The sequence below is a fragment of the Oncorhynchus clarkii genome, chromosome 10 (assembly GCF_045791955.1).
Source record: "Oncorhynchus clarkii lewisi isolate Uvic-CL-2024 chromosome 10, UVic_Ocla_1.0, whole genome shotgun sequence".
NCBI classification, from domain to species: domain Eukaryota; kingdom Metazoa; phylum Chordata; class Actinopteri; order Salmoniformes; family Salmonidae; genus Oncorhynchus; species Oncorhynchus clarkii.
This window is the reverse complement of record NC_092156.1, coordinates 37,350,575-37,422,663: the sequence shown is the minus strand read 5'-3', so window position 1 is coordinate 37,422,663 and position 72,089 is coordinate 37,350,575. Positions and strand designations below refer to the sequence as shown.

At 42.7% G+C, this 72,089-nt stretch overlaps 2 protein-coding genes across 2 annotated transcripts; one reads left to right on the top strand and one right to left on the bottom strand.

Moving 5' to 3' along the window:
• Window positions 1-17,709: 17,709 nt before the first annotated feature.
• On the top strand, window positions 17,710-63,677 carry LOC139419540 (Rho GTPase activating protein 20b). Its single transcript, XM_071169503.1, has 15 exons — window positions 17,710-17,951; window positions 22,515-22,597; window positions 39,916-40,080; window positions 40,316-40,465; window positions 40,563-40,604; window positions 40,744-40,828; window positions 41,023-41,097; window positions 41,515-41,581; window positions 42,813-42,998; window positions 53,857-54,029; window positions 54,214-54,375; window positions 54,565-54,674; window positions 58,330-58,519; window positions 60,593-60,707; window positions 60,813-63,677. Exons 1-15 carry the CDS (start codon window positions 17,877-17,879, stop codon window positions 62,429-62,431), a joined length of 3,297 nt encoding a protein of 1,098 aa, XP_071025604.1. The 5' UTR covers window positions 17,710-17,876; the 3' UTR covers window positions 62,432-63,677.
• A 2,032-nt stretch (window positions 63,678-65,709) lies between these two features.
• Window positions 65,710-69,234, bottom strand: LOC139419539 (adrenodoxin-like). The gene is made up of 4 exons (XM_071169502.1): window positions 69,065-69,234; window positions 68,575-68,702; window positions 68,288-68,417; window positions 65,710-68,047 (listed from the first exon to the last, which is right to left on the bottom strand). The coding sequence occupies exons 1-4, from the start codon at window positions 69,229-69,231 to the stop codon at window positions 67,942-67,944; spliced, it is 531 nt and encodes a 176-aa protein (XP_071025603.1). The 5' UTR covers window positions 69,232-69,234; the 3' UTR covers window positions 65,710-67,941.
• Window positions 69,235-72,089: the final 2,855 nt, after the last annotated feature.

The following is a 72,089-nucleotide window of genomic DNA, read 5'->3' as shown; positions in this document are numbered from 1 at the left end:
CGGATGACGCTAGGCCAATTGTGCGTCACCCCACGGACCTCCCAGTCACGGCCGGTTACGACATAGCCTGGTCGCGAACCCAGAGTCTCTGGTGGCACAGCTGGCGCTGCAGGACAGCACCCTTAACCACTGTGCCACCCGGGAGGCCCAACTTGAAACTCTTGACCCTCTCCACTACAGCCCCGTTGATGAGAATGGGGGTGTGTTCGGCCTGCCTTTTCCTGTAGTCCACGATCAGCTCCTTTGTCTTGCTCACATTGAGGGAGAGGTTGTTGTCCTGGCACCACACTGCCAGTTCTCTGACCTCCTCCCTAAAGGCCGTCTCATCGTTGTCGGTGATCAGACCTGCCACTGTTGTGTCGTCAGCAAACTTAATGATGGTGTTTGAGTCTTGTTAGGCCATGCAGTTGTGGGTGAACAGGGAGTACAGGAGGGGACTAAGTAAATCAAATCAAATCAAATCAAATTTATTTATATAGCCCTTCGTACATCAGCTGATATCTCAAAGTGCTGTACAGAAACCCAGCCTAAAACCCCAAACAGCAAGCAATGCAGGTGTAGAAGCACGGTGGCTAGGAAAAACTCCCTAGAAAGGCCAAAACCTAGGAAGAAACCTAGAGAGGAACCAGGCTATGTGGGGTGGCCAGTCCTCTTCTGGCTGTGCCGGGTGGAGATTATAACAAAACATGGTCAAGATGTTCAAATGTTCATAAATGACCAGCATGGTCGAATAATAATAAGGCAGAACAGTTGAAACTGGAGCAGCAGCACAGCCAGGTGGACTGGGGACAGCAAGGAGTCATCATGTCAGGTAGTCCTGGGGCATGGTCCTAGGGCTCAGGTCCTCCGAGAGAGAGAAAGAGAGAAGGAGAGAATTAGAGAACGCACACTTAGATTCACACAGGACACTGAATAGGACAGGAGAAGTACTCCAGATATAACAAGCTGACCCTAGCCCCCCGACACATAAACTACTGCAGCATAAATACTGGAGGCTGAGACAGGAGGGGTCAGGAGACACTGTGGCCCCATCCGAGGACACCCCCGGACAGGGCCAAACAGGAAGGATATAACCCCACCCACTTTGCCAAAGCACAGCCCCCACAACACTAGAGGGATATCTTCAACCACCAACTTACCATCCTGAGACAAGGCTGAGTATAGCCCACAAAGACCTCCGCCACGGCACAACCCAAGGGGGGGGGGGGGGGGGGGGGGGGGGGGCGCCAACCCAGACAGGATGACCACATCAGTGACTCAACCCACTCAGGTGACGCACCCCCTCCAGGGACGGCATGAGAGAGCCCCAGTAAAGCCAGTGACTCAGCCCCTGTAATAGGGTTAGAGGCAGAGAATCCCAGTGGAAAGAGGGGAACCGGCCAGGCAGAGACAGCAAGGGCGGTTCGTTGCTCCAGAGCCTTTCCGTTCACCCTCCCACTCCTGGGCCAGACTACACTCAATCATATGACCCACTGAAGAGATGAGTCTTCAGTAGAGACTTAAAGGTTGAGACCGAGTTTGCGTCTCTGACATGGGTAGGCAGAACGTTCCATAAAAATGGAGCTCTATAGGAGAAAGCCCTGCCTCCAGCTGTTTGCTTAAAAATTCTAGGGACAATTAGGAGGCCTGCGTCTTGTGACCGTAGCGTACGTGTAGGTATGTACGGCAGGACCAAATCAGAGAGATAGGTAGGAGCAAGCCCATGTAATGCTTTGTAGGTTAGCAGTAAAACCTTGAAATCAGCCCTTGCTTTGACAGGAAGCCAGTGTAGAGAGGCTAGCACTGGAGTAATATGATCAAATTTTTTGGTTCTAGTCAGGATTCTAGCAGCCGTATTTAGCACTAACTGAAGTTTATTTAGTGCTTTATCCGGGTAGCCGGAAAGTAGAGCATTGCAGTAGTCTAACCTGGAAGTGACAAAAGCATGGATTAATTTTTCTGCATCATTTTTGGACAGAAAGTTTCTGATTTTTGCAATGTTACGTAGATGGAAAAAAGCTGTCCTTGAAATGGTCTTGATATGTTCTTCAAAAGAGAGATCAGGGTCCAGAGTAACGCCGAGGTCCTTCACAGTTTTATTTGAGACGACTGTACAACCATTAAGATTAATTGTCAGATTCAACAGAAGATCTCTTTGTTTCTTGGGACCTAGAACAAGCATCTCTGTTTTGTCCGAGTTTAAAAGTAGAAAGTTTGCAGCCATCCACTTCCTTATGTCTGAAACACATTCTTCTAGCAAGGGCAATTTTGGGGCTTCACCATGTTTCATTGAAATGTACAGCTGTGTGTCATCCGCATAGCAGTGAAAGTTAACATTATGTTTTCGAATGACATCCCCAAGAGGTAAAATATATAGTGAAAACAATAGTGGTCCTAAAACGGAACCTTGAGGAACACCGAAATTTACAGTTGATTTGTCAGAGGACAAACCATTCACAGAGACAAACTGATATCTTTCCGACAGATAAGATCTAAACCAGGCCAGAACTTGTCCGTGTAGACCAATTTGGGTTTCCAATCTCTCCAAAAGAATGTGGTGATCGATGGTATCAAAAGCAGCACTAAGGTCTAGGAGCACGAGGACAGATGCAGAGCCTCGGTCCGATGCCATTAAAATGTCATTTACCACCTTCACAAGTGCCGTCTCAGTGCTATGATGGGGTCTAAAACCAGACTGAAGCATTTCGTATACATTGTTTGTCTTCAGGAAGGCAGTGAGTTGTTGCGCAACAGCCTTTTCTAAAATTTTTGAGAGGAATGGAAGATTCGATATAGGCCGATAGTTTTTTTATATTTTCTGGGTCAAGGTTTGGCTTTTTCAAGAGAGGCTTTATTACTGCCACTTTTAGTGAGTTTGGTACACATCCGGTGGATAGAGAGCCGTTTATTATGTTCAACATAGGAGGGCCAAGCACAGGAAGCAGCTCTTTCAGTAGTTTAGTTGGAATAGGGTCCAGTATGCAGCTTGAAGGTTTAGAGGCCATGATTATTTTCATCATTGTGTCAAGAGATATAGTACTAAAACACTTGAGCGTCTCTCTTGATCCTAGGTCCTGGCAGAGTTGTGCAGACTCAGGACAACTGAGCTTTGAAGGAATACGCAGATTTAAGGAGGAGTCCGTAATTTGCTTTCTAATAATCATAATCTTTTCCTCAAAGAAGTTCATGAATTTATCACTGCTAAAGTGAAAGTCATCCTCTCTTGGGGAATGCTGCTTTTTAGTTAGCTTTGCGACAGTATCAAAAAGGAATTTCGGATTGTTCTTATTTTCCTCAATTAAGTTAGAAAAATAGGATGATCGAGCAGCAGTAAGGGCTCTTCGGTACTGCACAGTACTGTCTTTCCAAGCTAGTCGGAAGACTTCCAGTTTGGTGTGGCGCCATTTCCGTTCCAATTTTCTGGAAGCTTGCTTCAGAGCTCGGGTATTTTCTGTGTACCAGGGAGCTAGTTTCTTATGAGAAATGTTTTTAGTTTTTAGGGGTGCAACTGCATCTAGGGTATTGCGCAAGGTTAAGTTGAGTTCCTCAGTTAGGTGGTTAACTGATTTTTGTCCTCTGGCGTCCTTGGGTAGACAGAGGGAATCTGGAAGGACATCAAGGAATCTTTGTGTTGTCTGTGAATTTATAGCACGACTTTTGATGATCCTTGGTTGGGGTCTGAGCAGATTATTTGTTGCAATTGCAAACGTAATAAAATGGTGGTCCGATAGTCCAGGATTATGAGGAAAAACATTAAGATCCACAACATTTATTCCATGGGACAAAACTAGGTCCAGCGTATGACTGTGACAGTGAGTGGGTCCAGAGACATGTTGGACAAAACCCACTGAGTCGATGATGGCTCCGAAAGCCTTTTGGAGTGGGTCTGTGGACTTTTCCATGTGAATATTAAAGTCACCAAAGATTAGAATATTATCCGCTATGACTACAAGGTCCGATAGGAATTCAGGGAACTCAGTGAGGAACGCTGTATATGGCCCAGGAGGCCTGTAAACAGTAGCTATAAAAAGTGATTGAGTAGGCTGCATAGATTTCATGACTAGAAGCTCAAAAGACGAAAACGTCATCATTTTTTTTTTTGTAAATTGAAATTTGCTATCGTAAATGTTAGCAACACCTCCGCCTTTGCGGGATGCACGGGGGATATGGTCACTAGTGTAGCCAGGAGGTGAGGCCTCATTTAACACAGTAAATTCATCAGGCTTAAGCCATGTTTCAGTCAGGCCAATCACATCAAGATTATGATCAGTGATTAGTTCATTGACTATAATTGCCTTTGAAGTAAGGGATCTAACATTAAGTAGCCCTATTTTGAGATGTGAGGTATCATGATCTCTTTCAATAATGACAGGAATGGAGGTGGTCTTTATCCTAGTGAGATTGCTAAGGCGAACACCGCCATGTTTAGTTTTGCCCAACCCAGGTCGAGGCACAGACACGGTCTCAATGGTGATAGCTGAGCTGACTACACTGACTGTGCTAGTGGCAGACTCCACTATGCTGGCAGGCTGGCTAACAGCCTGCTGCCTGGCCTGCACCCTATTTCATTGTGGAGCTAGAGGAGTTAGAGCCCTGTCTATGTTGGTAGATAAAATGAGAGCACCCCTCCAGCTAGGATGGAGTACACACCCCTGAGGGGCCCCAGTCTTAAGGATCAGTGTGGCGACGTGTTGTTGCCTACTCTTACCACCTGTGGGCAGCTTGTCAGGAAGTCCAGTATCCAGTTGCAGAGGGAGGTGTTTAGTCCCAGAGTCCTTGGCTTAGTGATGAGCTTCATGGGCACTATGGTGTTGAACGCTGAGCTGTAGTCGATGAACTGCATTCTCACATAGGTGTTCCTTTTGTCCAGGTGAGAAAGGGCGGTGTGGAGTGCGATTGAGATTGCGTCATCTGTGGATCTGTGGATCTGTTGGAGCAGTATGCAAATTGGAGTGGGTCTAGGGTGTCTGGGAGGATGCTGTTGATGTAAGCCATGACCAGCCTTTCAAAGCACTTCATGGCTACCGACGTGAGTGCCGCAGGGCGGTAATCATTTAGGTGGTCTGCTTGAAACATGTAGGTATTACAGACTCGGTCAGGGAGAGGTTGAAAATGTCAGTGAAGACACTTGAGAGTTGGTCGCAACATGCTTTGAGTACACATCCTGATAATCTATCTGGCCCAGTGGCTTTGTGAATGTTGACCTGTTTAAAGGTTTTGCTCACATCGGCTACCGATATCACACAGTCATCCAGAACAGCAGGTGCTCTCGTGCATACTTCAGTGTTGCTTTCCTCGAAGCGAGCATAAAAGGCATTTAGCTCGTCTGGTAGGCTTGCGTCACTGAGCAGCTCGCGTCTGGGTTTCCCTTTGTAGTCAGTAATACTTTTCAATCCCTGCCTCATACGACGAACGTCAGAGCCAGTGTAGTAGGATTCATTCTTAATCCTGTATTGACGATTTGCTTGTTTGATGGTTCGTCTGAGGCCATAGCGGGATTTCTTATAAGCGTCCGGATTAGTCTCCCGCTCCTTGAAAGGGGCAGCTCTAGCCTTTAGCTCAATGCGGATGTTGCATGTAATCCATGGCTTCTGGTTGGGATATGTACGTAAAGTCACTGTAGGGACGACGTCATCGATGCACTTATTGATGAAGCCGATGACTGTGCTTTGTAAGCTGTTACTGTTTTAACGATCGTTCCATAGGTGCACGTTCATTAATTGTTTATGGGTCATTAAACAAGCATGGGAAACAGTGTTTAAACCCTTTACAATGAAGATCTGTTAAGTTATTTGGATTTTTACGAATTCTCTTTGAAAGACAGGGTCCTGAAAAAGGGAAGTTAATTTTTTGTTGAGTTTATGTTCACTAGGCACTAGTTAACATTTTATGTTTCACCGAGATGTGGCTGAACGAAGAAACTGACAATATTGAGCTTGCGGGATTTTCCATGCACCGGCAGAACAGAGAGGGGTGGGTGTGTGTGTGTTTTAGTCAATAACAGCTAGTGCGCAATGTCTAATATTAAAGAAGTCTCAAGGTATTGCTTGCCTGAGGTAGAGTACCTTATGATAAGCTATCGACCACACTATCTACCAAGAGAGTTCTCATCTATTATTCGTAGCCGTCTATTTACCACCACAAAGAGAAGCTGGCACTAAGACTGCTCTCAACCAACTCTATAAGGCCATAAGCAAAGAAGAAAATGTTCACCCAGAAGCGGCGCTCCTAGTGGCCGGGGATTTAATGCAGGCAAACTTAAATCAGTTTTACCAAATTTTTAAGCAGTATGTCACATGTGCAACCAGGGGAAAAAAATCATAGACCACCTTTACTCCACACACAGAGATGCATACAAAGCTCTCCCCCGCCCCCCATTTGGCAAATCTGATCACAATTCTATCCTCCTGATTCCTGCTTACAAGCAAAAACTAAAGCAGGAAGTACCAGTGACTCGCTCAATACGGAAGTGGTTAGATGACGTGGATGCTACACTACAGGACTGTGTCACAGCATTATTGGACTGAGCTTGTTGTCATTGCAGGCAATTGCAACGCTGTGCATTACAGGAAGAAGACATCCTCCTCCCTCATGTGGTACCCTTCCTGCAGGCTCATCCTGACATGACCCTCCAGCATGACAATGCCACCAACCATACTGCTCATTTTCCTGCAAGACAGGAATGTCAGTGTTCTGCCATGGCCAGCGAAGATCCGGGAACTCAATTACCTTTGAGCACGTCTAGGACCTGCTGGATCGGAGGGTGAGGGCTAGGGCCATTCCCCCCAGAAATGAACTAGCAGGTGCCTTGGTGGAAGAGTGGGGTAACATCTCACAGCAAGAACTGGCACATCTAGTGCAGTCCATGAGGAGGAGATGCACTGCAGTACTTAACGCAGCTGGTGGCCACACCAGATACTGACTGTTATTTAGATTTTTTATTTATTTCAGTTATTATGATTATTCTCTCATGGATATCATTTAGTTATTTCAGAAATGTTAGGGTTTTCGGTATAGTTGCCTAATGTTGATTGGGCCTAATATTTTGGTTTAACGGTACTTCTGAATCAGTATGATATAATAGTTTGTTTTGAGTGTGTTTTTAACAAAGCTGAAATCTACTTTGAAGTCCATAGTGTATTAATACACGTGAAATCAGTCATCGAAAAAGACATGATGGCGAAGCAGGAAGATAGGAATGCCGTTGTGAGTTCAAATCTCAGGAGGAAGTGAAGCCCTGCTAAAGTACACAATAGTTGATTTTGGTAGGTGAGGACATGCTGAATAATAATTACTGTATAAATAAACATACACAATGTGTATCCAATATGCAAGTTGAAAAAACAGTGTGTATCCTAATGTCAAATTTTTGTTTAAAATGCTAATTAATTACTTACAAATCATACAATGTGATTTTCGGGGTTTTTGTTTTAGATTCCGTCTCTCACAGTTGAAGTGTACCTATGATAAAAATTACAGACCTCTACATGCTTTGTAAGTAGGAAACCTGCAATATCGGCAGTGTATCAAATACTTGTTCTCCCCACTGTATTTTAATAATAAGTCAATTAGATAATCTGGCCACAGTAGCCGTACACCCCCAGGGCACAGATGTCATGCTGATCATTATGCAGTTGATTTGCATTTAATCAAAGACTAATTCATAACCTCTATGAGAAAGATACAAGAGGTGATAGAGTTTAACAGGAGAGAGTGAAAGCTGTAAGGGGGACTGAACTGTATCCCCTACGGTGCAGAGATGAGTGCCTAACAGTCCACAAAAACCTGGACCTCTGTGAGGCAGTACAACATTCAAATACTGTACACCTGTTACAGTATTCCCCCTCTCTCAAGCACAAAAGTCCTCAAGCACAAAACCCTGCCTTTGAACCGGAGAACACTTCCCTGATGCGACAAAGACGCGACAAATCCCGTGTGACAGTAGAGAGTAAGAGCTGTAACAGGGACTCAAATTGAGAGCTGTAACAGGGACTTATTGATGCTATATGTGTGAAGGAATTCTCCAGTGACAGCGAAAATATTTTTATTTTAACTAGGCAAGTCAGTTAAGAACAAATACTTATTTTCAATGACAGCCTAGGAACAGTGCGTTAACTGCCTGTTCAGGGGCAGAATGACAGATTTGTACCTTGTCAGATAAGGGGGTTTGAACTTGCAACCTTCTGGTTACTACTCCAACGCTCTAACCACTAGGCTACCCTGCCGCCCAGATATGAACATATGAACAAGTTGAGATTCTAGGTCCTTGGTATTTTGGTAGGGTAAGACAGTTGTAGGTTACTAATCTTAATAAGGTCTTTATAAGTCAAAGCCTACTCTACAAAATCGAAATATATTTCATTATTTATAATTACAGAAAAATACAGACTGTGGCTTTAAAGACTGCACAGAAATTATGCACTTAAAAACAACTAACAGTCATAAACAGGTATATGTGACATTTTCTATTTAGCTGAGGTAATTTACCAGAATAAAAGGAGTGTTGAGTAGAGTAATCATTAAATCAGCAACTGTAAAATTAATAATAAACAAACATGTGACAGAATGCATCTGCTTCTTTATCACAATGTGGCAAGCAACACTATTCCCATTAAAGTGAAATTATGATAATGACTGAATAAGCTATAATGAGTAAAGTCTTGGTTGTTGAATTTTGTGACTCAGTCCCATATTTGTTTTTGTTACATGTTTTGTCCTCTCATACAGCAGTAGTAAAGCCCTAGTTCACACAGGAGTCCTCAGAACAGCCTCAATTAGTCGGGGAATGGACTTTACAAGGTGTTGAAAGCGTTCCACAAGTTGGCATGATGTCCTTTGGGTGGTGGACCATTCTTGATACACATGGGAAACTGTTGGGTGTGAAAAACCCAGCAGCATTACAGTTCTTGACATAATCCGGTGAGCCTGGAATCTACTACCATACCCTGCTCAAAGACACTTACATTTGTCTTGCCCATTCACCCTATGAATGGCACACATACACAACCCAAGTCTCAATTGTCTCAAGGCTTAAAAATCCTTCGTCAACCTGTCTCCTCCCCTTCATCTACACTGATTGAAGTGGATGTAAAAATTCACATCAATAGGGGATCATAGCATTCACCTGGATTCACTTGCATAATGTTTTGTACACCCAGTGTACAGTGTAGTGATACTGGGTTGTTTTGGTACCATGTCGGTAGATTACAATGATATTCAGTGTTGATGACAAATGATAATGATGGATGATAGATAGCTCCATGTACTGTAGGGATTACTATTTTTTATGTGTTATCTGCATTTTGTATATTCCATCTGGGACCACGTTGGAAACAAGTTAATTTTGCTTTAATGTGTTATCCCCTGGGTTGCATCTTTTTTCAAAATAAATCAGTCAATCGATCCATATTTATTGAATGCCGTTGCTATGCAGTATGTGAGTCAAACACTGCTATCTAATCACAAGATAGTACAGACATCCGCTCTTACTCAAGCGCATGTGGCTTTGTGAGCACAGGAAGGCATGTGGGTCTGACAGATAAAGGGTGGTATTTTACAGAAATATCCAAAGGCAGGTTATTGAACATAATAATAGGCCTTGTAAAAGCATAGATTGCAAGATAAATAATAATTTGGTGCGTGCTTATATTTGTCCTATTTCACACGTTAATAAGCATGTGTGAATTGTAAATGTGCATATACCATCTCTCCCTGAAACACCCTCAGAGTGTGGTCACAGCCAAGGTCTGCCATTATCAAAAGCAACCCTGGAGCATTTAGGGTTAAGTGCCTTGCTCAAGGGCACGTCGACAGATTTTTCACCTCGTTGGCTCAGGTCTAAGGCTCAAATCACTAGGAAACCTGCCGCCCTATAAATAAGTTATATATCTCCAACTGCTCTATATCTCCCTTAATTTAAAGCAACATTTTGTTCAATATTAGAAGAAACTCTCCTTTAATTTCTTCCATGATAACCAATTTGTGCTGAGCATTGTAGAACAATGTGCCATCGCTCACCATACCAGTCTGTCACCCAGTGATTACTTGACATCGGTAGTGGGTCAGTCACCCTTATGTACTTAATTTAGGCCTACCAAAAGTGCTTAGAAACCTGATGAAAAGTTACCTATAGAAATGCAATCTCTATTCCATTTCTATGTATTTGTCTATACACATCGTCTTTACATATGCTAGGGACCTAAAGTTTACCTAGTACAGTATTTAATACAGGGACACACACATTTGTTACACAGTGTACCAAGTGTCATCATACAAACTTACACAAATACATGAGACATTAGTGACAGTGCAGGATCATGTACACTATCACAGTACATTTTCACACAATCAAATGTTTTGCCTGAGAAAGTCTAACGGGGTAACAGTGAAAGTCACTTGAAGGTTTATGAAGTGATCTTCTTTGAAGTCAGTCTGGTGGGAGATGCTCAGCAGACAAGTGACCCCTCACTTGGGGTATTTGACAAACTGACACCCTGTCATACTGAGTGTCCAACTCAGCTTGTCAAATACACTAAGTGGGGGGCCTTCTCTCACAGTTGCAGATGACAAGCCTGTAGTAAGGAAATAATGGACATTTGTGTAATGTTTAAACATTCAAATACTCCCTGACCAAACATTTACCTCCAGGCTCCAGGCTCCAGGTGATGTTTTGTCCTTTTTTGTTTTGGTGTACTTGACTGTAACCAGTGGAGTATCCAGGACCTCCCACTATCAAATGTTTGTTTAGGGTAGATAACATTTTTTGTGAAACCACAAATCCAATAGAAACAATAACCAAAGAGCCATTACATTTGGAAATATCAATACATTATACTGTATAATGTATTCCAAAGTTGTACATATTTGTTATGTCAATTGAATGAAACAAAAACCATGAAACAATATCATGTCATACCTTTGTGACCGGACCTCTAGTTGAAAAGGTGGATGTTTAGTGCATGCCCCAATGATTTCTTCGTCGAGTTCTCTCCTTTGACCAAACAGGGACAGAGACGCTGATGATACTGTGCATCTGACAGCAAGTCTGATCGTTAATAACTAAACCTTGACACAAAGAGGAAGCTAAAATGAGGAAGATAGCGGCAAGGCTAGCTAGCAGGAAATATCTGAAACCAAAGTGACAACATGTCATGGTTGTGAAATGCTTCAGTTGGCAGTTTGAAATTTAGTTAAGGCCAATTGCATAGTTTGACAAAGTATTCCATTATTTCAGTCACTTTGTCAATTCAGTTTCAGAGATCCATGCATATAGCGTGGAAAGCAAATTATCTCTTGATGAAAGTAAAAGCACACTGTTTATGTTTTTCATTCTCCTGTGTTCACTGTTCAGTCCACAGCTATTGTGACAAACAATAGATTGCTTATTTGTTTGCAGTCATTGAAGTACTATTTGTCAGTGCAATGCAATAACATTACAGGGACTCAATACCCTGGTGATAGTGTGGGTCGTGTTTGTGTCAACATGTCAGATTCAACACAACACAAGTAATTTTCTTGGTACTTAATTATGCTAAACACAAATATGAACACAACACGTAAGGTGTTGGTCCCATGTTTCATGAGCTGAAATTAAAGATCCCAGAAATGCTCCATACATTCAAGAAGCTTATTTCTCTCAAATTGTGTACAACAATTTGTATACATCCCTGTTAGTGAGCATTTCGCCTTTGCCAAGATAATCCCTCCACCTGACCTGGCATATCAAGAAGTTGATTGAACAGTGTGATCATTACACAGGTGCACCTTGTGCTGGTGAAAATAAAAGGCCACTCTAAAATGAGTTTTGCCACACAACACAATGCCACAGATGTCTTGAGGGAGCGTGCAATTGGCATGCTAACTGCAGGAATGTTAATTTCTCTACCATAAGCTGCCCCCAACGTGTTTTTAGAGAATTTGGCAGTACGTCCAACCGGCCTCACATCCGCAGGCCACATGTAACCACGGCAGCCCAGGACCTCCACATGTGGCTTATTCACCTGTGGGATCATCTGAGACAAGCCACCCAGACAGCTGATGAAACTGAGGAGTATTTCTCTGTAATAAAGGCCTTTTGCACGGAAAAAACAGATTCTGATCGGCTGGGCCTGGCTCCAAAGTGGGTGAGCCTGCCCTCCAAAGCTCAACCATGTCTGCGCCCCTGCCCAGTCATGGGAAAAAATCGTCGCAGTTGTTGCATGTTTCGTTTTATATTATTTGTGTTCAGTATACCGTATAGCAAGCCATGGCCACATGACTCGCTGTCTGTAGGAGTGAATGGGGTGGTGTACATAAGGAACTGGCCGCACCATGACATTCATGCAAGTAATATAATATACACTGAACAAAATTATAAGCACAACATGCAACATTTTAAAAGATTTGATTGAGTTACAGTTCGTATAAGGAAGTCAGTCAATTGAAATACATTCAATAGGCTCTAATCTATGGATTTCACATGACTGGGAATACAGATGTGCATCTGTTGTTCACAGATACCTTTAGGGGCGTGGTTCAGAAAACCAGTCCGTAACTGGTGTGACCACCATTGACTAAAGGGTCTGAATTTTATATTTAACCATTATTTAACTAGGCAAGTCAATTAAGAACACATTTTTATTGACAATGACGGCCAACACCTGCCAAATCCGGACGATGCTGGGCCAATTGTGCGCCGTCCTATGGGACTCCCAATCACAGCCGGTTGTGATACAGCCTGGATTCAAACCAAGGTGTCTGCAGTCGCACCTTTAGCACTGCGATGCAGTGCCTTAGACTGCTGCGCCACTCGGGAGCCCCCTGAATACTTATGTACATGTAATATTTCAGATTTTGTTTTTAATAGATTGGCAAAAAAAGTCTAAAAACCTGTTTGTGCTTTGTAATTATGGGTTATTGTGTGTATTTTCTAAATCCATGTTAGAATAAAGGTGTAATGTAACAAAATGTGAAAATTACTTTCCGAATGCACTGTATATTGAACCATAGAAGGTCAAAATAGCTATAGAATTACCCTGCTTATTATCCTGGTGATTTTTTAAATCAATGATACCGCAATCATACAACTGTCAAAATGAATGTGTAGTCAGGTACAGGTTAGCAGCTTCCACTGTGTTTATCTTTCAGTTGCCTGCTTTTTAACTTATATAATTCCCTTATTTGAGGCGATACTACGAAATGGCAAAAATGAATGGCCAATGTTTTAAGCAGCTTCATCCATGACAACTGAACATTTGTAGGTTTTAATGTGTCAGAGAGACATAAATAAACTCACAGCTTCATTTCACAGGGTGTGTGAGTGCGAACAGTCAGTTAACATCTAAAAGAAAAAACACTTCCTCAGAACATTCACTTCCCTCTCTTAAAACACTGTTTGGTTGAAGTAAATACTTAAAGGACAACGCCTCCACTTTTAACATTTGGGTTGTTCTAAAGTATTTAGCGATGTCCTACACCATTTTAGTGTAATTTTTGGATTTCATGTCTATTGACTGCTTAGTGATGAGCAAAACCAGAAATTGCTTCTCTGTGACATGTTCAAATAGAATCCCTGAGATGACTAGCAAGAAATTTGGACAGTCATTTACAGCTAACTATATAACCCGTCTGTAGTTCTGATCAACTCCCTGCTATATGTTTCTCTGGTTGTCTTTGTCTAATAACATCTGTAAATATTTTTAAACCTATGATATTTATAGTCAGCTTGCTCCAATATTTTTCTGTTGTTCAAGGCTCAAACTACCATGATTCCATTCGGCAAAACCACTCCCACCAGGGTTGCAGCTCCGGCAGCAATTGTGTCCTTTCCCAAATAGCCTATATTGTCAAATTGAATTACTTGTAAATATCATGCTTTTTATTAGTTCCAATAGGCCTTCAATGTTGTTGGATGGTTGCTTGGACAGTCGCTAAGGCTGTATTTGTCTGGTATCATGAAAACACTTTATTTCAGATGCAGCAGGTTTAGCTAGCTAGCAATGCTAACGTGAGCACCAAAGCCAATTAAACAGGCTGAGAGACTAGAATTCCGTAATGACTGGCCTGTAAATTTCATAATAAATGATGTGTTCGTCTAACAGACCTAGATGTTGTTTGGACTGTTTAAGACAGTCGCTAAGATGAAACTTGGCTGTTATTAGTGCCAGCACTATTATTTTGAATGTTGCAGTCGGGCTAGCTAGCATGATAACTAGAAGGGAGAGGCTATATGGACACGCCTGATGGCAAAAATGTATTTTGTATGTCGTGCAGTGAGTTGAGTTGGGACGAACGGATTCAGTTCAGTCAGTCGTTCTCATGAGCCCTTCCCAGGTAGTTTGTTTATGCTTATGGCTAGAAACTAAAGCGAGACTTTTCAGAATCATTCAGTAATGGTTAGTATTTGCTTTTATATAAAACTGGTAGGCGTTAATGCCGTAGTTGTGCATTTTTGGTGAAAATCACTACAATAACCCAATTGAGTCAATTGATTCAGGCTTTTAGTTTGAAAAAATGAGCGAGAAAGATCACATCGCGTCATTAGATGGCTGGGTGCCAGCAGCATTTTGCATGCGCCAACAGAGTGGAGCAGACATTTTCTCTCTCTCTCCTATTGAAGAAGCTACAGTCCGGTTTAAATATTATCGATTATATATTGTAAAAACAACCTGAGGATTGATTATAAAAAACGTTTGACATGTTTCTACGAACTTTACGGATACTATTTGGAATTTTCTGCCCTGTCGTGACAGCTTGAGCCTGTGGATTTCTGAACATAACGTGCCAACCAAATGGAGGTATTTTGGATATAAAAATAATCTTTATGGAACAAAAGGAACATTTATTGTGTAACTGGGAGTCTCGTGAGTGCAAACATCCGAAGATCATCAAAGGTAAGCGATTCATTTTATTGCTTTTCTGACTTTCGTGACCAATCTACTTTGCTGCTAGCTGTTTGTAATGTTTGGTCTGCTGAGAGAGATGTCCTTACATAAACTCTTGGTAGGCCTTCGCCGAAAAGCTTTTTTGAAATCTGACACACCAGGTGGATTAACAACAATCTAAGCTGTGTTTTGCTATATTGCACTTGTGATTTCATGAAAATTTAATATTTTTAGTAATTGAATTTGAATTTGGCGCTCTGCAATTCAGAGGATGTTGACAAAAATTATCCCGCTAACGGGATGGGTGCGTCAAGAAGTTAACAGGAAATTTGTGGAGTGGTTGCAAAACAAGTTTTAATGTAATCTTCCGACTTCAACTGTGTCTACTGTAAATCACGTCCAGATTTGCTACTTATTTTACTTTTTTTAACATGCACAGAAGTAAACCACATCCATGTTCTCCTTTTGGTAGGCATTTTCATTATTAAGCATGCAATGAACTACACAGAGGGAAAAGTACACTGTGCATTCAGCACCACGGACAGAACTCTTGTTAGCGGGCATGCACAAAAACACAAGAAAGAGAGAGAACTCAACATTACATTTAAACTATTCAATTAGTGTGAGGAGTGATGTCTCTGGTGGACATTGACTAGAGCAGTGAAGTCAGGTATAGTTTCTGATGTTGCTATTCGCAGGATTGCTGAGAGGTGAGAGTCAGTAAGAGATGATCTGTGCCTTGACTTGTTATATTTCATCACTGAAAATGTCTGTTCCCACACTATCTACCTAGAGAGTATCTGTATTTTTCGTAGCTGTCTTACATACCACCACAGACCGATGCTGGCACTAAAACCGCACTCAATGAGCTGTATACCACCATAAGCAAACAGGAAAATGCTCATCCAGAGGTGGTGCTCCTAGTGGCCGGAGATTTTAATGCAGGGAAACTTAAATCAGCTTTACCTCATTTCTATCAGAATGTTAAATGTGCAACCAGAGGGAAAACAATTCTAGACCACCTTTACTCCACACGCAAAGACACATTCAAAGCTCTCCCTCGCCCTCCATTTGGAAAATCTGACCATAATTCTATCCTCCTGACTCACTCCATATAAAAGTGATCAGATGAAGCAGATGCTAAACTACAGGACTATTTTGCTAGCACAGACTGGAATATCTTCCTGGATTCTTCCGATGGCATTTTCGGAGTACACCACATCAGTCACTGGCTTTATCAATAAGTGCATCGAGGACGTCCGCCCCACTGTGACTGTACATAAATACCCCAACCAGAAGCCATGGATTACAGGCAACATTCGCACTGAGCTAAAGGGTAGAGCTACCGCTTTCAAGGAGCGGGACTCTAACCCGGAAGCTTATAAGAAATCCCGTTATGCCCTTTGACGAATCATCAAACAGGCAATGCATCAATACAGGACTAAGATCGAATCGTACTACACCGGCTCCGACACTCGTCGGATATGGCAGGGCTTGCAAACTATTATAGACTACAAAGGGAAGCACAGCCGAGAGCTGCCCAGTGACGAGCCTACCAGATGAGCTAAATTACTTCTATGCTCGCTTCAAGGCAAATAACACTGAAACAAGAATGAGAGCATCAGCTGTTCCGGACGACTGTGTGATCACGCTCTCCACAGCCGATGTGAGTAAGACCTTTAAAAAGGTCAACAGTCACAAGGCCGCTGGGCCAGACAGATTACCAGGACGTGTACTTTTTATTTAAATTTTTTTATTTTTATTTCACCTTTATTTAACCAGGTAGGCTAGTTGAGAACAAGTTCTCATTTGCAACTGCGACCTGGACAAGATAAAGCGTAGCAATTAGACACATACAATAACACAGAGTTACACATGAAATAAACAAAACATACAGTCAATAATACATAATAAAGATGTGTTTTGAAAATTAATCTCTTATTGGTTAGAGATGATAAAGTCACGGATTACTTTGTTTTGTACAACCACCCTCATTTTGACGTCAACACCACAAGCAACTTCAACAATGGCAGTCTGAGACTGAAATATATAAAGAACATAGAGCAGTGGAAGAATTCAGTTTGAGTCATCAGGCAATATCAATACACCCTCTCTCATTAGTACACAGAACACAGAATTGTATTCCAGCAAATTCACTAACTGATTCTCATCAGCTGTAACTGTAGTTTGCCTAAGGTTTACTTGGAAAGTTTAGTTCGTTGTTAAAATTGAATTTACTGTTAATTTTGGCTTTAGTGTAAACTTAAATTGGGAATAAATTATTTGATCCTTTATGGAAAAAACACGGGAATTTCTGGTGACCACATGTGAAGTGTTCAAAATACACATGGTTTCACGTGAAATTTCATGTGAAATCAGGTGATTTTCCACATGTGAAATTTTGTTTTTCTGTCAGGGATACCAAGCTACAATACATTTTCTATATTTCAATTGATGCATTGATGAAGGTCAAATGTAGGCCTAACGTTAGTACAATCACACGTTGTTTATGTGCCAACCAACCTTAATGGACTGTACTGGTGTAACACCATAAGCTGTACCTGTTGCATTAGGAACTTGAATCCTCTCCAACCTCAGTCAGACCACAGGAAGAGGTTGAGAGCACTGTGCAGCCTCAACTCACCACAACTCCCTCCTTAGTGCCCCCTGGGTGAAGGCTGGATAATGAAGTGTAACCCGAGAAGGTCCTCCTGACCGACTGTCTGCCCCATCCTCAGTATGCTGCACCCTGGCTACTGTGTGAGGAGACTGGGATGGGATATCCTTATTTAGTCAGTGAGGTGGAAAGAGGGAGGCCCAGCTCAGAAAGCAGTGAGATTTGGGAAAGGGCAGGAAAAGGGTGCCTCTTACGGTACCACTCTAAAGGGCTCTCAGTACAAGCAAATTATTTTGTCAAACAAAGTGTGACTATGATTTTTTGCTACCTTTAAAAACGTTCCTCTGTAGTGAATGGCAGCATCGAAGTGCACCGGGACATTACACTGACTGCGTTTGTGACCTGCTGGGCTTAAAAAGATGACCCCTCAACAAAGCATTGGCTCCCACTCCAAAGTAAACTGCAATGAGTCAAGGATTCCAGAGAAGGAGAAGGTAAGTTCTTCTTACTTCATTTTCTTTCACGTTCTACATTAGGTACTGTACAATCTCAAATCATTGTTTGTGTGTGTGTATGTGTGTTAGGATGCACGTACATCGTCAAAGTTATTTGTCAAAGAGTTGATTCATGTTTAGAATGTAGAAGAATGTTTTGTATTAATTTCTGTAAACCAAGCTGAAAGCTGTATCAGGCTTTTATATAACATGTCCTACAATGTAGATGTACAGTGCCTTCACACCCCTTGACTTTTTACACATTTTGTGTTATTACAGCCTGAATTTAAAATGTATTCAATTGAGATTTTGTGTCACTGGCCTACACACAATACCCCAAAATGCAAAAGTGGAATTATATTTTTAGAAATGTTTACAAATGAATTAAAAATATAAAGCTGAAATGTCTTGAGTCAATGAGTATTCAAGCCCTTTGTTATGGCAAGTCTAAGTAAGTTCAGGTGTAAAAATCAGCTTAACAAGTCACATAATAAGTAGCATGGACTCACTCCGTGTGCAATGACAGTGTTTAACTAATTTCTGTACTCCACACATACAATTATTTGTAAGGTCCCTCAGTTGAGCAGTGAATTTCAAACACAGATTCAACCACAAAGACCAGGGAGGTTTTCCAATGCTACGCAAAGAAAGTCAGCTATTGGTAGATGGGTAAAAAAAATAAAAGCTGACATTGACTATTCCACTTTGGATGGTGTACCTCTACACCTAGACACTACAAAGATAGAGGTGTCCTTCCTAACTCAGTTGCCGGAGAAGAAGGAAACCTCTCAGGGACTTCACCATGAAAGAGTTTAATGGCTGTGATAGGAGAAAAACGGAAGATGGATCAACAACATTGTAGTTACTCCGCAATACTAAACTAAATTACATTTTTTTTTATTCCAGAACACGCATCCTGTTTGCAATAAGGCACTAAAGTAAAACTGCAAAAAATGTGGCAAAGAAATTCATTTATGTCCTGAATACAAAGCGTTATGTTTGGGGAAAATCCAGCACAACATCACTAAGTACCACTCTTCATATTTTCAAGCATGGTGGTGTCTGCATCATGTTATGGGTATGCATGTCATCGGCAAGAACTAGGGAGTGTTTTATTAGGATAAAAATAAACTGAAAAGAACTAAGAACAGGCAAAGTCCTAGAAGAAAACCTGGTTCAGTCTGCTTTCCACCAGACACTGGGAGACAAAGTTACCTTTCAGCAGGACAATAACCTAAAACACAAGGCCAGATATACACTGGAGTTGGTTACCAAGATGACATTGAATGTTCCTGAGTGGCCTAGTTACAGACTTAAATCAGCTTGAAAATCTATGGCAAGACTTGAAAATGACTGTCTAGCAATGATCAACAACCAACTTGACAGAGCTTGAAGGATTTTTTAAAGAATAATGGGCAAATATTTTACAATCCAGGTGTGCAAAGCTCAGAGACTTACCCAGAAATACTCACAGCTGCAATCACTGACAAAGGTGATGCAAACATGTATTGACTCACGGGTGTGAATACTTATGTAAATCAGATATTCTGTATTTAAATTTCCATAAATTTGCTAAAATTTCATCAACAACAAAAAAATCACGTTCTCATTATGGGGTATTGTGTGTAGATGGGTGAGAAACATGTTTGCTTATTTTATCTTTAAGCAATGGCTTTTTTCTGTCCACTCTTCCGTAAAGCCGAGCTCTGTGGAGTTTATGGCTTAAAGTGGTCCTATGGACAGATACTCCAATCTCCGCTGTGGAGCTTCGCAGCTCCTTCAGAGTTATCTTTGGTCTCTTTGTTGCCTCTCTGATTAATGCCCTCCTTGCCTGGACCGTGGGTTTTGGTGGTCGGCCCTCTCTTGGCAGGTTTGTTGTGGTGCCATATTCTTTCCATTTTTTAATAACGGATTTAATGGTGTTCTGTGGGATGTTCAAAGTTTCTGATATTTTTTTTATAACCCAACCCTGATCTGTACTTCTCCACGACTTTGTCCCTGGCCTGTTTGGAAAGCTCCTTGGTGTTCATGGTGCCGTTTGCTTGGTGGTGCCCCTTACTGGTGTTGCAGACTCTGGGGCCTTTCAGAACAAGTGTACATATACTGGAGATCATGTGATACTTAGATTGCACACAGGTGGACTTTATTGAACTAATTTTGTGACTTCTGAAGGTAATTGGTTGCACCAGATCTTATTCATGGGCTTCGTAGCAAAGGGGGCGAATACATACGCACGCACCACTTTTCCGTTTTTTTATTATGTATAATTTTTTTGAAACAAGCTATTTTTTGCAATTCACTTCACCAATTTTGACTTTTGTGTATGTCCATTACATTGAAATCCAAGAACAAATCCATTTAAATTACAGGTTGTAATGCAACAAAATAGGAAAACACCATTCAGAAAATATTTATATTTTTCTCATATTTACACAGGTATTCAGACGCTTTATTAAGCGACTCGAAATTGAGCTCAGGTGCATACTGTTTCCATTGATCATCCTTGAGATGTATCTACAACTTGATTGGAGTCCACCTGTGGTATATTCAATTGATTGGTCATGACTTGGAAAGGCACCAACCTGTCTATATAAAGGTCCCACAGTTGACAATGCATGTCAGAGCTAAACCAAGACATGAGGTCGAAGTAATTGTCCGTAGAGCACCGAGACGACAGTATTGTGTCACAGATCTGGGGAAGGGTACCAAAACATTTCTGCAGCATTGAAGGTTCCTCCATCATTCTTAAATGTAAGAAGTTTGGAGTCTTACTAGAGCTGGCCGCTCGACCAAACTGAGCAATCAGGGGAGAAGGGCCTTGGTCAGGGAGGTGACTACAGAGAGATCATTGATGAAAACCTGCCCTAGAGTGCTCGGGACTTCAGACAGGGGCGACTTTCCAACAGGACAATGACCCTAAGCACACAGCCAAGACAACGCAGGAGTGGCTTCGGGACAAGTTTCTGAATGTTCTTGAGTGGCCCAGCCAGAGCCCGGACTTGAACCCGTTCTAACATCTCTGGAGAGACCTGGAAACAGCTGTGCACTCTCCATCCAAACTGACAGAGGTTGAGAGGATCTGCAGAGAAGAATGGGAGAAACTCCCCAAATACACGGGTGCCAAGCTTGTAGCGTCATACCCAAGAAGACTCAAGACTGTAATCGCTGCCAAAGGTGTGTTAACAAAGTACACAGTAAAGGGTCTGAATACTTATGTAAATTAAATATTTAAATTTTTATTTTTATTTTTATACATTTGCAATAAATTATAAAAAAAAAATGTTTGCTTTGTCATTATGAGGTATTGTGTGTATACTGATGAGAAAACAAATATATTTGATCCATTTTAGAATTAGGCTGTAATGTAACAAGATGTGGAAAAAGTAAAGTGGTCTGAATACTTTCCCGAATGCACTGTATATATAAAAGGTTGGAGAAGACACTATGAAAACCCTACACAAACTTACCCAATGAATTCTTCTATATAACAATCCATGTGCACTTATACTGCATAATAGCTGGATTGTAAAGTAGGAAAGGTTTAAATTGCACATGGTAATCATGCAGATGGATGAACCAACAGAGGAAATATTGGACGTCCACTTTCATTTAAGAATAGAAAAAGAAAATGAAGGTGAATAAATCAAATGTAAATAGATATGCAATACCATAGAAAATACTTGCACAGCACATAACACAATATCTCAACCACACAGATTCAATACTGAGGAGTTTAGAACCTCCATGCAGCATTGTGTAGCTCTACCCCAAAGGCTAATAATACTGATAGGGTGGAGAGGGCTTCCTTCACCCCACAGCTGCCTAGCAGAGGCAGGAAAGAGATGCAACTATACCACATTCTGCTTTCCATCACTTATGTAAAAAACATGTTTATTTATTTATTTATGCAGTGCTACAATTATATTGTATTGTATTTTATGAGATGCAGTAGCCTACAGGGATGATGAGAAAAATATATGACTAACCATGTACCGAGTAGGCCTACAGATATCAATTCCTGGTACTAACTATTTTACAAGAGCTCAACTCAGTGGGCTTACCATGACTGCTGGACTTCACTACAAATTCCATGCGTAGATTTTCTCAATTATAGCCAGGAGAGAATGTAGTCTGCAGATCATATTTCTTTACTTCTCCGCCACTGACTGCAAACTTATTTTCCTGCTGCGTTGTTATAAATTACAGTACATGGTCAAATCAAGGCTCTCCTTGGTAAAATTAGATAGATGAAGGTCATTGCAAACCAAGTCATTATGAAACACAATCCAATGCTTTGAAGGTTGGTCATGTGTAATGAAATAATAACAAAATGCACTAACTGTAAATCGCTCTGGATAAGAGCATCTGCTAAATGACTAAATTGTAAATGTAAACAGTCTCTCCTAAATGTAAACAGTCTCTCCATAGACTACGTTCACGGTAGGGAATCATCTGTTGTTGTTAATTTGGAGGAACTACCCCTTTACCAAGCCACTTTTGGCTCCATGAATGAATGATCTGTTTATTTCATCCCTGATTGGAAAATCTATGTTTTTCTCACAGAAAATGAGGACATCACTTCAGCGAAGACATTCTGGCCAATCAGCCATCACAAAGGCATTCAGCAAACCAAAGGGCCACAGGAGGTCAGCCATATGAATAATGCCAAACCATATGTCTGTCTGTCTGTCTGCACACTTGTTTTCCCTTTTTACTCATGCTACACTACATGACCAAACGTATGTGGACACCTTGCTTGTTGAACATCTCATTCCAAAATCATGGGCATTAATCTGGAGTTGGTCCCCCCTTTGCTGCCATAACAGCCTCCTCTCTTCTGGGAAGGCTTACCACTAGATGTTGGAACATTGCTGCAGGGACTTGCTTCCATTCAGCCACAAGAGCATTAGGGAGGTAAGGCACTGATGTTGGGCGATTAGGCCTGGCTCGCAGTCGGCGTTACAATTCATCCCAAAGTTGTTCGATGGGGTAGAGGTGAGGGCTCTGTGCAGGCCAGTCAAGTTCTTCCACACCGATCTCGACAAACCATTTCTGTATGGACCTCGCTTTGTGCACGGGGGTGTTGTCATACTGAAACAGGAAAGGGCCTTCCCCAAACAGTTACCACAAAATTGGAAGCATAGAATCGTCGTTGTATGCTGTAGCGTTAAAATGTCCCTTCACTGGAACTAACGGGCCTAGCCTGAACCATGAAAACACCCCCAGACCATTTGGGGCAGGTAGCATTCTCCTGGCATCCGCCAAACACAGATTCATCCATCAGACTGCCAGATGGTGAATCGTTGGTTCATCACTCCAGAGTCCAGTGGCGGTGAGCTTTACACCACTCCAGCCGACACTTGGCATTGTGCATGGGGATCTTAGGTTTTTGTGAGGCTGCTCGGCCATGGAAACCCATTTCATGAACCTCCCGATGAACAGTTATTTTGCTGACATTTCTCCAGAGGCAGTTTGGAACTCGGTAGTGAGTCTTGCAACCGAGGACAGATGATTTTTACACGCTACGCACTTCAGCACTCGGCGGTCCCATACTGTGAGCTGTTGTTTCTCCTAGATGTTTCCACTTCACAATAACAGCACTTACAGTTGACCGTGGCAGCTCTAGTAAGGCAGAAATTTTACCAACTGACTTGTTGGAAAGGTGGCCTCCTATGACTGTGCCTCGTTAAAAGTCACTGAGCTCTTCAGTAAGGCCATTTTACTGCCAATATTTGTCTATTGAGATTGCATTTCTGTGTGCTCGATTTTATACACCTGTCAGCAACGGGTGTGGCTGAAATAGCCGGATCCACTAATTTGAAGGGGTGTCCACATACTTTTGTATATATTATGTATTTGTTTTGATAGCTCCATTTTTTCTTATGTCAGTGACTGATTGTGTTTACTCATGGTTCAGCCATAATAACTGTCTCATCTGACAGGAAAATGTAAATTTTTCCAGCCATTGTAATTGTTCAGTGATACAATATTTGTATTACTGGCAGCTTTGCACAGGCCCTGTCGCTGCATTTACCAAGAAAGCAAACTAGAAGCAGACTGGTGACAGGCTTATGTTGTCATGAGTTATTGAACGACATTATGCCATACTGGATATGATATGGTACAGTATATTTTGTTAGTGTACAGCATAAGAATACATATGCTCCATATGACCATAGCCACGGGAAGTAGGGGTGCTGAGGGTGCTGCAGTACCCCCTAAAACATGCAATTATTATTTATTTATTTTTTTTCTCCAAAAAGGAGTGCACTGGGACTTTTACTAGTCCTGTATGAGTGGACTGATATAAATGTCTGTAGCACCGGCAAAAAAAAATTAAATCCCCCCCCCCACAACTCTTTCCTGCAGCTATACGACCTATGGATAGCCTATGGATGTGGTTTACTATTCTCTCATTTTAATCTATTTAGTTTTTCCAATGACGTTTGTACTGCTCTTGAGCTGTGGAAGGGCTAGCATTTTGTTTCCATGTTTGAACCTCTCTTCTCCAAGCCCTGCTCTAGCTCACTGTCTCAGTGACGCATAACGCACACAGCACTCCACAGTCCCAAGGTCTTTAGCGCTGCCATCTGCAAAGAATTCCTGCCTTTATTTGGTCTCAGAGCTTCTCTATCATGGTAACAGCAGCTAAATAGTGAGGAGTAACAAAAACAACCCCTGTGAAATACGGCCTGTGGGGCTCTTGCCATCTCGGATTAGCTCCTACAAAATAATTGAAGATAATTTAGTCTCCATCTACCTTTTGGTTGGCTTTGTTTACAAAAGATCACTATTAATCAACACTTAATTCTGTAGAATTCTGTACATTTAGATTCCCTCCCTCACTGTGCCCTTTTTTGTCTCATAGTCATGAACACTGTAGTACATGCTTCTGTATTTGCAGCAACGATCATAGAGATTTCAACATTGATACTAACTCAATCATTGTCATTTGACACCTTTGTGAGTGCTGGTAGCTCCGTTGTAGTCACTGGCATAGGACACACCCGGCACAAGCTTTAGGGGGCCAAGATAGCATATGAACACGTCATAAACCATGAAAGAATGTTTAGAATGACAGGAAATTAGCTTAGGGATTCTTTAAAGTCTGGACAATCTTTGTCCGGCAGGAGAACTTTATTTGTAGAACTGAAAAAATATTTTGTTGCATTATTTGAGCTTAATATTTTATAGGGAAAATATTTGTTTTGGGAATTTTCAAAATTCTTTAATATTATTCATTTCCTTGTCAGCTTTATGCTTGGAATAACCCTTGTCCGGAGCAAAGGATCCAAATTTCTAACTCTTCAAAAAAGTGTTAAAGTGTTTTTTCTTTCAATAGCCCTCTGTGACTTTAAAGACAATTTATCAACCCATGGAGGTCTGGATTTGGAGTCACACTCAAAATTAAAGTGGAAAACCACACTACAGGCTGATCCAACTTTGATGTAATGTTCTTAAAACAAGTCAAAATGAGGCTCAGTAGTGTGTGTGGCCTCCACGTGCCTGTATGACCTCCCTACAACGCCTGGGCATGCTCCTGATGAAGTGGCGGATGGTGTCCTGAGGGATCTCCTCCCAGACCTGGACTAAAGCATCCGCCAACTCCTGGACAGTCTGTGGTGCAACGTGGCGTTGGTGGATGGAGCGAGACATGATGTCCCAGATGTGCTCAATTGGATTCAGGTCTGGGGAAAGGGCGGGCCAGTCCATAGCATCAATGCCTTCCTCTTGCAGGAACTGCTGACACACTCCAGCCACATGAGGTCTAGCATTGTCTTGCATTAGGAGGAACCCAGGGCCAACCGCACCAGCATATGGTCTCACAAGGGGTCTGAGGATCTCATCTCGGTACCTAATGGCAGTCAGGCTACCTCTGGCGAGCACATGGAGGGTTGTGCGGCCCCCCAAAGAAATGCCACCCCACACCATGACTGACCCACTGCCAAACCGGTCATGCTGGAGGATGTTGCAGGTAGCAGAACGTTCTCCACGGCGTCTCCAGACTGTCACATGTGCTCAGTGTGAACCTGCTTTCATCTGTGAAGAGCACAGGGTGCCAGTGGCGAATTTGCCAATCTTGGTGTTCTCTGGCAAATGCCAAATGTCCTGCACGGTGTTGGGCTGTAAGCCCAACCCCCACCTATGGACGTTGGGCCCTTTGAGCAGACACATGCACATTTGTGTCCTGCTGGAGGTCATTTTGCAGGGCTCTGGCAGTGCTCCTCCTGCTCCTCCTTGCACAAAGGCAGAGGTAGCGGTCCTGCTGCCGGGTTGTTGCCCTCCTACGGCCTCCTCCACGTCTCCTGATGTACTGGCCTGTCTTCTGGTAGTGCCTCCATGCTCTGGACACTACGCTGACAGACACAGCAAACCTTCTTGCCACAGCTCGCATTGATGTTCCATCCTGGATGAGCTGCACTACCTGAGCCACTTGTGTGGGTTGTAGACTCCGTCTCATGCTACCACTAGAGTGAAAGCACCGCCAGCATTCAAAAGTGACCAAAACATCAGCCAGGAAGCATAGGAACTGAGAAGTGGTCTGTGGTTATCACCTGCAGAACCACTCCTTTATTGGGGGTGTCTTGCTAATTGCCTATAATTTCCACCTGTTGTCTATTCCATTTGCACAACAGCATGTGAAATGTATTGTCAATCAGTGTTGCTTCCTAAGTGGACAGTTTGATTTCACAGAAGTGTGATTGACTTGGAGTTACATTGTGTTGTGTAAGTGTTCCCTTTATTTTTTTGAGCAGTGTATTAATAATTTACCAGTATATGCATTGATTTTTATCTGACTCAATTGATATCAAAACCCACATCGCTAAATGTGAAAAATCCTGTTAACTCTTCATTGATTGATTGAATTCTTACTAATAACCCCCATAAATATGTGTCTCGTGGACTATTTGCATATGATCTCAGAGATCATTGTCCCATTGTGTGTATTAGAGATACAAAACAGCCAAATACTAATCATCATTTAATTAAGAAGATACATATTAAAAAGTTTGTTGAACTGATTTAGCCACTATTTCCTGTATTCCTGACCCTGAGTTGGCTTTATAAAATGTATCCTCCATATTTATTCATCTGGCAGATAAACACGCCCCTTTGAACAATTCAGAGTCAAAGATAATTCAGAAGAAAACCAAGGGTTCGATCTATCTGAGCTCATTCAAAGGAGAAATCAGACCTGGGCCATAGCAAGAGAAACTGACTGTAGTGGACTGGCAATCTTTCAGACAATTGAGAAAGGGAAAGGGGAATACCTAGTCAGTTGTACAACTGAATGCCTTCAACTGAAATGCGTCTTCCGCCTGAATCGACATCCACGTCTTTGGCGCCCGTGGAACAGTAGTTTAACTGCCTTGCTTAGGGGCAGAACGACAGATTTTTACCTTGTCAGCTCTGGGATTCGATCCAGCAACCTTTCAGTTACAGGCCCAACACTCTAAACAGATGTTCAAAATTTTGGAAAACAGTAAATGTACTTTAATGTCCAAATTCTTCTTCTTCCCTGCCTAAGCAAGTTCTGTCTGACTCTGGCATCATAAATGAGAAGAATGGGATAAGTGTTGCTTTTAATCATTGTTTTATCTCGCCAGGCTTTTTATTTTGTCAATCAATCGACTGCTCTTCCCTCTGCCAGCCTCTAGCTGACTCGATGGTTAACCTGTCAACTTATAGCGAATCTGTTTTTATTTCAACAATTTACTATCTGTGATGTGCTAGATGCGGGAGCTGATATGCTTGACCCATTTGTTCTGTAGCTCTCTGCCTCCCTTATTGCTGAATCATTAACCCATAATTTTAACCTGACGATTATATCTGGTACTATCGCCAAGGTTTGGAAGGTGGCCCTGTACTCCCCCTTCACAAAGAAAAGGTGGTGATCTGTCATGGCTGTCGAAAGAAGCGGACGAAGGTGTAGCGTGGTGAGCGTACATTTTCCTTTTATTATAAAAAGGACGCCAACAAAACAACAAACGAAAACAACCGCGAAGCTTACAGGGCACAATGCCTCAAACAAAGTTAACTACCCACAAACACAGGTGGGAAAAAGGGCTGCCTAAGTATGGTTCCCAATCAGAGACAACGATTAACAGCTGTCTCTGATTGAGAACCAGGGGCCTGGCTCTGGGAGCAGTCAGAGGACGCACCAGGATGGGGAGACATAAGGTGCGGACTCCGGCCGCAAAACCTGAACCTATAGGGGAGGGTCCGGGTGGGCATCTATCGGCGGTGGCGGCTCAGGTGCGGGACGCAGACCCCGCTCCACCGCTGTCTCACCCCACTTTGGTGGCACCACTGGTGCGGGGACCCTCGTCGCCGACCCCGGACTGGGCGCCCTCGCTGCGGGCCCCGGACTGGCGCCCTCGCTGCGGGCCCCGGACTGGGCGCCCTCGCTGCGGGCCCCGGACTGGGCGCCCTCGCTGCGGGCCCCGGACTGGGCGCCCTCGCTGCGGGCCCCGGACTGGGCGCCCTCGCTGCGGGCCCCGGACTGGGCGCCCTCGCTGCGGGCCCCGGACTGGAGGCCGTCGCTGGGGGCCCCGGACTGGAGGCCGTCGATGGGGGCTTCGTGCCATGAATCCTCACGGAGGCTTCTTGCCATGGATCATCGCTGGAGTAGTCGTCAGGTAGTCCTGGGGCATGGTCCTAGGGCTCAGGTCCTCCGAGATAGAGAAAGAAAGAGAGAAGGAGAGAATTAGAGAACGCACACTTAGATTCACACAGGACACCGAATAGGACAGGAGAAGTACTCCAGATATAACAAACTGACCCCAGCCCCCCGACACATAAACTACTGCAGCATAAATACTGGAGGCTGAGACAGGAGGGGTCAGGAGACATTGTGGCCCCATCCGAGGACACCCCCGGACAGGGCCAAACAGGAAGGATATAACCCCACCCACTTTGCCAAAGCACAGCCCCCACACCACTAGAGGGATATCTTCAACCACCAACTTACCATCCTGAGACAAGGCTGAGTATAGCCCACAAAGACCTCCGCCACGGCACAACCCAGGGGGGGGGGGGAGCCAACCCAGACAGGATGACCACATCAGTGAATCAACCCACTCAGGAGACGCACCCCCTCCAGGGACGGCATGAGAGAGCCCCAATATCCCTATCTCTGTTGCATCCTTAGTTATTGTCACATGGAATGATGCTGGAGAGACGAAGCAGGTACGGGGAGTCAAACATTTAATAAATAACGGACATGGAACGAGACAGGAACAGCATCAGCGAACAAGTAACACAAACAAAAGACAATCAATGCAGAAGCGGGGAACTGACAAATATAGGGGAGGTAATAACAGCTGATGGGGGGGGGTGTGGGAGCAGATGTGACAGTAACCCCCCCCTCTTGGGGCGCAACCAGGAGTCCCACCTGGGCGAACCGACTGAGACCTGGGCGCTGAGCAAGCCAGTTGGGGCATGGGAGCCCAACGAACCGGCTGAGGCAAGACGCCTGTCGATCCCGCTGCAGAGGGAGCCCGAAGATCCGGGGGAGTGTGACGTGGGATGGGAAGCCGCCAAGCCAACTGAGGTAAAGAGATCTCTCGAGACAGCCGGGGCGTGAAAGCTCGACGGGCAGGCTTAGGCACCCCTGGTTCCATTGGCGGCGGAATCCACCTCGTCGTCACCAACAAACAAAAAAAACTCCTGGACCGGCTGGACGAACAAGTACTGACTATCCGGCTGAGGCCCAACGTGGGATGGGCGCCATCCGAGCCAACCGGGGAAAGGAAACCTCTCGAGCGAGCTAGGGCGTGGAAGCCTGGCGAGCTAGCTAGGCATCCCTGGTTCCATCGGTGGCGACCCAGAGCCGATGACACCATACCAACCGGAACGTCAGTACTCTCCGATGCTTTGTGTGTTGGCTTCTGCATTCTGTCACATGGAATGACGCTGGAGAGACGAAGCAGGCACGGGGAGTCAAACATTTAATAAATAACGGACATGGAACGAGACAGGAACAGCGTCAGCAAACAAGTAACACAAACAAAAGACTATAAATGCAGAGCTGGGGAATTGACAAATATAGGGGAGGTAATAATAGGTGATGAGTGAGTCCAGGTAAGTCCAATATCACTGATGCGCGTGACGAGGGAAGGCAGGTGTGCGTAATGGATGATAAGAGTGCGTGATGCAGGGCAACCTGGCACCCTCTGCGGGAGCAGACGTGACAGTTATAAATTATGAGGTTAACTGTATGGATAGAAGGCTACATTGTGCTGTTCTCTTCATTGACCTGTCAAAGGCTTTAGATACTGTTGATCACTCACTGCTAATTCAGAGGCTTTTCCTAGGCTAGCCTAGGCTCTATCTGAACTACAGTCTGCCTTCACTGTATACAGAAAAACTTTATTGACCTGAAATTAGTACTGAATGCAGGTAATACTAAGTATACAGTATGTTGTTCTCTAGAGCACATAAAAATAAGTCTGATTTAAGCATACTGTACTTTGGATGGTGTCCATACAGTGCATTTGGAAAGTGTTCAGACCCTTTGACTTTTTCCAAATTTTGTTACGTTAATGCCTTGTACTAAAATTGATTACATGTATAAAAAATGTAAAACTGAAATATCACATTTACATAAATATTCAGACCCTTTACTCAGTACTTTGTTGAAGCACCTTTGGCAGCGATTACAGCCTTGGGTCTTTAGGAAAAGGACGCTACAAGCTTGGCACCACTGTATTTGGGGAGTTTCTTTCATTCATCTCAGCAGATCCTCTCAAGCTCTGTCAGGTAGGATTGGGAGCGACGCTCCACAACTATTTTCAGGTCTGTCCAGAGATGCCACTCCTGCATTGTCTTGGCTGTGTGCTTAGGGTTGTTGTCCTGTTGGAAGGTGCACCTTCACCCCAATCTGAAGTCCTGAGTGCTCTGGAGCAGATTTTCATCAAGGATCTCTCTGTACTTTGCTCCGTTCATCTTTCCCTCGATCCTGACTAGTATTTGAGTCTCTGCCGCTGAAAAACATCCCCACAGCATGATGCTGCCACCACCATGCTTCAAGGTAAGGATGGTTCCAGGTTACCTCCAGACGTGACGCTTGGCATTCAGGCAAAATAGTTGAATCTTGGTTTCATCAGACCAGAGTGACCATCGGGAACTCTGGAGCTCTGTCAGAATGACCATTGGGTTCTTCTCCCCCGATTGCTCAGTTTAGCCAGGCAGCCAGCTCTAGGAAGAGTCTTGGTGGTTCGAAACTTCTTCCATTTAAGAATGATGGAGGCCACTGTGTTCTTGGGGACCTTCAATGCTGAAGAAATGTTTTGGTACCCTTCCCCAGATCTGTGCCTCGACACAATCTTGTCTCGGAGCTCTACTGACAATTCCTTTTGCTCTGACATTCCCTGTCAACTGTGGGACCTTATATACACAGATCTGTGCCTTTCCAAATCATGTCCAATCAATTGAATTTACCACAGGTGGACTCCAGTCAAGTTGTAGAAACATCTCAAGAATGATTCATGGAAACAGGATGCACCTGAGCTCAATTTTGAGTCTCATAGTAATGGGTCTGAATACTTATGTAAATACGGTATTTCTGTTTTTTATTTTTTATAAATGTGCAAATGTTTCTAAAAACCTGTTTTTCTTTTGTCATTATGGGGTATTGCATGTATATTTATTTAATCAATTTTAGAATAAGGCTGTAACATAACAAAATGTTGAAAAAGTAAAGGGGTCTGAATACTTTCCGAAATGCACTGTATATACAGTACCAGCCAAAAGTTTGGACACACCTTCCCATTCAAGGTTTTTTCTTTATTTTTATTATTTTCTACATTGTAGAATAATAGTGAAGATATCAAAACTATGAAATAACACATATGGAATCATGTAGCAACCAAAAAAGTGTGAAACAAATCAAAATATACTTTATTTTAGATTCTTCAAAGTAGCCACCCTTTGTCTTGATGACTCTCGCTTTCGCTACACCCGCAGTAACATCTGCTAAATATATGTATGTGACCAATGAAATTGTATTTTATTTGGCACTGTATATCTTGTCCACACTTACAAATATCTGGATAGTACTGTATATTGTTGAGTTAGTTAAGAAGCTGAGAATAAAAATGGGCTTCTTCTACAGAAACAGGTCCTGCCTCTCGCTAAATAGTAGAAAGCAGATTATTTAGTTAACGTTCCTATTGCTCCGACTATGGCGGCAACATCTATATGAATGTAGCGCACTGCACTTTATTACGGGAGACAATTTTAGTACGCATCATTGCATTCTCAAACAGAATGTTGGATGGCTGTCTTTGATGTCATGTACATTACTATGTTTTCATTTATAAATCCCTTTAACATCAAGCCCCACTGCACCTAACATCATAACTAAACTTTAGACATACGAGTTACCACACTCTGGAAATTCCTTTGGTCTTTACTGAGTTAACTAAAAGCTGATTTACCTTTCATTCACCTTATTTATGGAACAATCTTCAAAATGTTCTTAAATGTGATGTTCTGGTGCCACGAGGGCAATTCAGAAAGCTGATTGAGCAACTTATTACTGATGAATTTGTTTGTATTTTAGGACCGCGTTTTACTTTTATTTTTTTGTATTTATTTACATGTTGATGTGTGTATGTTCTGTAATTGTTAGGGGTGTGTACAGGAGGCGAAGTCAGGCGCAGGAAAGCAGAGTGTAGTAAACAGGTGCACTTTAATTCCGGTCCAAAAATGACAGCACATAAAAACAAAACGTGCCAAAAACATGGAACATAACAAAAATATAGCACCTGACAATATCCACATAACAATAAACAATTACACACAAAGACATGGAGTGGAACAGAGGACTAAATACATGCAGTGATTATGGAATGAAACGCAGGTGTGTATGGAACAAGACAAAACAAATGGATAAATGAGAAATGGAGCGGCGGTGGCTAGAAAGCCGGTGACGTCGATCGCCGAACAAGGAGAGGGGCCGAAGTCATGACAGTACCCCCCCCCCCCCCCCCCTTGTCGTGCGGCTCCAGCGGCGCACCGACACCGGCCTCGGGGACGACCCGGGGGGGCGAGGTGCAGGGCGATCCGGCCGGTGATGGTGAAACTCCTGCAGCAGTTCGGGGTCTAAAACATCCGCAACCGGGACCCAGCACCTCTCCTCCGGACCGTACCCATCCCACTCCACGAGTTACTGAAGGCCCCCTGCCCGACGCCTCGAATCCAGGATGGAATGAACGGAGTACGCTGGGGCCCCCTCAATGTCCAGAGGGGGCGGAGGGACCTCCGCACCTCAACTTCCTGGAGCGGACCAGCCACCACCGGCCTGAGGAGAGACACATGGAACGAGGGGTTAATACGGTAATCAGAGGGAACTGTAATCTGTAACACACCTCGTTCACCCTCCTCGGGACTTTGAATGGCCCCACAAACCGCGGACCCAGCTTCTGGCAGGGCAGACGGAGGGGCAGGTTTCGGGTCGAGAGCCAGATCCGGTCCCCCGGTGCGAACACCGGGGTCACACTGTGGCGACGGTCCGCGCTTGTCTTTTGGCGAAGCACGGCTCGCTGGAGGTGCACATGGGCGGCCTCACATGTCTCCTCCGCACGCCTGAACCAGTCGTCCACCACAGGAGCCTCGATCTGGCTCTGATGCCACGGCACCAGGACCGGCTGGTACCCTAATACGCACTGAAAAGGGGAGAGGTTAGTGGAGGAGTGGCGAAGCGAGTTCTGTGCCATCTCGGCCCAGGGCACGAACACCGCCCACTCCCATGGCCGGTCCTGGCAATAGGACCACAGAAACTTGCCCACATCCTGGTTGACTCTCTCTACCTGCCCGTTACTATCGGGGTGAAAACCCGAGGTAAGGCTGATCGAGACCCCCAGACGTTCCATGAATGCCTTCCACACTCGCAACGTGAACTGGGACCTTGATCAGACACTATATCCTCAGGCACCCCATGGTGCCGGAAGACGTGAGTAAACAGGGCTTCCGCAGTCTGTAGGGCCGTAGGAAGACCGGGCAGAGGGAAGAGACGACAGGACTTAGAGAAACGATCCACAACGACCAGGGTCGTAGTGTTTCCCTGTGAAAGAGGTAGTTCGGTTAAAAAATTCACAGACTGGTGTGACCAAGGTCGTTGTGGAACGGGTAAGGGGTGTAGCTTACCTTTGGGCAGGTGTCTCGGAGCCTTACACTAGGCACACACCGAGCAGGAGGAAGCATAAACCCTCACGTCCTTAGCCAAGGTGGGCCACCAGTACTTCCCAGTCAGACAGCGCACCGTCCGACCGATCCCCGGATGACCAGAGGAGGGTGACGTGTGGGACCAATAGATCAACTGGTCACGGACAGCAGATGGAACGCGTCCAGCTCCCACATGACCGGCGCTACCAGTATGAGGAGTATGGGAGTCTGATCCATGGGTCGCTCCTCTGTGTTAGAAAGCCGGGACAGTGCGTCTGCCTTCATATTCTGGGAACCTGGTCTGTAGGACACAAAACGGGTAAAGAACATGGCCCACCTTGCCTGACTAGGATTCAGTCTCCTCGCTGCCCGGAAGTACTCCAGGTTGCGGTGGTCAGTCCAGATGAGGAAAGGGTGTTTAGCCCCCTCAAGCCAATGTCTCCATGCCTTCAACGCTTTAACCACAGCCAACAGCTCCCGGTCCCCCACATCATAGTTACGCTCCACTGGGCTGAGCTTCGAGAAGAAAGCACAGGGGCAGAGTTTTGGTGGCGTACCCGAGCGCTGTGAGAGCACGGCTCCTATCCCAGCCTCGGACACGTCCACCCCCACGTCCACCAAAGAGGGATACAGAAGGGCCAGCATGGGAGCCGAAGTAAACAGAGCCCTTAGCTGCCCAAAAGCCCTGTCCGCCTCAGCCGACCACTGCAACCATACGGGACCCCCCCTTCAGCAGTGAGGTAATGGGAGCAGCCACCTGGCCAAAACCCCGGATAAATCTCCAGTAATAATTGGGAAACCCTAAAAATCACTGCACCTCCTTTACCATGGTGGGAGTCGGCCAATTACGCACGGCTGCAATGCGGTCACTCTCCATCTCCACCCCTGATGTGGAAATGCGATACCCTAGGAAGGAGACGACCTGCTGAAAGAACAGGCATTTCTCGCCCTTGACGTACAGGTCATGCTCCAACAGTCGTCCAAGTACCTTGCGTACCAAGGACGCATGCTCGGTGCGTGTAGTGGAGTATATCAGAATATCATCGCTATATACCACTACACCCTGCCCGTGCAGATCCCTGAAAATCTTGTCTACAAAGGATTGAAAAACTGATGTAGCAATCATCAACCCATACGGCATGACTAAGTACTCATAATGCCCTGAGGTGGTACTAAACGCTGTCTTCCACTCGTCTCCCTCCCAGATATGCACCAGGTTATACGCACTCCTGAGATCATGGTTTGATCGAGACCTCTATAGTCAATGCACGGGCGTAGGCCTCCATCCTTCTTCTTCACAAAAAAGAAACTCGAGGAGGCGGGTGAAGTGGAGGACCGAATGTACCCCTGACGCAGGGATTCAAAGACATATGTTTCCATAGCTGCCGTCTCCGTTTGCGACAGGGGATACACGTTGCGCTTCCCAGGAGTCACGTCTGCCAGGAGATTTATCGCACAATCCCCCGTCGATGAGGTGGTAATTGAGTCGTCTTCTTTTTACAGAAGGCGAAAGCCAAATCGGCATATTCTGGGGGGATGCGCATGGTGGAGACCTGGTCTGGACTTTCCACCATGGTAGCACCAATGGAAACCCCTACACACCTCCTCGAGCACTCTCGCGACCACCCCGTGAGAGCCCTCTGTTGCCAGGAAATAGTGGGGTTATGATGAGCTAACCAGCAAAGGCCTAGTACCACGGGAAACGCAGGACAGTCAATGAGGAAGAGACTGATGTTCTGCTTGTGACCGCCCTGTGTCTCCATGGCCAGGGAGATGGTGGCTTCCCTGATTAGCCCGGACCCTAATGGTCGACTATCCAGAGCGTGAACTGGGAAAGGTCTAACTACAGGAATAATGGGGACTAAGGGCCAACGCTCTGTCGATAAAATTCCCAGCTGCGCCTGAATCGACGAGCGCCTTGTGCTGGGAATGCGGGGGGAAATCAAGGAAACAAACAGGTGGTCAACAGAGGACTCTGGATGAGTGTGGTGCAGACTTACCTGGGGTGACGCCAGAGTGCCCTGCCTGTTGCCTCGACTCCCAGAGGAACCGACATGGCACCGACCGGCAGATGGTGCACGTGATGGCTCCTCCTCCAGTCTCCCTATGCGCAGCCCCTCCCAACTCCATGGGCACCGGAACTGGGGTGCTGGAAGATGGCACCAACAGAGCCCCCTCTGGACGTCCGCAGGTGACAAGCAGGTTATCCAACCGGATGTACAAATCCACCAGTTGGTCAAAGGAGATGGTCGCATCCCTGCAGGCAAGCTCACGTCGGACGTCCTCGCGCAGGCTGCACTGATAGTGGTCGATGAGGGCCCTGTTGTTCCAGCCTGCTCCGGTGGTCAAGGTCCAGAATTCCAGGGCGAATTCCTGGGTGCTCCTCGTTCCCTGCCTCAAATGGAAAAGTCGTTCCCCCGGAGACTTCCTGTCTCTCCCAGAGGTCCATAGTCTGGACAACGCGATCCATCATGGCACCAAGATGATGTAACATAGCAGAATGTTCCTGGACGCGCTCCTTGACTCCTCTAACCGGGGTACCTGCTTCTGCTGACTCCATGGTTGGGTATGTAATTCTGTTAGGGGTGTGTACGGGAGGCGAAGTCAGGTGCAGGAGAGCAGAGTGTAGTAAACAGGCACACTTTAATTCCGGTCCAAAAATGACAGCACATAAAAACATAAATGAGCTAAAAACACGGAACATAACAAAAGTATGGCGCCTGACAATATCCACATAACAATAAACAATTACACACAAAGACATGGAGGGGGACAGAGGACTAAATACATGCATTGATTATGGAATGAAAACCAGGTGTGTATGGAACAAGACAAAGCAAATGGATATATGAGAAATGGAGCGGATGGATGGCTAGGAAGCCTGTGACGTCAATCGCAGAATGCCGCCCGAACAAGGAGAGGAGCCGATTTCGGCGGAAGTCATGACAGTAATTTATGTAATTCAGGGCTCATCTGTAAAAGAGACCTTAGTCTCAGTATGACTCCCTGATAAAAATAAAGGTTAAATTAAAATAAAATAAAAACATTTAAAATGTTTAAAAGCTCATTTGTCCTATTTAGCTAGCTTGCCTTAATCAATATTCATGTCTTTGGCACCCGGGGAACAGTGGGTTAACTACCTTGCTCCTGGGGCAGAAAGACAGATTTTTACCTTGTCAGCTCGGCAACATTCCGGTTACTGGCCCAACTCTCTAACCACTAGGCTTCCTGCTACCTGAGGAAGCTCTAACCACTAGGCTACTTGCAGAGCGTTCTAAGCCACAAATAAAAGCAAAGGATTTAAATATAAAAATCTATACAAAAATAAGACTCATAAATATCAAAAATAAGAAATAAAAGACAAATAGAAACAAATTGTAGTATATAAACACAAATAAAAAAGATAATCAACTTATTAAACTATTACCCTATTGCTAACAAAAAACACACAAATAAAACTAAATTGCACAAATCCTATATCACTCAAATAGACAAATAGAATCAAGCACTTATAATGAAGAGAACCTGATTATTCCACTATTCCACAGAAACACACAAACTAAATTGCACAACTAATTGCATTAGTAGTGTACAAAGTTAGAGGTGCGCTATTTGATAGATTCCCCCGCTCCCCCTTCCTCGGGCTTCCAGTGGAGAGACCTGAGGTCAACCTACCCCCGCCCCCCTCCCCATCTCATACTTCTGAGTGGGAGACCTTCCCAGACAGTAGCCTACCTAGCTCACAAACTAGAATCAGGGTGCCCACTCCGACAAGGTTAAGGACCCACAGTCCCACACGGTGACATGAAATCATTGACGTGATGTGCAAATGAGCGATAGAAAACTGATGTCACCATTACGAATATTATAATTATTTGTCTTTTTTTTTATATAATTTTTTTTGGTGCGGGTGCCCTGTGCCTGGGGGCGGCTGCCCATGTTGCCTATACCTAAATCCACCACTGAGTGTAGGTGCAATGTTTGAATCAGCATGTTAGACCGCTGCGCCACTCGGGATCCTGAGTGTAGTGCACATGTGACAAACTCTTTCCATGGAGGGCTGAGTGTTTGCAGGTTTTTAGCTCCTTCCATGTACTTGATTGATAAATGAAGGTCACTAATTAGTAAAGAACTCCCCTCATCTACAAAGTAAAATGCATTCATACCCCTTGACTTTTTCAAAATGTTGCTGTGCTACAGACTGAATTTAAACTTACATTGAGATGTTGTGTCACTGGCCTACGAACAATATCCCATAATGTTAAAGTGGAATTATGTTTTTAGAAATATTTGTAAAAAGTAATAAAAAATGAAAAGCTGAAATGTCTTGAGTCAATAAGTATTCAACCCCTTTGTTATGGCAAGCATGAAAAAAATCAGGAGTAAAAATTGCTTAACAGGTCACATGATAAGTTGCATGGACTCACTCTGTGCGCAATAATAGTGTTTAAGATTATGATTTTTTTAACAACTACCTAATCTCTGTACCCCACACAATTATCTCTAATAAGACCAGGGAGGTTTTCCAATGCCTCACAAAGGGCACCTATTGGTAGAAAGTTTTTTTTTTAAATGCAGACATTGAATATCCCTTTGAGCATTGTGAAAATTATTAATTAAACTTTGGATAGTATAACTAACTCACTTGCCGGGGAGGAAGGAAACCGCTCAAGGATTTCACCATGAGGTCAATGGTGACTTTAAAACAGTTACATAGTTGAATGGCTGTGATAGGAGAAAACTGAGGATGGATTAACAGCATACTCCACAATACAGAGTGAAAAGAATGACAGAGTGAAAAAAAGGAAGCCTGTACAGAATCAAAAATATTCCAAAACATGCATCCTGTGTGCAATAAGGCACTTAAGTAAAACTGCAAAAAATGTGTGTCCTTTATGTCCCGAATACAAATCCAACACAACACATCATTGAGTACCACTTCATATTTTCAAGCATTGTGGTGGCTACATCATGTTATGGGTATGCTTGTCATAGACAAGGACTAGGGAGTTTTTAAAAATAAATTAATGGAGAATAGCGCTAAGCACAGCCAAAGTTTTGGAGGAAAACCTAGTTAGTCCGATTTTCAACCGACACTGGGAGACAAGTTAATCTTTCAGCAGGACAATAACCTAAAACACAAGGCCAAATATACACTGAAGTTGATTACCAAGACGACATTGAATGTTTCTGAGTTGCCTAGTTGCAATTTTGACTTAAATGGACTTGAAAATCTATGGCAAGACTTGAAAATGTCTGCCTATCAATCACCGACAAACAACATGACAGATTTTTTTTTAAAGAATACTGTGCAAGTATTGTACAATCCATGTGTGCAAAGCTTACCCAGAAAGACTCACAGCTGTAACCGCTGCCAAAGGTGATTCTAACATGTATTGACTCAGGGATGTGAATACTTATGTAAATGAGATATTTCTGTATTTCATTTTCAATAAATGTTCAAACATTTGTAAAATGATGTTTTCACTTTGTCATTATGGGGTATTGTGTGTCGACGGGTTAGAAAAAAAAAATATTTCATCCCTTTTGAATTCAGGCTGTACTGTAACACAACAAAATGTGGAAAATGGGAAGGGGTCTGAATACTTTCCGAATGCACTGCAAGTCAAGGGGTATGAATACTTTCTGAAGGCACTGTATGTAACCCCTGTGTATTTGTTGTGTGATGTGATGAACGTATTGTAAATGCCTGTTTGATGGGAAACAATGTCCAGTATCATGTCTCATTGCCAGAGACAAGATACCCCCTTTACAGAGTGTTTTTTGTCTTTAGGGATGCCGTCCCAGTCCCATCACCAAGAGCAGCGCTGATCCAGAACCTAACATCCCAGAGTGCAGAGTTTGTGATGGAAGAGCACGTGCAGCTCAGCACTGGACTGCAGACCCAGGAGAGACACTTGTTCCTCTTCAGTGACACACTCATCATCGCTAAATCAAAGTTAGTCCTCAGCATATAAAAATAATGTTCACTTACTGAACAAGATGAATAGAATAGATGAGAACTAACAATGACTTAATAGAAGTTATCATTTTCTCCATTATGTAAATTGTACAGATGTATCTTAGGACGAGAGGGGCACTTCAACAAAATGAAAATATAAAGTGGAATTGATGATTGCAATTACTGTTGCATTTGTCCTGATAGATTGCTGATATCGTTTGTTGTCTTGCAGGTCTTCCACAAGCCGCAAACGGAAGGAGAGAGTGAGGCTGTGTGAGATATGGTTGGCTTCCTGCATGGAAGAGGTTGCAGAGAGAAAACTGTGCTCAAAGAACTCCTTTGTCATTGGCTGGCCTACCACCAATTACGTGGTAACTCTCAGGTAGGCTACACCAATCTAATCATTTTTGTTTAGTACTTGACATTTAATTAAGTTCCTATTTTGGGGAAATAAAGATGGCATTTGTTTTCCCTATCAGTTCATCAGAGTCAAAGGAGAAGTGGTTTTCCACTTTACAATGGTAAGGAAATACTTACAAAACCCAGATGTACAATATAGAAAATGACTTCTGAAATTAAATGTATAGGATTATGTACTGTACCTATCTGATGCCTATCTGATGCACGCACATTAGCACTAATATATGCAATTTGGCACAGGCACATCACCAAATCCAAGGAAGTGGAATATCTCAGTAATCTCACCATGAAGGTTGTTCTCGTGGACATTGGAAATAGTGCAATGGTAAGAGAATTCACTCATCTACAACTACTGCTACTTCTCAGATGCTTATTATTTTCCCCAAATGTTCACATTCTAAATTAAATATGATTACATGTATGACTATTTCTAGTTAACATAACATTTATTCAAGTAACCTCAGAAAATATTTTCCAATTCTATAAGATTATGAAGGAATTATTTGTGTTTTAATCTAGACGACTGTGAATGTGGACAATACATGTGATGTTGACAAAGTCATCAGGATCCTCACCCAACAATTTAAACTCACTGTGAGTTGTTGCCACCAATTTCTGTATTAATTATGTCTTTGTTCTATTATTAGAAGTAATCCAACTGTTCTGTTTAGAATGTGTATTGACAAACATTTTACTATAATTATAGAGTAATATATCATTATTATTATTACTTTTACCAAGCTCTGCAATATTACACCTGTTGTAAATAATTTGTTTTGTTTTTTTAAGGTTTACTCTTTAGAATTTAGATCAAATTCTGCTACTACTAGCCTACATGTTTACTCATAGATCTTTAGAAAAGACAGAAAGAGTATCAGAAAAGGAACACAAGGATCATTGACAACATTTTATGCTTTACAATGTAATTTCCTGTCTCTGACCGTGCCTAGGCTTATAGATTACTCTGATGTTCCTTTCTTCATCCTAAACATAATTTTTCTACTCCCATAGGGCAGACCCACTGACTACCGCCTCTGGGTAGTCTCGGGGAGAGAGGAAGCCCTATATCCTCTTATCGGTGAGGAAATGTGATAGTACTATCACTATGCACTGAAACACGCCTCCAAAAACAGTCAGGATGAAGGCACACTTGGCTTGGATTTTAGACCATAGTAGACCATAGTTTCTGTCCCGTCAAAGGATTACCCAAACCAATATTTCAGTGTGTTCACATGGAGTGTTTGTGACTTGAAACTGTAATCTTTGCGACCTGGCTACAGGAGCCTCTCACAAAGCCAAGGCATATTAGGAATCCTGGGGATCGGAAGAGGGATTCATGAGGGCCTTTGTGTGTCTGGAATTAATGTCTCATACAACCGAATGCTATTCTGTCTAAAGGGCAGATACCTATTTTTCTCAAGTCAATGCTGGTAGAAAAATATATAATTTAGTCAATGCTCATTAGTATATTATAGCAGACACTCTTATCCAGAGTGACTTACAGTAGTGAGTGTATACAACTTCATACTGGTGCCCTGTGGGAATCAAACCCAAAACCCTGGCGTTGCAAGCACCATGCTCTACCAACTGAGATACACTGGACTACATTTAAATCAGCAGCAACAAAATAGACTCTGGGAAATGATGAGGTGGTCTCAGTTTGAAAAAAAATTAGCTAAGGACTGGTACTACAAGCATTTTTATATAACATTTGCTTTTTCTTAAAGCCCATGTAATTATAAGGGGGCATCTCCCATATAATTGAATCACTCCTTTCGATTTTTGTCTTCTTGCCTCTTGACTCCTTTCGATTTTTTGGTTTTATCTGAACAGATAGTAAGCTAATGATAGATTACCAGGAAAGATAAAATGGGTCACAGACAGCGGTATGTACGTGTACCAAGAGCAGCAGCACTAACCACTTGACTATCCAGGTCACATCATCATTCATTCATGATTATAAACTGGGTGATTAAAGCCCTGAATGCTGATTGGCTGACATTCCCGTGTACCACAGGTATGACATTTATTTTTACTGCTCTAGTTACATTAGTAACCAGTTTATAATGGCAATAAGGCACCTCGAGGGTTTGTGGTATATGGCCAATATACCACGGCTATGGGCTGTATCCAGGCACTCCACGTTGCGTCGTGCATAAGAACAACCCTTAGTTGTGGTATATTGGCCATTACCACATCCCTTTGTGCCTTATTCCTTAAAACAGAAATGGTAGCAGCAGGGAGTGAATGCATTTTCCAATTCTATACAAAAAAAAACTGATCTGATCTACACGTGTCATGTCTGACAGGTCATGAGCATCCCTTCAGTATTATTCTGAACTCCTTGAGGGAAATGGACCGCCAAGCCTTGACAGTCACCAACAACATTCTGACTGTAGATGGGAGCCTCTACCTTGATCACCTTCTTAAAGACGCTTCCGGCCCTCGCTTCATCCTTAGGCTAAAGGCTGAGGGGGGAGGACATGGTCGAGCAGGTGAATCATTCATTAACTTTCACAGAGAGAGAGAGAGAGAAAGAGATGCTGGCATGTATTGATTTTTAAGTTCCACCGATATACACCACAGGGGTAAACAATGTAATTTTCTTTAGTGCATTTTGTTTCTACAAGTCAATTATCTAGCCCTCTTTACAGAAGTGGTTTATTCATAATGGAGATAGTAAATAACTTCCTGTCACGCTAGCACATGTAGTTCTACAGATGTTATCAGAATATCCTTCCTGTAATTAGAATAATTACAGTGTTCTAAATGTTCCATTGCTTGTTGGAGGCATAGCATACTGTCTCTGTCATAGCATACTGTCTCTCTGTCATAGCATACTGTCTCTCTTTCATGGCATAAAATTGTGAGAAAAAAAAATTACAAATGATTTTATAGCTGACCTTTTTGCTGCTCTTTATAACAAATCATGTATTCTCAAATGCCAACTGAATTGTTTTGCACAGTCATTTCTATGCACAAATGTGGAAAGTATATCTGAAAAACCATGCATGGCGATTTCTCTGCATGATGCCTTATTAAGGGTGTTTTCAGCAGCTGTCTTGTAATGTCAACATTTTCTACTGAACAATTTATGGCAAGAAACATGTATTTAACTTTTTCCACCATACATCAGTGCTCACGTCCCAGGAAAGATCAAATTATAATGGTCACAGAGCAGTATATGCCGGATACAGTCCTACTGTGACAGCAGTATGTATGTGTACCAGGAGCAGCAGCACTAACCACTTGACCATCCAGGTCACATCATCATTCATTCATGATTATAAACTGGGTGATTCAAGCCCTGAATGCTGATTGGCCAACATTCCAGTATACCACAGGTATGGCAAAACATGTATTTTTACTGCTCTAGTTACATTAGTAATCAGTTTATAATGGCAATAAGGCACCTCAAGAGTTTGTGGTATATGGCCAATATACCACGTCTAAGGGCTGTATCCACACATCAGTTCCTCACATCCCTGTCTTTTCATGTATGCCTTTGTGTCTGTATTCTCCCTGTCTGTGTCTGGACTTAGAAAACATGATTCTTCAAGAGTTATTTGGTAAGGGTGATGGTTCTATGTGCAACCATAATGACTCTTTAAGTGGTAATTTAGCTGTGCGACCTGGAGTTTCATTTTGGGAGCACCAGTGGGAAAAAAACACTCTTCTCTACACTGCTCAAACAAGACAGGATGTCTCCCGCCGTCGCTTGCTTTATGCTCCTAGGCCACACACAGCAAGCACCACCCTCTGTCACTCATGCAGGTAGCACACAATTCCTCCAGAGAAGGGTGCAATTGTGAACGGAAATTCAGGGCATTACTGCTCTTTATACTTATATTGGTAGACGTTTTATTTAGGACAGACATAGGCAGGGGCACTCCAGTAGAGTAGGTGGCATAATGCACAATAACGTTAGCTAGCTAGCCATATACCCGTGGACAGTGGTTGCTGTCCAAACATTTAAAATACACACCCTCGTCCACTTACCCTCGCCTTATGCCCTTGGAGGAATCCCCGTCGCCATCTTGAAGGGTGGTCCAAATGATTAGCCAAGCAAGGGAAGTTTGCAACGTAAGCCCCTCAGCCCTTGTATTTAGTCGTCTTTGCTAGTGTACAACTATGTTCAGGCCCCGGAGTGGGGCCTGAAACTCCCCATAATTCAATTCACGACGATTGTACATCCGCTAAGAAAAGTCAGCAAAAACTTTAAAATCACTTCAATGGAGAAGTTAACATACAAGTGTAAGTAAAAACAAATGTAAATAAGTTATAAATGATGCTACTAATGCACATGACGGCACAAACACGTAATGTAAAAAAATGTTTTTGTTTGGTTATCTTTCGGAAATTGTAGAAATGAAACATTTTCCTTCTTCAGAAGTTCCAGCTAGGCAGGCTAACGTTAGTTAGCTAATTAATTTGCTAGCTATCATACAGTAGGCGTATATTAATAATTATAGTAGACAGACATGCACTCATAATTGACTGTAGTGCATATAAAGCACCCACAAGCTACCGGTGGCTGAAAACACAATCATCACGGAACGAGTCACGAATTTCCGTCCAATTTCCATTTTAAAATCATTCCTTCCGCCCTGCAAGTGTATACCGATCAGACGTCATGATACGTCATCAGAAGTATCCACTTAATTTGACAGTGTCCTTCTCCCCTGCCTATCGGGCACTGTTTTCCCAAAGTTCTGTTAACAATGACGAGGGCAGGTGTTTGTCAGGCTGGAGTGACAGACACACTGATTGCTTAGCTAGCTAGTACTAAGGAGGACTATGGTACACAGTAGGTGGGAGGCTAACTAGCAAGCTGGCACACCGTGTTGCTAACGATCAAGCTAGCTAGCACACTGTGTCAATAACTATCAAGCTAGCTAGTACACGTGTCGCCCTAGCCTTCCGTCTGCTGTGCTATCGAGAGGTGGGGATGACCGGTAGACAGTGTCATTTGTCCTTACCTGTCAGGCACAGTTTTCTCCGGTACACAACAGGCGGGAGGCTCGAGCAACACTGTGCTAGTAAACAGTGTTTGCACATGGTGTCGGTAACTAGCGAACTCCGTGATAAGAGTCACTGACTCAAAGCCACAAGAGGGTAGAACATTTCAAACATTACATGTTAGGGGAGGTAGTTTCAGAAACGTTGGAATGGTTTAGTTCAATTCCTCAATAGTTGGTCCAGATGATCCACTGCCTCCAATGCTAGCGGGGAGACCGGTAGACAGCGTCCTTCGACCCCACTGTTCCAGCAGCTCTGTTAACGACTGTGAGAGCAGGTGTTCAGCAGGCAGAGAGCGAAAAACGCTGTTTATCGGTGTCATTCCTGCTAGCGAATTATTTCCCTTTTGACCAACATTCAAGTGTCACACAAGCATGATGATGTCTTGCTCTCAGCATTCTGTAAATTCATGCATATGTTCATGCTACAGTATATACTGTATATACTGTAGCATGAACATATGCATGAATTTACAGAATGCTGAGAGCAAAACATCTTCATGGTTGTGTGTATATATATATATATATTATATATATATAACAATGCTGCTTTCCACTGATTTTAAATATGAATCCACATGTTTTCTCTACTATACTATTAGTTTGTGTATCTTGCCCTCTGTAAAACTTGATTTAGGAAGCTGGAAGCTGGCAAACACGTTTGGTGTTTGCTAAAAAGGCATGTGGGAGACTCCCCAAACATATGGAAGAAGGTACTCTTGTCAGATGAGACTAAAATGTTGCTTTATGGCCATCAAGGAAAACACTATGTCTGACCCAAACCCAACACCTCTCATCACCCCGAGAAAATCATCCCCACAGTGAAGCATGGTGGTGGCAGTATCATGCTGCAGGGACTGGGAAACTGGTCAGAATTGAAAGAATGATTGATGGTGCAAAATACAGGGAAATTCTTGAGGGGAGACCTGTTTCAGTCTTCCAGAAATTCGAGACTGGGACAGAGGTTCACTTTCCAGCAGGACAATGACCCTAAGCATACTGCTAAAGCAACACTTGAGTGGTTTAAGGAGAAACATTTAAATGTCTTGGAATGGCCTAGTCAAAACCCAGACCTCAATCCAATTGAGAATCTGTGGTATGACTTAATGATTGCTGTACACCAGCGGAACCCATCCAACTTGAAGGAGCTGCAGCAGTTTTGCATTGAAGAACGGGCAAAAATACCAGTGGCTAGATGTGCCAAGCTTATAGAGACATACCCCTAGAGACTTGCAGGTGTAATTGCTGCAAAAGGTGTCTCTACAAAGTATTGACTTTGGGGGGGGGGGGGGGGGTGAATAGTTATGCACGCTCAAGTTTTCAGTGTCTTTGTCTTATTTCTTGTTTGTTTCACAATAAAAAATATTTTGCATCTCCAAAGTGGTAGGCATGTTGTGTAAATCAAATGATACAAACCCCCAAAAAACTCTATTTTAATTCCAGGTTGTAAGGCAACAAAATAGGAAAAATGCCGGGAGGGGGTGAATACTTTCGCAAGCCACTGTACTGATGCTTTGCTTGTTTGATGGGCGTAGCGGGATTTCTTGTAGCGTCGGGTTAGTGTCCCGTTCCTTGAAAGAGGCAGTTCTAGCCTTTAGCTCAGTTGCCTGTAACCCATGGCTTATGGTTGGGATATGTATGTACATATGGTAACTTGGGGGGTGCGTGGTCGATGCACTGATTAAAATAACAAAGCCAGTGACTGATGTGGTAAACTCTTCAAACTTATCAGATGAGTTCCGAGAACATTTTTCAGTCCTTTAGCTTGGCATCCACTTCATCAGACCATTTCCGTATTGAGCGCGTCACTGGTACTCCCTGTTTTGAGTTTTTGCTTGTAATCATGAATTAAGAGGATACAGTTATGGTCAGATTTGCCAAAAGGAGGGCACGGGAGAGCTTTGTAAGCATATCTGTGTGAAGAGTAAAAGTGATCTAGAGTTTTTTCATCTCTAGCTGCACAGGTGACACGCTGGTAGAAATTTGGTAAGACGGATTTCAGTTTTCCTGCATTAAAATTACCGGCCACTAGGAGCACCACCTCTGGATGAGCATTTTCTTGTTTACTTATGGCCTCATACAGCTTGTTCAATGCGATCTTAGTGCCAGCATCGCTTTGTGCTGGTAACTAGACAGCTACCAACAATGTAGATGAGAACTCTTAGTATGGTGTACAGCTTATCGTGAGGTATTCTAACTCAGGCGAGCAGAACATCAAGTCTTCCTTAATATTAGAGATTGCGTACCAGATGATGTTAACAAAGAGACACATACCACCCCCCATGAGCTTACCCGACGCTGCCGTTCTGTGCTGCCGATGCACAGAAAAAAAGCTATTATCCATGTCCTTGTTCAGCTAAGTTTCAGAGAAACTGTAGGATATTAAAGGTCTTGAAAACCTCTCCTCGGCGACAGCCTGCTATTCCATGTATTTGATCTATTCCAGTGCTAGCACACCTGATTCAACTTGTCAACCAACACAAAAATAGCATCTATGGATTTTTTATTCAACACAAAACAATATTATATGGCAGAAACCTTTGAAATTGAGAATAGTTCTTTAGAGAACCTTAATAAGAAAGTGTACTTTACAGCACCATGCAAATTACAAATACATTTTGTAGTACCAGAATAGGGTTGTAACAACAGAACAACAAAAATATAAACACAACATGCAACAATTTAAAATATTTTACTGAATTACAGTTCATTTAAGGACATCAGTCAATTGAAATATATAAACATATTACTCACTAATCTATGAATTTCACATAACTGGGAATGCAGATATGAATCTCTTGCTCCCAGATACCTTTTTTAAAAAAAGGTAGGGTTGTGGATCAGAAAACCAGTCAGTATCTGGTGTGAACACAATTTGCCTCATGCAGCGAGACACATCTCCTTTGCATGGAGTTGATCAGGCTGTTGATTGTGGTCTGTACAATGTTGTCCCACTCCTCTTCAATGGCTGTGGGAAGTTGCTGGATATTGGTGGGAACTGGAACTCGCTGTCGTACACGTCGATCCAGGGCAATCAAAAACATGCTCAATGGGTGACATGTCTGGCGAGTATGCAGGCCATGGAAGAACTGGGACATTTAGCTTCCAGGAATTGTGTTCGGGTCCTTGTGACAGTGTATTAACATTCTGAAACATGAGGTGATGGAAGCGGATGAAAGGCATGACAATGGGATTCTCATCATGGTATCCCTGTGCATTCAAATTGCCGTCGTTAAAATGCTATTGTATTCGTTGTCTTTAGCCCACCGCCACATGGGGCACTCTGTTCACTACGTTGATGTCAGCAAACCGCTCGCCCACATCATGCATGCTTTCTGCCATCTGCCCTGTACAGTTGAAACCGGGATTCATCTGTGAAAAACACACTTCTCCAGCATGCCAATGACCATCGAAGGTGGGCGTTTGCCCACTGATGTTGGTTACGATGCTGAACTGCAGTCAGGTCCAAACCCTGGTGAGGATGACGAGCACGCAGATGAGCTTCCCTGAGACAGTTTCTGACAATTTGTACAGAAATTCTTTGGTTGTGCACACCCACAGTTTGTTTCATCAGCTATCTGGGTGGCTGGTCCCAGATGATCCCGCAGGTGAAGAAGCCGGATGTGGAGGTCCTGGACTGGCGTGGTTACACGTGGTCTGTGGTTGTGAGGCCGGTTGGACGTACTATCAAATTCTCTAACACGACGTTGCAGGCCGCTTATGGTAGAGAAATTAACATTAAATTCTCTGGCAAAAGCTCTGGTAGAGATTCCTGCGGTAAGCATGCCAACTGCACACTCCCTCAAAACTTTAGACATCTGTGTTGTGTTGTGTGACAAAACTGCATATTTGATCTATTAAGTGGATTATCTATTAACTAATTTGTGCGTTAAACTTGAGAGAAATAAGTTTTGGTGCATATGGAACATTTCTGGGATGTTTTATATCAGCTTGTGAAACATGGGACCAACACTTTAATATTTTTGTTCAGTATAGAAACTTTTGGTAATGGTTATTTATAGAACCTTAGGAAAGAGTTATTTACATCACAAAACAAGGTTACATATAGAACCTTATGATCATGGTTCTTTTCAGAATCTTTGAAAAGGGTTCTACAGTATATACTGTAGCACCAAAAAGAGTTCCGCTATCGTTACGAGCCAAATAACCCTTATTTGGCATTATATATAATTGTTTTTGTGTGTTCTCCTCTGGGAATTGCGTTGATTTTGTCACGAATCCCGCCGAAGATGGTGCCTCTTCCTGTTCGGGCGGCGCTCGGCGGTCGTCGTCGCCGGCCTACTAGCTGATCCCCTTTTCTGTTTAATTTAGTTGTGTCTGATTTGTTGCACGTTTTGTGTTTAGGGTTGGTTGTGGGCTATTTAAACCCAGTAGGCCCAGTTGTTTTTCTATTTATGGTGTTTGATTATTCTTGTGGTTTCTTTTTTCCGATCAGTTTTGTCCTGTTTGTTTGGATTGGGACTTTAAGCGCCCTTGTGTGTGTGGCGTGACCGTCTCTCTGTTTTTTTTAAATATTAAAGATCCATATCTTTTGAACTACCCTGCTCTTTGCACCTGACTCCTGCACTCACTACTTATTGAAGCCGTGACAGAAGCCCATACCACTATGGAGTCAGCAGGAGCAGCAACCACCCCTCTTCCATCGATGGAGGAGCGCGTCCTCCATCACACAGCCGTCCTCCATCGGATCGGTTCAGCGATGGACCTGATGATGGAGCAATGGGAGAGGAGTGGTCTCCCGACATCCACCCCAGCTCCCCCACAGATGACACAACCCACTCCTCCAATGTCATCGTCTGGTTCGGGACCACTAACCGGAGTTCACCCGCCGTTTTCGGGCCGTGTTTGACCACCCTCCGGAGGGCCGAGCGGCGAGTGAGCGACTGTTCCACCTCAGACAGGAGACGAGGAGCGCGCAGGACTTCGCCTTGGAGTTCCGGACCTTGGCTGCTGGTGCGGGGTGGAATGACATATGATGGACCACTACCAATGCAGCCTCCGGGAGGACGTCCGCAGGGAGCTAGCTTGTCGGGACACCACACTCTCCCTCGACGAGCTTATAGACATGTCGATCCGACTGGACAACCTGCTAGCTGCCCGCGGGCGTTCAGAGGGGGTCTTGTCAGTTCCACCTCCCAGCCCTCCCGCTCCAACTCCGATGGAGTTGGGAGGAGCTGCATCTAGGGGGACCGGAGGAGGAGGCTCCTCCTGCACCTACTGCGGCCGGAGAGGACACACTTCGGACCGGTGCTGGAGGAGTGCGTTGGGGAGTCGAGATGGCAGGTGGAACACTTCTCGGCCACCCCAGGTGAGTAGGCACCAAACTCACCCAGAGCTCCCTGTTGGTCACATGTTTTTATGAATTTTTTCCCCTCCGTTTTTTCCCTCTCTCCAGCATAAGGTGCTAGTCGATTCAGGCGCAGCTGGGAGTTTTATGGATTGCGGACTCGCCCGTAAGTTGGGTATTCCGTTGGTGCAGATAGACCCACCTTTCCCGTGCACTCCTTAGTTAGCCGACCGTTAGGGTCAGGGCTGGTCGGGGAGGCCACGATTCCGCTGGACATGGTAACGCAGGGGGATCATAGGGAGCGGATCAGTTTCTACCTTATTGATTCACCTGCGTTTCCAGTGGTGTTGGGGGTTCCCTGGCTAGCTATTCACAATCCCCTCATTTCCTGGAGACAGGGGGCTCTTCAGGGGTGGTCAGAGGAGTGTTCAGGTAGGTGTATAGGAGTTTCCATCAGTGCCACGTCGGTGGAGAGTCCAGACCAGGTTTCCACTGCGCATTCCCCCAGAATATGCCGATTTGGCTATCGCTTTTTGTAAAAAGAAGGTGAACAAATTACCACCCCATCGACGGGGGAATGCGTGATAAACCTCCAGGGAACGCTGCACTTCCCAGGAGTCACGTGTACCCATTGTCTCAGGAGGAGACGTTGGCTATGGAGACATATGTCACGGAATCTCTGAGACAGCGGTACATTCGGCCCTCCATGTCACCTGTCTCCTCGAGTTTCTTTTTTGTGAAGAAAAAGGAGGGAGGACTGCGTTTGTGCATTGATTATCGAGGTCGAAATTCGATCACAATGGGATTTAGTTTCCGCTACCTCTCATCGCTACAGCGGTGGAATCATTCCACGGAGCGTGTTTTATTAACGAAAGAGCGCGTATAATCTGGTGCGTATTCGGGAGGGAGACGAGTGGAAAACAGCGTTTAATACCACATCAGGCCACTATGAGTACCTCGTCATGCCGTATGGGTTAAAGAATGCTCCAGCCGTCTTTCAATCCTTTGTAGATGAGATTCTCAGGGACCTGCACGGGCAGGGTGTGGTGGTATACATTGATGACATCTTGATCTATTCTGCCACACGCACCGCGCCGCGCATGTCTCCCTGGTGCGCAAGGTACTTGGGCGACTGCTGGAGCATGACCTATACATCAAGGCTGAGAAATGTGTGTTCTCCAAACGAGACGTTTCCTTCCTGGGTTATCGCATTTCCACCTCGGGGGTGGTGATGGAGTGTGACCGCGTCCGAGGCTGGGGTTGGAGCCGTGCTGTCACAGCGCTCGGGCACGCCACCGAAGCTCCGCCCCTGCACTTTCTTTTCTAAGAAGCTGGGTCCGGCGGAGCGGAACTATGATGTGGGGGACCGGGAGTTGCTAGCTATGGTAAAAGCCCTGAAGGTCTGGAGACACTGGCTTGAGGGGGCTAAACACTCTTTCCTCATCTGGACTGACCACCGCAATCTGGAGTATATTCGGGCGGCGAGGAGACTGAATCCGCTTAAGGCTAGGTGGGCCATGTTCTTTACCCGATTTAGATTTACCATCTCTTATAGACCAGGTTCCCTCAACACTAAGGCCGATGCGCTGTCCCGTCTCTATGACACTGAGGACCGGTCCATCAATCCTACTCCCATCCTTCCAGCTGCTAGGCTGCTGGCTCTGGGGGAATGGGGGGTGGACGCGGACATCGAGCGGGTGTTGCGGTTGGAACCTGGTCTCCCTACGGCCCTACAGACTGCGGAGGCTCTATTTACCCACGTCTTCCGGCACTACGGGGTGCCAGAGGACATCGTATCTGATCGAGGTCCCCAGTTCACGTCCCGTGTTTGGAGGGCGTTTATGGAGTGTCTGGGGGTCTCGGTCATCCTGACCTCTGGTTATCACCCCGAGAGTAATGGGCAGGTGGAAAGAGTGAACCAGGAAGTGGGTAGGTTTCTGCGGTCGTATTGCCAGAACCGGCCAGGAGAATGGGCGAGGTACGTCCCATGAGCGGAGTTGGCCCAGAACTCACTCCGTCACTCCTCCACAAACATGTCGCCATTCCAATGCGTGCTGGGCTACCAGTCGGTCCTGGCTCCGTGGCATCAAAGTCAGACCGAAGCTCCTGTGGTGGAGGAGTGGGTACAGCGCTCTAGGGAGACCTGGCGGGCAGTCCAGGACTCTCTTGAGCAGGCCGGTGGACGGCAGAAGAAGAGCGCTGACCGCCACCGCAGTGAGGCCCCTGTGTTCGCACCAGGGGACAGGGTCTGGCTCTCGACCCGAAACCTGCCCCTCCGCCTGCCCTGCCGGAAGCTGGGGCCGCAGTGTGTGGGGCCATTTAAAGTCCTGAGGAGGATAAACAAGGTGTGTTATAGATTGCAACTTCCCTCTTACTATCGCATTAACCCCTCGTTTCATGTGTCTCTCCTCGGGCCGGTGGTAGCTGGTCCCCTACAAGAAGTTGAGGTGCCGGAGGTCCCTCCGCCCCCTCTGGACATCAAGGGGTCCCCGGCGTACACTGTACGAGCTATTCTGGACTCGAGACGCCGGGTGAGGGGCCTGCAGTACCTCGTGGACTGGGAGGGCCTACTAGCTGCCACCGATCCCCTTTTCTGTTTCATTTAGTTGTGTCTGATTTGTTGCACCTGTTTCGTGTTTAGGTTTGGTTTTGGGCTATTTAAACCCAGTAGGCCCGCCGGCTTTTGTGCGGGCTTGTTTTTATGTTTATGGTGTTTGATTATTCTTGTGGTTTCTTTTTTCCGATCAGTTTTGTCCTGTTTGTTTGGACTGGGACTTTACGCGCCCTTTTGTGTGTGGCGTGACCGTCTCTTTTTTTTTTTTTAATAGTTAAGATCCACATCTTTTGAACTACCCTTCTCTCTGCGCCTGACTCCTGCACTCATTACTTATTGAAGCCGTGACAGATTTGTTACTCAAAATTACATTTTAATATTTTTGTTTGGCTGAAAGCAGGTCTGATTGAATGACAACCACATATCTGTCACTCAGAGTTTCTAAAGAATGCGCTGTTCATAATTTCCAACAGATTCCTTTCAGAAACACATAAAGAGAAAGAAGTCTCTGTTAGACTGGGCTCTGAGAAGAGGACATGGCAGCCAAGGAGGTGGATATCCTGAATCCCCCACAACTCCTCACAAGCTCTTTGGTCTTTCATTGTCCTCCATCTGTCATCATGGACATCTACCCAGACCCATCATGGTGAGTTCTGATCCCATCAAATATGAAACATTATAAATTATTCATCTCTACTGCTGGGAAAGGAGTGAGGATAATTCCAATCATGATGGGAAAATTAGGATAATATCAGTCATGGTGGGCAAATTATTCACAGCTTGTAATTGCGCCTGCAAACTACTACATGTCTGGTCTATTCTCCATACAGGACATGCTGTATCTGTTGTATCATGAGGGCCCCACCACCACAGGGATCTTCCGGCGCTCAGCCAATGCTAAGACATGCCGGGAACTGAAGGAAAGACTGAACTCTGGCAACAGTGTTCAGCTGGAGGGGGAGTCTGTGTTTGTTGCTGCATCAGTCATCACTGTAATTGCTTTCTGAAGTCTCACTTGTGTTTTAGATTATTTACTAGACTGCATTGGATTGTAAACTGAAATATTATGGCCAGCAGTAACAGTAACATGTTAAAATGGAGGACCAAAAGTTTTTTTTTAAACTATTTTCATACTGTACTGTATAGATTTTGATTGCTAGGACTTATATTTGAATGAACAGGACTTTCTGCGCAACATCCCTGGCAGTGTGCTAAGTACTGGTCTGTATGAGAAGTGGATGGAGGTCATGGCGGCTGATGATATTGAAGACAAGATTGAGTTGATAAAAGGGTGAGAGATTCATACATCTGTTTATTTGTTTACCAACAATAGATTAGTGGCTAAAATAAAGGAATTGTCATATGGTCCTTGATGAACTGAGACAATTGTGTTAGAGCAGGGATGAAACAAAAGACTCCACCCTCTGCACCCACCTCTGATATAATGGATCTGCTTACAATTGTTTTATTGAGATTTTCCCGCTTGAATGATTGTCCGGTGGCTACCTATTCTATGGGATTTGGAGCCTCTTGAGTGGCGCAGTGGTCTAAGGGACTGTATCGCAGTGCCACTAGAGATTCAGCTGTGCCACTAGAGATTCTGGGTTCGAGTCCAGGCTCTGTCGCAGCCGGCTGCAACCGGGAGATCCATGGGGTGGTGCACAATTGTCCCAGTGTCGTCCGGGTTAGGGGAGGGTTTGGCCAGCAGGGTTGTCCTGGTCCCATCGCGCACTAGAGACTCCTGTGGCGGGCCTGGCGCAGTGCATGCTGACACGGTCACCACGTGCACAGTGTTTCCTCCGACACCCGACTGGCTTCCGGGTTAAGTGGGCACTGTATCAAGAAGCAGTGTGGCTTGGTTGTGGTTCTCAACCTTCGCCTCTCCCGAGTCCGTACGGGAGTTGCAGCGATGAGTCAAGACTGTAACTACCAATTGGATACCATGAAATTGGGAAGAAAACAGGGTAAAAAATAAATGTAAAAATAGATAGGAAACATTTGGGTAACGCTGAGCCATAGATGTGAGCAGAAACATAACAATATTGTACAACAGAATGCACACAATAATTCAAATCTTGAAACCTGTGACTGGCAGAAAACTGAAAAAAAGGACATATCAAAGAATACTTAAATAGAGGCTAAATGCACCATTTGTATACGAGCAAACACTTGTACAAATATAGTTCAGATAACACACAAAATAGCTGTAAAAAATGTAAATACATGAGATGGAATATTATCCAAACAAGTTCCAAATACTGTCAAGCGATTGCATGGTGTTCACATTTTCCTGATTCTAACTTTTATCGTTAAAGAAGAATTACAACATAAATCGCATTGAGTTTAAAGAAAAAATATTATGTTGTTTTTGAAAAGTTCAGTGCCATTTTGCATGTGTCAAATGGAGCACCTTATGTACACTGTGTGTGTGTGTATATTGTCAAGCCCTGACCTTAGTTATCTTTGTTTTCTTTATTATTTTGGTTAGGTCAGGGTGTGACGAGGGTGGTTTGTTTAGTTTTTGTATTGTCTAGGGTTTTTTGTAAGTCTAGGGGTTTATATATCTATGGTTGCCTAGATTGGTTCTCAATCAGAGGTAGCTGTTTATCATTGTCTCTGATTGGGGACCATATTTAGGTAGCCATATTCCTTGGGTATTTTGTGGGTTCTTATTCTATGTTTAGTTGCCTGTCTGCAATAGCCATATTAGCTTCACGGTTCGTTTTGTTGTTTTGTATAGTTTCTTCAGTATTCTTTCTTTGATTAAAGAAGTATGTACGCTTATCACGCTGCGCCTTGGTCTCCTCCATATGACGACCGTTACATATATATATATATATATATATATATATATATATATATACACACACACACAGTGTACATAAGGTGTTCCATATATATAGATAGATAGATAGATGCATTGATACAGTGCTTTCGGAAAGTATTCAGAACACTTGACTTTTCCACGTATTGTTATGTTACAGCCTTATTTTAAAATGGATTAAATTTGTATTTTATTCTCATCAATCTACACAAAATACCCCATAATGACAAAGCAAAAATAGTTTAGACATTTTTGCAAATGTATTAAAAATAAAAACAGAAACACCTTATTTACATAAGTATTCAGACCCTTTGCTATGAGACTCGAAATTGAGCTCAGGTGCATCCTGTTTCCATTAATTATCTTTGAGCTGTTTCTTCAACTTGGTTGTGGTAAATTCAATTGATTGGACATGATTTGGAAAGGTAGACCTTTGTCTATATAAGGTGCAACAGTTGACCGTGCATATCAAAGCCAAACCAAGACATGAGGTCGAAGGAATTGTTCGTAGGGCTCAGGAACAGGATTGTGTCTAGGCACAGATCTGGGGAACGGTACCAAGAAATGTCTTCAGCATTGAATCATTCTTAAATGGAATAAGTTTGGAACTACCAAGACTCTTCCTAGAGCTGGCCGCCCAGCCAATGTCCTTGAGTAGCCCAGCCAGGGCCCGGACTTGAACCCGATCTAACATCTCTGCAGAGACTTGAAAACAGCTGTATAGCGACACTCCCCATCCAACCTAACAGAGCTTGAAAGGATCTGCAGAGAAGAATGGGAGAAACTCCCCAAATACAGTGGGGCCAAGTTTGTAGCGTAATTTCCCTGAAGACTCAAGGCTGTAATCGCTGCCAAAGGTGCTTCAACAAAGTACTGAGTAAAGTGTCGGAATACTTATGTAAATATGATATTTCAGTTTTTTATCTGTTATGCATTTGCAAAGAATTCTAAAAATATGTTTTGCTTAGTCATTATGGTGTATTGTGTAAAGATTGAGGGGGGGGGGGGAAATGATTTAATCAATTTTAGAATACAGCTGTAACGTCACAAAATGTGGAAAAGGTCAAGGGGTCTGAGTACTTTCCGAATGCACTGTATAACAGTCTTAAACACATACAGTAATAACTAGGACCCTGTGTTTTGTGCAATCATGTGACATGCCTGGATTTGAACCTTTATTTATAACGCATGTATAACGCATGTATACTGCACTTACGCATGTATACTGCATGTATACTGCACCACTTTAATAATTGTCTGTTTTTATGCATGTTTTATCCTAGAACACTAAGAACAGCAACTGTTAACAAGAATCCAATATGGCGTGAACCTTCATATCACTGTATAGCAATCAGGGGGGGAAATAATTGCTCTTTTCAGATCTTGTAGCAACTGATAATGAAATAACTGCCAATAATGTAGCAACTTATAATGAAATAACTGCCAATAATGTAATAGCGGTTCATAATTTTTACATTTATAATGCTGATAATGTAATAAATTGCCAATAAATAGATAGGAAACATTTGGGTAACGCTGAGCCATAGATGTGAGCAGAAACAGAACAATATTGTACAACAGAATGCACACAATAATTCAAATCTTGAAACCTGTGACTGGCAGAAAAGTGAAAAAAAAGGACATATCAAAGAATAGTCTTTAATAGAGGTTAAATGCCCTCAATAGAATAGAAGAGCAGTGGTTTGCAATTCAGCTAAAGTCATTAAATCGTTTTGTGCATCTAGAAAAACACACAGAACTGTATTGCTTGTTTTTTAATTCCAATAGCCTTCTCAGCACTTCATGTCCTGTTTCAAAGTCATTCAATATCTGTTTTTTTATCTTAATATCTTTGAACAACACACATTCGGCACATTAGAGCAACTTCAACAACAGGAAGAGATATATTTATTGATGTGTTCTTCCCCAAGTAAATTTACTGTATGTACTGTGCAGAAGTGGAATTTACTAAAGACAGAGACAGACTAAAGAATGGTATGTGAACAGGACAGAACACATTCACTAGGGTGTTTGCATCAGCCACTCACCCATTCCTCTCTACATTACTGGCCTCAATTAGCCACTAGGGTATTAATGACACTCCATTGTCTGTCCCCTTCAGGCTATTGAGCCAGCTTCCAGAGGATAATGTTACCTTGCTCCGCTACCTGTTCGCCCTTCTCTATCACATCCAGGAGAGCTCGCAGGAGAACCAGATGAACGCTTTGAATCTGGCTCTCTGTATCGCTCCCAACATGCTGTGGCTGCCCGTGCCCAAAGGGCCAGAGGAGGAGAGTCAGTCCACTAAAAAGGTAGATCTACTTAGGGATCCCCTGCCCAACAACAATAGTACCCTACTGACATTTTATAAGAACCATAAATAATCTTCAATAATTCATGTATTATATTATTTCTCTGTATTTCTTACACAGATAAATAAATGAATTATTGAAGATTATTTATTGTGTGCAGACCATCTCTATTGCTATGGACTATGAGAATCTAGCACCCGACAACTTCTGAAAAATAATATGAGAGTGAGCATGTTATCTATTATTCTATTTTATAAATATAGTCAAATATATAATATTTTATGAAGGCTTCAATTAAACACACAAATGCAGTAATAAATCCCTAGTGAATTGCTGAGTTTATGTATTAATGCAAAATATAATGATTATGCAAAATATACAATTCAATGTATACAGTATATGCTGAAATTGTCAGTTCCCACTGGGCACAGATATCAATTCAACATTTATTCCATGTTGGTTCAATGTCATTTTATTGAAATGAAATGAAAACAACTTTGATTCAACCAGTGTGTGTCCAGTGGTTTCGTATTCGGTACAGCTTTTGGAAAAGGCATCATCACATTTTGGAATAGGCATCATCTCTTTAGTAGCTTATTGCTAAAATAATCATTTTAAAAGGCAACATGATGTCAAGGTTAAGAAATCAATTAAGTTTAATTTGCAGAGGATCAAAAAATGTCTAACTGGTACATTTTTGTCTTGCGACACAATTTGGCCAATGCGATTCTTATGCCAATTAAACATCAGAACATTGATTGACTGTTTGACGTTTGTGTTGCTGTGAAACATCACAAAGATAAAAACAGTTCTCAAGAGTTCTTTAAACATCAAAGTGTAAGTTATAAGCTACAGTGAGCTCCAAAAGTATTGGGACAGTGACCATTTTGTTGTTGTTTTGGCTCTGTACTCCAACACTTTGGATATGAGGACTATGAGGTTAAAGTGCAGACTGTCCGCTTGAATTTTTATCCATATCGGGTGAACCGTTTAGAAATTACATCACTTTTTGTAGATAGTCCCCCCATTTTAGGGGACCAAAAGTATTGGGAGAAATTCACTTGTGTATATTAAAGTAGTAAAAAGTTAAGTATTTGGTCCCATATTCCTAGTACGCAATGATTGCATTAAGCATTGAGCTTGTGACTGTACAAACGTGTTGGATGCATTTGCTGTTTGATTTGATTGTGTTTCATATTATTTTGTGCTCAATAGAAATGAATGGTAAATAATGTATTGTGTCATTTTGGAGTCACTTTTCCGTAAATAAGAATATAATGTTTCTCAACACTTCTACACTAATGTGGATGCTACCATGATTACGGATAATCCTGAATGAATCGTGAACAATTATGAGTGGGAAAGTTACAGATGCACAAATATCACATGATATTTATGCCTCAGTAACTTTTCTCACTCATCATTCACCATTCATTCAGGATTATCCGTAATCATGGTAGCATCCACATTAGTGTAGAAGTGTTGAGAAACATATTCTTATTTACGGAAAAGTGACTCCAAAATGACACAATACATTATTTACCATTCATTTCTATTGGGCACAAAATAATAGCAAATGCATCCAACACGTTTGTACAGTCATAAGTTGATGTAGTCATTGCGTGCTATGAATATGGGACCAAATACGTAACATTTTACTACTTTAATAATGCACATAATGTAGATATGTCCCAATACTTTTGGTCCACTAAAATGGGGGGACTATCTACAAAAAGTGCTCTAATTTCTAAACGGTTCACCCAATATGGATTAAAATACACTCAAATGAAAGCTGACAGTCTGCACTTTAACCTCATAATCATTGAATCATTTCAAATCTGAAGCCAAAACAACAACAAATATTTGTTGTCCAATACTTTTGGAGCTCACTGTATAAGTTGTTCATTTTCTGTGTAAATTGGAATAATACACTGAATTGAAAGTCATTTTCATTGGACCCCATTAATGACTCTGGTGTTGTAGTTAGCATGAGCAGATAGTGTATGTTCATCTCCTGTATCCCCTATTTGTTAACGCTTTCTGCCTCAATGTGTTTTCATGTCTCCATTGCAGGTTGCAGCTCTCATCCAACTACTCATTGAAAACACCCCGGCCATTTTTGGTAAAGATGTTGAGTGCATTTTTACTGAGACAAATTGTGAACAAGGAACTGTAGACGATGTCATGGGTGAGATCTTTGTTAGATAACATATGGATGATTTTCTTTTCTTTTTTTGCATTTTCACGGTAACCATGTGGTCTCGCTTTGATCCTCTCCTGTTTCTTCTTTCAGTGGAGTCTTACCAGCAGCTCTACGTGTCTGATGATTGGGACTGGGAGAAGCAAGGAGGACTTCACTCTCCTAACAGGGAACCTTTATTCCTGTCTCCAGGGAAACTGGTCTTGAAAGAGGAGAAAGAGATTTTGGGCCTTCTGAATGAGGTTGACTCCTTGAAAAAGCAATATGTGAGTGAGGAAAGTGCTTATAGCTGTGGAAATCTAGACTTTATGTCTTCACTGTCCAGTGGGTCTATATGCTCCCTGATGGGGACCCAGAGTCTTCGCTCAGCCCGCTGCTCCTCAGAACCCAGTGTGTCTCTGGCTTCTCCCCAGTCAGGGTCCCAAAGCCAGATCCACACTCCTGTTGCCCGTCAGTCCAGCTGCGATGCGGCAGTGATGTGTGGCTGTGCAGACCACTCCCAACACACACACAAACCCCACGCTAAGGGGCTACTAAAGGGGGACAGCAGCCCCAGGGTAGGTGGCAGCAGATCTAGGTATGCCTTCTGGAGGTCCCCTCAGGTAGCTTCTAGGTTCTGGCACCCTGCCCAGAGGCTGGCCATGTCCAACAGATCCAGTTTCTCCAGCCTGTCCTCCTCAGCCACCTCACCGTCTGCCTCCTCTCTGAGCTCCATAGACAGTGCCTTTTCCTTCTGCTCTGACTCTGTGTCCTCTCCCAACGAGCCCAGCTCCCTACCCTTCCTGTTCGGCACGTCGGCGCGGTTACGCCCTCTCACCCCAGACACCCCGAAGAAATTCCCAAAAGACTGGAGCATGACATTCCCAGTGGCAGTGGCTCAGGCACCCGAGGTTTTGGACTTGTATAATAAGTATGATGAGAGAGAAGAAGACAAGGAGCATTACCGTTCTAATAGCATTCAGAATAGAGAAGACTACCAGTTGCGTACGCAAAGCCTCTATAGTTTAAAAGGTGAGAATAGTCAAAGCCCTGTCTCTCAACCAGATGACAGTGAGAATTTTATCTCTGATTGGAGTGGGCAGCAGGTGCATCAGAGCCAGAAGGATAAAGTGTTTGAGACATCAGAGTCAAAAGGCCAGACCAAAGAAATATCCATTACACACATACAGCTGAGAAAAACAAACAACCAGGCTGTCAACAAAGAAGAGGTGAAGAGGACAAAAATTACATTTTACACCTCCTCTAACAGAATGCTGGTGAAGAAACAGTCTGATCAATCTGTGGAAGAGTGTGGCGTCTCTCTGGTGTCTGACACAGGGAGAGAACATAAGGAAAACGAGGAACTTCTCGGTCAGAGTGTGCAGGTCCACATACCCCAGACAGTGTTCTATGGTCAAAACACTCCACTGGTCCTTCAGTCTGTGTCAATCAGACAATCTGTCAACAACAAGGAGAAAGGAGCAAAGACTAAAACAGAGATTGACTGTGGTGAGGTGGTCCCTGAACAGTTGGGTGGTGGATGCACCCATCTCTCCCAGACATCATATAAAACCAATGCCAAAACTGCAAGCACAATCAGCCACACTGTAAGAATAAAACTGCCAGCAACTGTCAGAAACACTGTGAGAGAATACTTCAGCTCAGGTGACAACAAGAATGGCAACTCGGATGCAAAAGCAATTGAAAAAAAACGTGTAAGTAAACTCCAGTAGCAAAGTAAAATGGCTGAACCAACAGAAAATGCCACAAAGCTATCACATGGTGAGGAATCAGTTGTCTGATTGTACAAATGCTCATCACTTGGTGTTTTATAGTGGGTTATCAGAATGTAGATAATCAAGGATTACTTTACCTCCCTCTGTGTGTAAATATCTACGTATTTCTTGCTAAATTCTAAATTAAGAATGGTGCAGATTAAATGCAGGAATTAGGATTAGTGATGAATGCAGATAAATGTATGATGAATGTGTAATGAAAGTTAAGCAAGGAAGTAAGACCGTGTCAGATGGTAAAGACTAAATGGGTTAGTACTTGCAGTTCATTTTGTCAAACTAGTCAGCTTGATAAACAATTTCAACAGTCTGTGCAATGTCCTGTGGGTTGTTGCTTAGAGGAAATGAATGGTATTTATGCAAACCACTCAGACAGAGCACCTCCTCCAACTGAATGGGGATGCTTAATGCTTTTGTATAGCAAATGGCCAAATTGCCTTCAATGTCATGTGTGTGTTTACTGGAGGGACTGTGACATGTTCAAGAAGATGATAGGGATAATATGTCAGGGAAAAAATGAAAATGTGAGGCAAATTAGGTATAACATGCACAATTTGTATACGAGCAAACACTTATACAAATATAATTCAGCTAACACACAAAATAGCTGTAAAAAATGTAAATACATGAGATGGAATATTATCCAAACAAGTTCCAAACTGTCAAGCGATTGCATGGTGTTCACATTTTCCTGATTCTAACTTTTATCGTTAAAGAAGAATTACAACATAAATCGCATTGAGTAAAAAAAAAAAAAATTGATGTTGTTTTTGAAAAGTTCAGTGTCATTTTGCATGTGTCAAATGGAGCACCTTATGTACACTGTGTGTGTGTGTATATTGTCAAGCCCTGACCTTAGTTATCTTTGTTTTCTTTATTATTTTGGTTAGGTCAGGGTGTGACGAGGGTGGTTTGTTTAGTTTTTGTATTGTCTAGGGTTTTTTGTAAGTCTAGGGGTTTATATATCTATGGTTGCCTAGATTGGTTCTCAATCAGAGGTAGCTGTTTATCATTGTCTCTGATTGGGGACCATATTTAGGTAGCCATATTCCTTGGGTATTTTGTGGGTTCTTATTCTATGTTTAGTTGCCTGTCTGCACTAGCCATATTAGCTTCACGGTTAGTTTTGTTGTTTTGTATAGTTTGTTCAGTATTCTTTCTTTGATTAAAGAAGTATGTACACTTACCACGCTGCGCCTTGGTCTCCTCCATATGACGACCGTGACATATATATATATATATATATACACACACACACACAGTGTACATAAGGTGTTCCATATATATAGATAGATAGATAGATGCATTGATACAGTGCTTTCGGAAAGTATTCAGAACACTTGACTTTTCCACGTATTGTTATGTTACAGCCTTATTTTAAAATGGATTAAATTTGTATTTTATTCTCATCAATCTACACAAAATATCCCATAATGACAAAGCAAAAATAGTTTAGACATTTTTGCAAATGTATTAAAAATAAAAACAGAAACACCTTATTTACATAAGTATTCAGACCCTTTGCTATGAGACTCGAAATTGAGCTCAGGTGCATCCTGTTTCCATTAATTATCTTTGAGCTGTTTCTTCAACTTGGTTGTGGTAAATTCAATTGATTGGACATGATTTGGAAAGGTAGACCTTTGTCTATATAAGGTGCAACAGTTGACCGTGCATGTCAGAGCCAAACCAAGACATGAGGTCGAAGGAATTGTTCGTAGGGCTCCGAAACAGGATTGTGTCTAGGCACAGATCTGGGGAACGGTACCAAGAAATGTCTTCAGCATTGAATCATTCTTAAATGGAATAAGTTTGGAACTACCAAGACTCTTCCTAGAGCTGGCCGCCCAGCCAATGTCCTTGAGTAGCCCAGCCAGGGCTCGGACTTGAACCCGATCTAACATCTCTGGAGAGACCTGAAAACAGCTGTACAGCAACACTCCCCATCCAACCTACCAGAGCTTGAGAGGATCTGCAGAGAAGAATGGGAGAAACTCCCCAAATACAGTGGTGCCAAGTTTGTAGCGTCATTTCCCTGAAGACTCAAGGCTGTAATCGCTGCCAAAGGTGCTTCAACAAAGTACTGAGTAAAGCGTCGGAATACTTATGTAAATATGATATTTCAGTTTTTTATCTGTTATGCATTTGCAAAGAATTCTAAAAATATGTTTTTGCTTAGTCATTATGGTGTATTGTGTAAAGATTGAGGGGGGGGGATTATTTAATACATTTTAGAATACAGCTGTAACGTCACAAAATGTGGAAAAAGTCAAGGGGTCTGAGTACTTTCCGAATGTACTGTATAACAGTCTTAAACACATACAGTAATAACTAGGACTCTGTGTTTTGTGCAATCATGTGACATGCCTGGATTTTAACCTTTATCTATAACGCATGTATAACGCATGTATACTGCACTCACGCATGTATACTGCATGTATACTGCACCACTTTCATTATTGTCTGTTTTTATGCATGTTTTATCCTAGAACACTAAGAACAGCAACTGTTAACAAGAATCCAATATGGCGAGAACCTTCATATCACTGTGTAACAATCAGGGGGGGAAATAATTGCTCTTTTCAGATCTTGTAGCAACTGATAATGTAATAAATTGCCAATAAACTAATAAATATGCAGAACGCATAACGTAATAACGTTTTTGCACATAATGTAATCATTATTATCGATTATTACAATATAAAGTGTGTAAAAAAACATCTATATTGTAATAACTTAATACAATACTGTAATAACATCCTAAAATCACTCTCTTATTTTAACGGAATGCATATTCGGTGTCACACACTTAAGGAACTGTTTGTATTTGCATCCATTGCCACAAAAGGGAGGGTGTAACTATTGCACTTCCATTCTGACCTTATAAACATCCAATGTCTTCAGAGAGAAAAAACAACAACACTCCTCAATTTGAAGACAAACCTTGCAGTCATGTGATTAGCAAAATTCTAATGATCACAAAAATATTCAACAGGAGTTTCACTCCTCCTTATCCCAGGATTGACCAGGCTACTTTGCCTTTCAGAGTAGAGATGGAACCAGACTCATGTCAGACAGACAGACAAACTCACTGATTCACTCACAGACAGACTGGCTGACTGACTGACTGATTCACTCACTCACTCACTCACTCACTCACTCACTCACTCACACATAACCCATTGGACCAAGGCCAAAATCTGTGTTTTTTTCCACTACTTTAATTTATTTACCTTTACAGTCCCCTTATGAGCCACATATGGAAGTGTTACACATTTTTCTTTTTCAGATCAACCAGTACAAGAAATGTTTTAATACAAAGTTACTCTCACAGCTTCATTTGACATGTTCTGGTAGATATGACAACATTTTGGGACTGTATTATCTGCAATATCTAAGTGTGTCAGGATTTAAATACCACGATCTGCCCGTTTGTTTATGTCTGTTGAGAAACATGAATATGAGCTCTCCAACATTAGCCCACTGGTTACATTCCCTTAGTAATATCAAATAACGACTCAGGAATGTGGTTTGGTGTGTAGTCAGCTATTACATGACACTTGATATGCGTGAAAAAGAGTGAATATAGAGTTAGTATTTATTTTTTAAGTTGTTATTACATTATTGGTTAAAGTTATTACACTATTAATGAAAAAGCTTTTACCCACTCCATAATGTATTCATCAATGCATAATGTAATAAAAGCTTTTTAGATATATAACGTTATTAGGTTATTGGTAATTTTTACATTATGAATGCAAAATGTATTACATTATTAGCATCTATTACATTATTGGCAGTTATTACATTATCAGTTGCTACAAACCTGTATATGCCTATATTTATTGCACCACCTATAATAAATCATGTTTGCCCTCAAAACTCTGCATGTGTTTTTCCATGCCTTCTCAGTCCCAACTTTCTAGACATCCTATTTAAAATATGCAGGGTTATTAATTGCAACAACTTATTGTTTTGCACAAAGATTAGTGGGTCAAATTTCACACAATATAGTTGGATGAAAACACAGTTGTTTTAATTACTTAAAGGGAATTTTATGTGGTTTAGAAAGTGCCTTCAGAAAGTATTCATTCCCCTGGACTTAGTCCACATTTTGTTGTGTTACAGCCTAAATTAAAAAGGAATTAAAAATAATAATAATTCTCACCCATCTACACACAATACACCATAATAACAAAGTGAAAGCATGTTTTCATTTTTGAACATTTATTGAAGATGAAATAAAGAAATATCACATTTACCTAATTGCTTTGCCACATGTTTTACAGTATTACTTTAGAACTTGTCGCAAACAGAATGCATATTTTGGATATTTTTTTATTCTGTACAAGCTTACTTCCTTTCTCTTTGTCAATTAGGTTAGTTTTGTTGAGTAACTAGAATGTTATTCATCCATCCTCAGTTTTCACCTATCACAGCCATTAAACTCTCTAATTGTTTTAAAGTCACAATTGACCCCATGGTGAAATCCCTGAGCAGTTTCCTTCCTCTCCGGCAACTGAGTTAGGAATGACGTGTGTTTCTTTGTAGCAACCGGGTGTATTGATGCACCAGTGTAATTAATAACTTCACCATACTCAAAGGGATATTCAATGTCTGTTTTATTTTTTTTTACCCATCTACTAATAGAATGCGAGGCATTCAAAAACCTCCCTGTTTTTTTGGGTTGAATCTGTGTTTGAAATTCACTGCTCGACTGAGGGACCTTACAGATAATTGTATGTGTGGGGTACAAAGATGAGGTAGTGATTCAAAAATCATGTTAAACACTATTATTGAACACAGAGTGAGTCCATGCTGCTTATTATGTGACTTGGTAAGCAAATGTTTACTCCTGAACTTATTTAGGCTTGCCATAACAAAGGATTTGAAGTACATATTGACTCATTTCACTTTTTAAAAATGTATTAATTTGTATAAATTTAAATTTAAAAAACATAATGCCACTTTGACATTCTGGGGAATTGGGTGTAGGCCAGTGACATAACATCTCAATTTAATCCATTTTAAATTCAGGCTGTAACACAACACATTTAGGAAAAAGTCAAGGATTGTGAATACTTTCTGAAGGCACTTTGCAGAGAACTGCTGAATAAAGATGGTCCACTTTAATGTGCTTCCATATTTCCAATGGTTTCCTTTTATAAAGCCAGCATGCTAGGTGACATGTCATTGAACTACAGGCAATGTTTGTAACATTTAATAACTTACTATTTATAATGCATGCCACTTTAGGTCATTTTGTATGCTAAGTACAGGTAATATGTAATTGCTACAACCGATTCTCCAACAGAAGCTAGTTGATTGGTAGGGCAAAGGGTAAATACATGTCAGAGTGGTCCTGAGTGATATGTTTCTGGAGATGTTTGATTATGATGATGATTAGACTTGGTACAGTAGGTGAAAGGTGTAGCAGGTTGCATGAAGGATCACTGGCTGCCTTTAGATCCCACAGCATCCCTCACCTCTTGGGGCACTTGGACAGTCATACCATCCATCCACTTCTGCACTGTCACCTGGCAACCAAGACGGGACCTGTCAATCAGAAGCAGATTAGAGGCAGACAGATGATGAATTACCGAATTTCCTGCACTTTGTTGTGTCTATGTCAGTTCAGCAGTGAGGCCCTACCACTTGTTTCTGTTTTGACCGGATTAAATCAACATTTATTGTGTGTGCCTGTTTTGATTGAGCTGTGATTGCGTATGTAAATCATAACATTTCCACAAGCAAAGGACAGCGAGGGACACTTTATCATTTCAAAATGAAACTCACGTCTTGGTAAGCCCGTAAGCTAGATCTAGCATATCCATCTCCTCATCCACCGTTGGTTCCATCTTCTCATAAAATGTCTTGTCAAAAATGAGATGACAGGTGGAGCATGCTAATGTCCCCTCACATGCACCTGAAGAACAACAGAGGAGACAATAAAGGGACATATGTGAAAATCCTTAAAGACACCTGGATAGTAGATGGCTTTTATACTGTAAATGCAACATACAGTGATACATATTTGCTAAAGATATTCATATTTTACTTGTCTATTTTTCCTGTTTACGTACCAAAACCACTTATGTCCAAGTTTTTGTTTACAACAACATCCAACAGGGTCTGTCCTTCAGTAACAGCAGTGGTGGTTCTGATGCCATCTTGGTTAATGAAGTGTATTATGACTTTTTCCTCCGACAAGCTGTAAAAATCAGAGCTTGTTATAAGCCATGACTTTCCAGATAAAGAGTACATATCATTTATCTTAATCAATATGTTTGAAAAGGTCGAACATTTAGCGGTCTTTCTGGATGTATTGTATCAAAGCCTATTAAAAGATTTTAATCTTCAGCCAACTGAATTAACATTTATCAGCAGTTATTATATTATCACCCATTGTAGAGGTACTCACTATAATATGGCTCTGGGTAAGAACAGAGAAAGAACAGTATGAATACATAATTAAAATGTACAGCAGATTATAAAATATATGGTTTCAAGAGACCTATAAACTAACCTTAGCAGATAATGTTATGGTCCTACAAGCAATTTCAAATCACCTACCTGTTATTTTCAGAGTCGGAGTGTATGGCCGAGTGGATGGTGATGGCTTTGCCTTGGTTGTGTGGGGTCCAGGTTTTAATGAGGCAAGTTTTGACTCTCATTGAGATACGGGGTGTATTGACCATCTTAGTGAAAAGGAAGGAGCCGAGATACAAACACCTTGCCATGTTGGCCTGTGGCGTGTCGATTGTGGACTGAGTGGTAAAGGGGGCCTCTGGTGAATACCATCAGCCTTGAGTAGAACTCAGCCCACAAGAAGGGCCAAGGCCTAGCATAGATAACCTAACCTCAGCTCTGCAGATGGCAGAGAATGATTTAGCTAACATCTATAAGAATTACACATCTCATCAACCCTAAGGTCATCGTAGATCTTCAAGTATGCATCCTCAATGGCTTCCTACACTGTTTAAACACAATTAGCCCATTTTGACCTCTGATGAGAGCTATTTGTTCCTCATAAGAATATGCTGTTGTTTTTCATTGAAAAAATACTGCAATCTCTGTCCAGAAAACTTAGTTATAAAACTCATTTAATTGCATTTGGAGCAGCCACCTGTTATGTGACTTTATGGATAACCTATAAGACTTTATTACCTACAAGATGTTGAACATCTGTCTCAACTACTGTCTGTATGATGATGTGTGGCCATTTAAACCTGCTTTAAGTTTTAGAATGTCTTACAAAAATATAACGTCTACTCTTGTTGCTGGGGGGAACACATTTTTACAGGAGCTCACAGAAAACTGGCCCACACATCATCCTCTAGGTATGTATATACAAGTACATTATGTGCACATTAGGTTGTACAATGGTCAGGTTTAGCTCTTAATGTTTGTTAAGGCTAGACAATATACACACATCCACACAAAGGTTGGAGCAGGGTCAGCCATAGGGTCAACCACAGAGCAGCACCCCTGGAGGAGTTTAGGGGTTAAGTGCCTTGAGCAAGGACACAGTGGCAGGACAGGCAACTAGAATCTCAAACAACTAAACAAATGACCTTATTATTCTTTAACTTACCAGGTCAAGAAAATTTTAATTATGTTCCTCACACTGAGGGTGTCTCTGACCTTTACGAGCTCACAGCAAATCTGACCACATCATTTTAGAAAATGCATATCTAACAACAAAGTTATTCCACTAAGCCAACTGCTTTGTGAATGGATGAACATGTCATGCTTAATGCAAGAGCAGTATTGTATCAATACATTTTGTCTAAGGACAGGTTTGCATGGCAACTAATGATGTATACAAACCCTGAATTGCTGATGTTATGTTTTGGCCATGGAGAGGCTTTGAAACCACCGGTCGGCCATATTGGTACTCCCCGGAGCGGTCCTCCATATGAATTAATGGAATTCTACAGTTCTACAGGACAAAATTACATATATTTAAGTATTTTTTGTTGTCACGGGGACAGTAACATTAGTACTTTGAAAACATACTTTAAGGAAAATATTTTTAAATATATTACATTTTTTATTGGTATGTTTAGTATATCATTTTAAAGTATGCATTAAGGTGCCTGTAATAGAATAAACGTGTCAAAAACAAATGTAGCCATTAATAAATGAATTTCTATAATATTATTTACAATAGTGGGGGAGTGCCAAGATGGAGGTGCAGTGGCTTCAAAACCTTAAACCCTAACAGTCATCTAGTATATACAGTACCAGTCAAAAGTTTGGACACATTTATTTATTCAAGGGTTTTTCTTTATTTTTACTATTTTCTACATTGTAGAATAATAGTCATGACATTAAAACTATGAAATAACACATAGATTCATGTAGTAACCAAAAATGTGTTAAACAAATCCAAATATATTTGAGATTTGAGATTCTTCAAAGTAGCCACTCTTTGCCTTGATGACAGCTTTGCACACTCTTGGCATTCTCTCAACTAGCTTCACCTGGAATAATTTTCCAACAGTCTTGAAGGAGTTCCCACATATGTTGAGCACTTCTTGGCTGCTTTTCCTTCCCTCTACGGTCCAACTCATCCCAAACCATCTCAATTGGGTTGAGGTCAGATGATTGTGGAGGCCAGGTCATCTGATGCAGCACTCCATCACTCTTCTTCTTGGTCTCCTTATTGGTCAAATAGCCCTGTTTTGGGTCATTGTCCTGTTGAAAAACAAATGATACTCCCACTAAGCGCAAACCAGATGGGATGACGTATCACTGCAGAATGCTGAGGTAGTCGTGCTGGTTAAGTGGGCCTTGAATTCTAAATAAATCACAGAGGGTGTCACCAGCAAAGCACCCCCACACCATCACACCTCCTCCTCCATGCTTCACGGGGGGAACCACACATGTAGAGATCCTCTGTTCACCTACAAAGACACTGCAGTGGAACCAAAAATCTCAAATTTGGACTCACCAGACCAAACAACAGATTTCCACTGGTCTAATGTCCATTGCTTATATTTCTTGGCCAAAGCAAGTTTTTTAAAATTATTGGTGTCCTTTAGTCGTGGTTTCTCTTCAGCAATTCGACCTTGAAGGCCTGATACATGCAGTCTCCTCCATCATGCAGGTGATGTTGAGATGTGTTTGTTACTTGAACTCAAAGCATTTATTTGGGCTGCAATTTCTGAGGCTGGTAACTCTAATGAACTTATCCTCTGCTGCAGAGGTAACTCTGGGTCTTCCTTTCCTGTGGCGGTCCACATGAGAGCCAGTTTCATCATAGCGCTTGTTTTTGTGACTGCTCTTGAAGAAACTTTCAAAGTTCTTGAAATGTTCCAGATTGACTGACATTCATATCTTAAAGTAATGATGGACTGTCATTTCTCTTTGCTTATTTGAGCTGTTCTTGCCATGATATGGACTTGGTCTTTTACCAAATAGGGTTATCTTCTGTATATCACCCCTACCTTGTCACAACACAACTGATTGGCTCAAACGCATTAAAAAGGAAAGAAATTCCACAAATTAACTTTGAACAAGGCACAGCTGTTAATTGAAATGCATTCCAGGTAACTACCCCATGAAGCTGGTTGAGAGAATGTCAAGAGTGTGC

Coding starts and splice junctions, on each gene's coding strand:
- LOC139419539 (XM_071169502.1), bottom strand. CDS start 69,231: ATGGCAAGGTGTTTGTATCTCGGCTCCTTCCTTTTCACTAAGATGGTC. Junction 68,418..68,574: donor CTTGGACATAAGTGGTTTTG/GTACGTAAACAG, acceptor GTTGTTCTTCAG/GTGCATGTGAGGGGACATTA. Junction 68,048..68,287: donor GCTTACGGGCTTACCAAGAC/GTGAGTTTCATT, acceptor TCTGATTGACAG/GTCCCGTCTTGGTTGCCAGG.
- LOC139419540 (XM_071169503.1), top strand. CDS start 17,877: ATGACCCCTCAACAAAGCATTGGCTCCCACTCCAAAGTAAACTGCAAT. Junction 40,605..40,743: donor TGGTTTTCCACTTTACAATG/GTAAGGAAATAC, acceptor AATTTGGCACAG/GCACATCACCAAATCCAAGG. Junction 58,520..60,592: donor AGAGTCAGTCCACTAAAAAG/GTAGATCTACTT, acceptor TCTCCATTGCAG/GTTGCAGCTCTCATCCAACT.